A 72,089-nucleotide genomic window follows, 5' to 3' on the forward strand; every position below is an offset into this window, starting at 1 on the left:
TTTGGGTTAAGAGCCATCTACCAATTGACTCTGATACCAATTATTGGTGCAGTGGAAGCGATAGTTGTGTAGCATTGGCCACAAGCAATCAAATAAAGGGCATAGAATAAATAGAAGACCCATCGGAAGCGATAATTTGCTGGAATACCCGACCACATCTCTTCTGGAGTTTTGAAACCAATGGTCGTTGATGGACATCTGTTGATCAAGTAATAAGTTGTATTGACAGCTTTCGCCCAAAATTCTTTTGGCAATCCAGCATTTGACAACCTACATCTTGTTTTTTCAATTAAAGTTATGTTCAATCGTTCTGTAAGTTCATTTTGTTGTGGAGTGTGCCTCCCGATATAATGTTTGACAATACTGTGATCCTTGCAAAAATTTCTAAATTCTCTACTGCATAACTATATACCATTGTCAGTTCTTAGTCTCTTGATCTTTCTCCTTGTTTGCTTTTCAATCAAGATTTCCCACTATTTAAACTTGAAAAATGCTTCACTTTTGTGTTTCACAATGAAGATCCACATATTCCATGAATAGTCGTCAATGAATGTTAACAAGTATCTGCAACCACCATGAGAAGGTACTTGGGAAGGACACCAGAAGTTAGAATGTACACAATCAAACGTGGCTCTTGTTCGATAAATTGCAACATTGAATTTTATCTGACACTACTTTCCGGAAACATGGTGTTCACAGAAGTATACCTTCCCGACTTGTTGATTGCATAGTAATCCTTGTTTGGCCAACTCGACTAAACCTCTTTCACTAACATGACCCATTCTTAGATGTCATATTCTGATGACATCAGAATCAGATGTTAAGGAAACAGTAGTAACACATGTGATTGTGTTTCCTTGTACATATAGAGACTATTCTCTTTCTGTCCTTTCATTATAACCAGAGTGCCTTTAAATTTTCTTATAGCTCCTCCTTCACCTTTTTAGCTATAACCTTTTGAATCAAGTATTCCCAAGGAAATCAGGTTTTTCTTCAATTTTCGAACATGCCTTACAATTGTTAATATCCTTATGATTTCGTCGAACATCTTCATTATAATTGTGTCGATGTTGATGACGTTGCAGGGAGCATTATTTCCCAAAAGGACCTTGCCCCCATCTAAGGGTTTGTAAGTGGAAAACCAATTCTTATTGGAACACATGTGATATGAGCATCCAAAACCAAGTATTCATTCATATTTTGAGTCGTGTTCTGAGACTATTAGTGCATTTGCACTAACATAGTCATTTGCAACAGTTGCATCTCCATATTCATAACAAATTTCCTTGTCTTTGTGCTCTGGGCAATTCTTTCTTATGTGTCATTCCTTGTGACAAGCGAAGCATTTATACTTTCTATGTTTCGCTTTAGACTTAGACCTAGATTTTCCTTTTTCACCAAATTGATTTTGTCTCTCTGTTCTACCTCTAGCAAAAAGACTTTCACTTGAGCCTTCAGATCTTGAATCTGATACTCTTTTCTTTACTTCTTTCGAGTACAGCGCCGCTTATATTTCGTCCAAGGTCAGATCTTCTCGACCATACATCAGGTGTCGATGAAGTGTTTGTGGAACTTGGAAGGGGACATAGCAAAAGAATTACATGGTCTTTATCTTCAATTTTAACATTGATATTCTTTAGATCAAGAATTACTTTGTTAAATTCATCTAGATGATCTTTTATGGGCTTTCCTTCCTACATTTGAAGAGTATATATTCTTTTCTTCAAATACAGCGTATTGGTGAGTGACTTCATCATGTACAGACTTTCTAACTTCAACCATAATGAAGCAGGTGTAGTCTCATCTAACACTCGTAGAACTTCATCTCCCAACCACAACAAAATTGCACTATATGCTATTTCCAAGGTTTCATCTTTCTCGTCCTCGGTCAGACTCTATGGTAGCTTGTTTCTACCTTCCAAGGCTTTGCCTAAGCCTTGATGAACTAGTAGAGCTTTCATCTTCAGTCGCTAGAGGTTGAAATTATTTTCTACATTAAATTTCTCCAAATCAAATTTAGCACTCGCCATGATAACCGGATACTGGAATAATGTCGTAGTCCGTGAAGGTACAACGGGAAAGTTCCCAAGAAAGAGATGTGGATCTTAAATAGACACGCTTAAATATCAAGTATTTCCTAAGACAGAATATTCCTAGACATGCACTTTCACACCACTATAATTTTTCAATAATGAGAACAATTATTTTCTAATGTATAACATCAAACAATGCTGCAAACACAACATACTAAGAATTTTCTTTTAAATCGTGTGGCTTAGCATGCGACAGGTCTATGAGCTCTGATACTATTTTGTTAGTGCAGAAGACCCATATAGAAAATATAAAAGAGAAAATGACACCGAGAAATTAATGTGGTTCGGTGATTTGCCTACATCCATGGCTAAAGAGCAACGAGAATAATTCTACTATGATAAAAGAGGATTACAAATTCACTCAGCGTTTCACTCACTTCCCAAAATTCAAGTACACCAAATATCACTTTCACTCAAGTATCTCTCAAACACTAAAATATTTCTCACAATATTAGAACAAGGGAATATACAATAAGCTAAGTATTGGTGTGTCTTACAATGACTTAGAACATTTCTATTTATAGCCAAAGCTCTTGAAGATTATGTGACCAAAAGCAAAGAGCATTAATGTTAGTTTCACCATAACCACTTCTTTTACTTGGCTATAAATTTTCTCTTTCTACATTTAGTCATTCTTTGCTACAATTTCTCTCTTTCTTCAAGATAACATTTAATCACTTCTTTTTAATTGGCTACAAAAGGTGTCATCATTCTCTTTTTCTTTTACTTGGCTACAATTTGCCTACCTTAGTGTTTATTAACTATAATGACCTTTTTCAGTAATCGCTAATAACAAACTGTCACAAATACCCTACTTTTATAGTGTTTTTGGATATTTGAACTTTGAATCCTAGGTCAGGTTAGAATAGTTATAGAATTATCTGTTAGTTTGATATATATATATATATATATATATATATATAAACTAATTTTTTATATATATATATATATATATATATGGTTTAATAGTTGAAAATTGGATGACCGACCATTTATAAGCAAATAATTGAGGTTTTGTTTGGGAGTTATGAGGGAAAAGGAAAGAGAGATGAAAGGGTTAGAAAGTGGGAGGAATGGAAAATGAAGGAAATCCTCATCTTATTTGGGAGTATAAAATTTAGAAAAGGGATGATAAACTAATGATGATGTAAGAATATTTTTTTATTTTCCTTTGAAAATGTAATTAACATGAGAAATGGACAATAATGTATAATTATATAATATTACTAAAAATATTTAGCTATTTTGACATTTTATCTCAAAAAAACCCTAAAATTGGAAAACTTTAAAAATAGACACATGAAGGGTTTTGGAGGGTTTGAGAAACCTTCCAAAACCTTTCCCTCTTCTTGATCCAACTCCCAGACAAGGGCAAGGCTTTACAAAGTCATTTATTCTCTTCTTTTCCCCTTCAAAACTTCACACTCAAACAAAGCCTAAGGACATGAGTGAAAGCCGAAAATCCAACTTGTTTAGCCCTAAGGATATGTGACCCACCTAAATATGGGTCAAAAGTTGTTGGTCTAAATTTGTAGTTTTATCCGCACATAGCTAAGTGATGGAGTGTCAATTTTGAGAGAGAACTTTGTTTCTTCATACTTTCATCCTTCTTTAATGCACTCACAACAATTAACCGATCCAACTACTCTTACATTTTTTTGTAATTCGAGATCAAGACATTTTGAATGCAACGAGAAAAGTTAGAGATTACCCACCTAAATTTATGTTTAATTATAAAATATTAAACAGTGCAAACAATATATTCATATGTTACTAAATTGTCCTACATGTGTTTGTAACTTTGGAGAATTAATACATTGGACCTTGTGATATTGACACAACAATAGATTTATATAAGGTTCCTTTTAAAAATTATTATCTTGGAAATTTATGGAAATTATTAATTTTTTAAATTGCCCCAAGATGGGTTCGAAAAATATTATTTATTATTTTAGAGAGATTATTAGTGGAGGTTTACCGTAAGCCAGAATACACATGTTTTTTTTTTACTTATCAAACAACCTAAGTATGATCATAATGTACTTATATAATTTATGTCTTCAATAATATCATCTATACAAAACAACTAGAAACATATATTTGGTAGATAATTAAACTCCTCCAACCTAAGAATATTGGTCTAACGTTTGTAAAGATAAAACACACTTTGATTATTATTTTTTACTATGAATGAGGGTACTCCCTTGATTTGAGAAAAAACACCTTACTTACACAATTTATAGGTGAACAAATAATTGATTAAGTAATGAACATTAAATCTTAAATGCCTAGTTTTGTTTGGTGAACACCCAACTTAAAGCTTTTGTTGATCGCTAAGTTGCCACTATGGTAGTCATAAAGGAGAACCTACTTTCATCATCTAAATTTTCACTTTTATAGACTGTAATAATAGGACTGGATCCTATGTCCTATAATAATATTCCATAAAATAATATAAAATATTAATTTATTTTTTTATAATTTGTTTTTTTAATTAAATGATGTATTTTGATTAGCTTGAAACACTAATAAAATAGAAGATCTTCATCCGTAATAATTTATGTGAGATATTGTTATATCCTTAAATACTTAAACCTACTCTCTTTCCTTATCTCTACCACTTCTATGTTTCCTAGCCTCATTTTACGAGAGTACATATCTTGTCCCATAATAGTGTATATTGTATGTCATGACTTTGTTATTAGTTAAAAATATATATTTAAATTAAAATTTAATTTTTAAGTATTTTTCTAACCAATCACAAAGGCATGATATATAGAGTGACACTCATTATAGGACATCATGAAGCATATGCTTCTAGATGCATTATATACAATTTTCCATAATTTTAAAAGTTAGGATATATTTTAGTTTTCAAAATTTTGTCTGTATTAATTTGATTACTAAAAAGTTAAAAAAATCCAAAATAATCTTAAAATATATCAAATGTGAATTAAATTAGTCATTTTATATATATAATAGACTATTTTGACTTATATGCATAATGTTTGAGTACTAGTTTGAAGTTTTATTTTTGAGATCAAATTGATACGCGTGAAAGTTTACAAAGGAGAAAAATGAGTATTCATTGTAATTTTAATTCTTGATGAATTTATATATATACACACGGTTGCTGAAAAATTTTAAACAGGAAGAAAAAAGGAAATGTTGTATATTATTGTGTGTGTAAAATTCATGTTCTTTTTTCAAAATAAATGTTTATTTTTAAATAAAAGGCTTAGAAGTTTTTTTGGTTATCTTAGAAAAAAATTTAGATGAGTAGTAAACGGTTTTGATTTTTTCTCATTTGTTTAGTTAGGCTTCTAGAGAAAAAATATTTCTTAAATAAGTTAAAAAAAAGTTATAGAAGAAGCTGAAATATCACATTAATTATGGTTAGTGAGGGTGTAAAGTGGAACATATCCCATGTGAATTTTAAAGAGAGATAACGAGTATAAATATGGAGTTGCAACTTTAGGGAGAACTTTACCCTAATAAATAATATCTTTATTAGAGAGTTACTTTCACATTGATGCTACGAAGATATCTGGTCAAATACTAAAGAAGAAGCTAGAATATATAACTTTTGGTAAGAATGTTCTTGATGCCTAATTTTTATTGAGACAAAATCATTCACACAACTATATACTATATATTTTAATGTTTAAATAACATTCAAACAGTGGCGGATCTTCATCAAAATTTTAGGAGGGCAATAATATTTAATTAAAATAATTAAAATTAATTAAATTATGAAAATATAAAGAAATATACATGATGAGACTAGAGATAAAATTTTCAACTATTTCTTTTTCAATATAAATCGCTATGTTGTCTGCAAGAAATTCATCCTCTATATTACTACATAATTTTGTTTACTTGATTTCATTGTCGAAAATAATATTTATATAATAGTTGAACCATAATAACTAAAATAAGACAAATTACTTGGTAATGCAATATATGACTAATGACGTATGGTAGAAATTTTCAAACTTGAAGGGCTATCGAGACCAAGAATAAAATGTTAATATTGATTTAATATTGAGATCTCAAACTAATCTTCATTGCTCATTGAAACACATTGAGTAAAATTTGGACAAAAAATATATATATCAATATTAAATTACTTATAAGTATATTTAAGATATATAATATCAATACATAAGTAATTTCTTTTATCAACATTTAAACGTGTAAGAGAATCTGATTCAACATGTATAATTTTTAAAAGAACTACACAAGTTGCATTATATTTATTTATCAAACAAATTAAAAAAAATATGTGAGTTCCAATTAGTATATCCTTAAATACATTATTCATGTGTAGGTAAAGAGAGTACATCTACTCCAAAAAGTATGTAAAACTCTGTGTCACATTTTATAATTTAAAAGTTTAATAATCACATATTTTTCTGACCAAACACAACAAGTGACACATGAATAACCATACTTTGTGGGACAATAGATGTGTTCCCATACACAAAAAAAGTAAACAAAAAGTAATTAATAAAATTAAAAAGAAAAATCCAGGGGGGGCAGCTGCCCCCCTGTCCCTTCCAAGGTCCCCTCTGCATTCAAGTAATTGAACATATGTAATTTTATTCAATTTTATCTATGTGTCATCATATAACAAACAAGTTTTTAACCTTATCCATTGTTTTAAAATAAGTTTAATGTTTATTTCAATAAAATAATAATTCCTACCCATACACGATATTTTATATCAAATTTATATAATTCTCATTATAATTTGCAACACCTCATTTTCTAAGTACTTAAGAGTATCCTTAATTGAGCAACTCATTTATTATCTTCAAATGTATTTCATATTTTATTTTATAATTGTTTACATTTTCCAATAAAATTTTCACTCCAATTATATAACTCACATTTTTGTCATTAAATGGACCCTATTATTTATCTACTTTGAATAGATATGGCTATCCCAAACCATCTCCCGAACCGATAACAATTAAGAAAAAATAGATAAGCATTCACTCAAATGAACATTGCTACGCTCACGTGTGAGCCAGATGATGTGCACATCATAGTCATTATATTGCATTTCTCATGATTACAAAAAATTGCAATAATTGTAATTGTTATTATGATATTATTAAGAAAACTTCCGAAATTGTAATATTGAATATAATTTTAAAACACTTATAATTTGACTGGTTCAACAGCTCAATAATGCATCAGTCAATAAATGAAAAGGGACAGTACCTCACTTGGTGAGTGACCCTTTCTTAAGGTTTAAAGAGAAGACTTTCTAAATTTACTTCAACTTAGTCACTCTAATTTCACTTCACAAATTCTCATCTCAAACAACCACATACATACATATATATATATATATATATATAATATGGTATAATTTTACTTTTCTATTTTGCTCTTAATACTTTTAAATTTTTACAAAAATTATATAATCATATGTAATAACTACCAACATATTAACCAATTCTCTCACATTAAGTTAAACATTACAATAAAACAAAAAATTATAATATAAAAGACATCTATTATAAATAATACAACATAAAATATACTCAATGTAAAAAAGATATTCTAATTCTCCAAAATAAAATATATAAAACTTGAATATTTAATATCATAAAATATAAATATGGATCGATAGAGACACTAGTATATAAAAGAAATATTTTGCTTTCACTTTTGTGCTTTATTGTTTATTTTGATTTTGCCATCTGAATTTGAAATTTTGGTATTTAGGAAAAACTTCTTTATGAAACCAGCATGCAACTAGTTGAATAAAACCTACATTAATGTCATTCTTCTCATTCATTTCTTAATCATATATTCGTTTAAATATTTTATTATAAATATCTAAATACAATCTTTAAATTTCAAATGTAAAAATCACATACCTAAACATTATATAAACCACTACTCTATTTGATATACTCAACAATTGGTTTCAAGTAGTACATGTTTGATTCCCTTTAAGCAAGGTTTCGGTTTGAGTCTTGTAGATGGAAAAAATATCTGCAGTTAGCCCCGCGTAAATTGGATATTCCCAACTCGGACAGGATTGCCTCAAGTACAAATATATATGTAGGAAACCAGAAAATACTCAATAGACATCAAACCTCCACGACAGACACATAAATAATTAAACAAGGAGATAATTATTTTATTAATATTTAATTAATTAAATAATAATAAAATTAATTAAGTATTAAATAGCAGTCAAATGAATAATAAAAAATAAATATAATATTACATGTACTTTTAGTTAAACTCACCATCACAAGCTACAAATTTAGATTTACTTCCTCTCATCTCGATTATAAGCACACTAAAAAACCATCAATATTTTTTGGTCTTAAATATAAGTAAGTTTAATTATTTTTACACTTTAAACAATCACTTTTAATTAAAACAATTTTTTATAACACAGGTCAAACAATTATATATTATAATTTTTTTAAATCAAAGTAACTATTTTTTAACTAATTTACTTAAGGTAATTAAGTGTATTAAATTATGTATGTGCTAATAAAAATATGACATATCAATTAAGTCTTATTATTATTCCTATTTTTCTTCATTATTATCACCGGAACATATGAATAGCATAAACCAGACATCTTCCCATGTATTAAAGTACATTATTGAGCAACTAAAGAGAAAATATGTATACGCCTGATAATATAAGAGTTTTTTATATTATCATTAATGTTAAATAAAATTAATAATAAATAAATTATAGTTGATATACTGATTGTATATAAATTTTTTATACCCCAATACATAAATAATTAGATTCTTTTATAAATAGTAAACCACAAAACACAACACATTGATCTAATGCTACATTGAGTTTCACGATCACTCGAATCAAGGTGGTGGTGGTGCTGGTTTTGCGTGGTGATTATTATTTTGGTGTCTCTATCCATTGTCTATTGTTATTGTTAGTTATACAAAACACATAGAGAGATGGTTGGACCTACAAGGCCTCAGTTTGTTCTGTTTGGATCCTCCCTTGTGCAGATGAGTTTCAGCAATGGTGGTTGGGGATCCATTCTTTCTGACATCTTCGCTCGCAAGGTATTCTAACTATACTAACTATTTTATCTCTATTCATTCATCCTTGAACTTTTATATTAGGCCGTCCTTTGTTTTTCTTTGTATGGATAAGTTAATAATGTTGTTTCTTTGCTTGTCATGAAAAAACAAACTGTACCCATCTTCTTCTTTTCTCTAGCATTTGTTTTTATCAACAAAAGACCATATCTTATGTCTTATTATTTATGTCATTCTATGTATCATAAGAAAGTTACGTTTGATCAGAAAAATATTTAATAATTAAAATTTTAAGTTGAATATTTTTTTTCAACTAATGGATTGACACATATTATGAGATAAATTGAACCTACCCATTTTTGATATATCAACTTTGATTTCTGAGCTCCATCATGTTTGCTTATTCTACTAATAATCAAATCATGCGTATTTCTTATGCTTTGTTGTATTATATTATAACCATTAGTTGAATTCCTTTTGGGGTCCAGGCATCCCTAAAGGAGAAAAGAATAAGAAAGAAAACTAAGAGTGTGTTTGGATTGATGAAAATGGATGTAAAGGAGTGGAATGATAACAGGTTTCATTGTTTAGATTGTTTAATATATAGCATATGATGAAATGGAATGGAATATGTCCACCATTACATACAATACTTCTAGGTTCTTCCCTCGGAGTTTGGGGCTATGGGATGGAATGAGATTACACCAACTATTTCATCATCAACTACCCCATTGGACCGAGCATGACTGAGAAGCCTTAAATTATCGGGAAGTTCCATTGTTAATGAGTATGAGAAGAGTGGAGAATTACAAGCATAGTTGACAAGATGGCGATTTACCTCGTGGGATCGCTCAATCCTACGTTTTTTAGGGAGCTAGCGAGTCACAAGTCTTCGACAATCACGATGTTACCGGCGCTCGTTAAATCGCCAAGAAAACCGTGAAATCGTGAAATCGCCGACGATCTAGAAAAGGGAGGAAGATTAGAGAAAGAAGCAATAGTTTCATGATTCTTGTGGTTCATTATACGAGATCTGGAAGACTGGAACATAGAAAGATGGAAGAGGATTGAAGAGAAGAACGTTGATGCAGAAGAAGAGAAGACAAAACGGTTTAGTGAAAACAAAACCTAAACCCTAACAATACCATTCAAATTCTAATATGCGGGTCAAGTGAACAGGGCTTTTCAGTCCAATAGGTTTTTTTCTTTCTTTTAAAGATAATGGGCTTACTAAGAACACTTAACTACTATCTATAAGTTATTATTAATTAAAAAAATGTTTTATTTTTAAAATGGTATCCATATTTTTATGTCTATGTATGTTTAAATTATTTTTCTAATGTTTGGTAGGATCTTACGATCCGTGTTACGATTATATATTTTACATGTTCATTTTTCTCTTCCGATCTTATGTAAGATCTCGATCTTGTCAACTATAGTTACAAATGAGACACCACATATTAAATCAAAACGATAAAGTAATAATTTTATGAGTATTTTTCACTCATAAACTCTTTCACAAATCCTCTCAATCCAAAACATAGAAATCAGATTCATTGGTTTGATGGGGAATCATGAATCCATTCGCGATGCATTTGTGAACAAATACATCTAGATTTACATATTGATACTCAATCCCAAACAAACCATCATATCATAAGCAAGTTAATAGTCCTAACAAAAAGCAGAGAGAGTAAAGAAGGAGAAAAGAGGAGGTAACATATAGAAACACTTGAGACAACAACAAGAAACATGCATAGGGAAGAAGGGAAAAAGGAAAACCTACAATATAAATGACACTCTTTAGTAGTTGAGTTTGTTTGTTTATGTAGTTTAATAAAAGTAAATGAGTTTAATTAGTTAATTATTTTTTATTTTAAAAAATATAATAATTGTTTATTTAATTAGGAGATCAAAATTTAAATGGCTTCTATAATAATTTAAGTTGTTTATTTATGTATTTAATTAAAATAAATGAGTTTATTTAGTTAATTATTTTTTAATTTTTAAAACATGATAAGTGTTCATTTAGTTAATAGATTAGAAATAAAAAAAAAAAAGACTATAACAATTAGAATGTTCCAAGCTAACATAATATACACCCCACATATACTAGTACAAACGAGTATACGAGTACCACTATTAATATGGAGTGAGAACCTTATGTATTGAGCCACTCTTCTCTATTCCTATGAATAAAATGTTGTGGAGGTTGTCCATATGGTTGTGTTGATGCATAAATTACTAATTGTAGGCAGACATATTGTTGAGAGGATACAATGGATGGAACTCGAGACGTTTTCTCAAAATCCTGAATGAAGTTTTCCCAAAGGTATGTACCTAAAAAAGAATCACTCGTGATAATAACTGCATTGTCTATAGTCTAAACTACTATTTTAATTTGCACTCTACAACTATAATATTGTGGTTTTGGGAGTCTCTACAATGACATCATGACTACATTTTCTTACAATTGTGGTAAACGTATCATAACTTTAACAACAACTACAATTTAAAAAACTGGTCCAACATTATGAGTTACATTTCAACATTATTGTGCCTACATCATGTGATCTTCATTTTTTCTACTTTTCAGGATAATGTTGTGCAACCTTCTCTTGTTATTGTTTATGTTGGAGGTAATGATTCCGTGGGTGCTCATTCATCTGGCCTAGGCCCTCATGTGCCTCTTCCTGAATATATTGAAAACATGAGAAAGATTCTGATTCATCTTAAGGTATTTCATCTCTGTCTCATTTTTAATTACCAGACACTAAACTATTGTAATATGGAACCTAAATTATTGTTTAAAAATACTATGATTTTGAAATGTTTGTTTTATATATACTAGCATGTTGATATGCACTGTCGTATCTGTCAATTCACAATCCTATTTTGCGACTATATGTCAATATGTATTTTGTATTCTTAATTTTTACTTTGCTCTATCCTTAGTATGTTATATATGGTTAAGGTTGATGATTAAATAGATTAAAAATAAAAATTATCATTCTATATTTCAAAGTGTCTAGTGTAGTTTAGTCAATATTTAAATTAAATATAAATTTGTTTTTAATAATAATAATTCAAAGTAATGTTTAAAATTGTACCAAATTATAACCAAAATGAAATAAATAGAAAAGTAAACCTTAATGAGAGCACTTACCATAGAAAATTGAATGCTAGCATGCTCACAACAATATATCATCTACAAATGTTAAAAACTTTAGTCTTTAAAATCATTAAAAAAATCCAAAGCTTAGAGTTTGGTTGAAAATTTGCATAGACTTAAAAGTAATGACATAATGATTGAAGGCCATGACAAAATATATTATATTCTTAAAGTAATTAAAGAAATACTGTTCATAGTACAAAAAATGTTAAATATTGTTTGGTTGAAATCATTTATTTCTTTATATGAAACTAGTGTGTAAAGGCACTTCGTGCCTGTTAGCGAATATTATATGATACTACATAGTTAATTTTTATATATTTCATTTTTTGAAATAAAATATATTTGTTGAGTTTGGTGTACTTTATATTATATATTTTTTGTACTTATGATAATGTTTAATTTAAGGTGAGATGTGGTTAATTGATGTATTGGTGGTAGTTGTTTAAGATTATATAGTTTTTTTTTGTAAAAATTAAATAATGTTACAGACAATATATGAAATAAAAATTACACCATGAAAAAAGTTATTTTAAGTTTTGGTTTTATATATAATATAGATAACATATCTAAAATAGTTTAGTTTTAGAGTTAAGATATAAATTCATGTCAAGAAAACAGTTTAGTTTGGTTGAGATCATTATATTCATTTATTTCTCCAATGATAGCCATATATGCATTTTTTGAAGGAAAATATACTCATAATTTAATGTGACAATATTTACTGCCAGAACCTCTCTGAAAGTACACGTGTCATTGCACTAAGTTGTCCACCTGTCCATGAAGAAATAGCGTGTGGAAACACTAGGTAACATGAAGATATTTTTCTTTTACATTTTCATCTTTGTATTTGTGTTCAAATGATACATAAAGTTCTAATGATATGATTCATTTTCCTTTCTTTTTTTTAGTACAATATTTAGTAAGCTGGAAAGAACAAATGAATTATGCCAAAGCTATTCAGAAGCATGCATAAATCTATGTCAGGAACTGGATGTAAAAGCCATTGATCTTTTTAATGCAATTCAGAAGAGAGATAACTGGATGAATGCTTGTTTTAAGTAAGCTTCTTCTTCAACTCTTTCCTTTATTTTTTCACAAATAAAATGAAATTAAAGAATTTAGTCATTCTGGAATATAAGAGCAAACAATGGTTGTTTGAATAACAACATTCATATTTTGTTATTTACTGTGTCGTTTTTATTTTTACTTTTGTTCTTAAATAAGAATAATTGTTGGTTGTTTTTAACCAATGAAAAAGGAGGAGAGAGGTAGATTTTATGGGAAAAAAGTAGATGTTGTGGGACCCAAATAAGAATAAGAATGATGTTTGTCATTGTAAAAAAATAGATGTTGTTCTTATTTCATATGAAGATATAATAAATTATAAAATAATATGTAAGACCCAAATAAGAATGAATATGTTGTTTGTATGGATGCTCTAATTGTTTAATATCCAAAGCCTTCATGTGCTTGTTTTCTTGGCAAGAAATTCTAAGCTTGCAATCATTCATCAGAAATGTTTATTGACTGATACAGATATTCAATCATGTTAAGTGTTTTAGTCTGAGTATATGAGTAATGAACATTTCATAACGAGTTGGGAGATATTAGAGCTTATCTAAATGTTGAGTCACTTACAAATGTCTAGTCCTACAAATTTTATATTCTAGATGTCTAGTTCTAGACATGGGGTGTGTGCTAAGTGTTATAACCCTACAATATGTTTAATTTGTTTTCATCTTTCATGAGTTTAGGAGTGATGGTATCCATTTAGCAGAAGAGGGTAGCAAAATTGTGGTAAAGGAGATACTAAAAGTGCTTAAGGAGGCTGATTGGGACCCATGCCTACACTGGAAGTCAATGCCTACTGAATACGGAGAAGACTCACCCTATGATCTTGTTGCTGTTGATGGCAAAACTACATTGAATCCTTCTGACTGGACTTTTCATAGGGAGGTTCAGTGGGACTAGCTTCCTAGATTATCAACATTTCATTTGTTCTGGTCTCACCTGCCAGAGCCCACAGTGCAGCAGTTTTCTAAGGGAAATGTCACAAATCATGTCTCATATATGGTTCTATCTAATGATAACGAAACAAAAACATAATAATAATAATAATGAAGGTTTAAATTTTATAATTGACATTATGTTTTTATTGACGCGGGATAATGTATGAGACAGAATTTAGGACAACAGATTTGTGTATGCTATTTTCTGATTCATGTTTTGTTTAGACATGTTGATTGGTTATTTGGTGACAGCATTGTTTAGATATACATATTGATTAGTTATTTGGTCAAAGCATCATGTAATGGTAGCTAACAAAATAGATAAAAATGCATTGGTGCTGCAACTGAAAAGCTTTACAAGTCACTAATCTTGAGTGACATAAGTATAATGTAGTGAATGGTTATTGCCAATCATTGGCAATTTGGGCCATGCTCATGGGCCCGTCTGCACGTTTTGGGCAGGCAGAGTATGAAAGATATGTCCATCCAGTTTTAAAATGTCCGTCCAATATACTCTTTTCACTTACGGACATTTCAAACGAGCAGGCAGAGCGGCCCATAGACATCAATGAATACTACAATAAGAAATTTGATAGTCCAAGTATGGCAAGAGTAATTCATGTTCTCATCACTCGAATACAATATAACAATTTCTCAAAATATAATATCTTATTAATTAGCTGTATGTCAGGTTTATGCAAAACAAGGTGTTATGTTTTGTATTTTGAATCACAATATCACACCGCGCATCCATATAATCTTAAGTATGATAACATGAATATTGCATTGTTTCAGCAGTAAAATAAAAAACAAGAGATAATATATAATATCTTATAATGTTCCATGTACTAGATTATTTTTAGTTTTCTTTTTTTAATTTAGAGCAGTCTGCAAGTCCACCCTGTCCATATTTAGCCCACCTATGGCTTATTTAAAAATGGGCATGTCCATGTCCGCCCTAATTTTGGTGGGCATTGTGTGGGTATGGATAAGACTAGAGGACAACCCTAATTGCTAATACTAGTTATTACTTAGCATAAGAGAGAAGAAAAGTTAAAATCAATAACAAACCATTCCTCATCATAGTGAAACATAGGCATTGCCAAGGTAGCATAGCAAGGTTGTTAAATCAATGGGAATAGAAGATGATAGTTATACTGATTTTGTAACTAACTCCTATAAAGTTGAGAGCTTAAGTGAACAAATGGAGTTTTCATAAATTAAATTGTAAACTGGACCTTAACTTCTTAGAATATGAGTGTAATATCTATGTAATATAAATACATGAATGGTGAATGATGAGTGTGTAAAAACTTGTAAACATTTTTTGTTTAGAATCCAATGGAATCAAAAACACTGAAAAGGTGAGAGAAAAAAGAAGATCTAAGAACATTGAAAAAACAAGTAATTATGTCTTATGAGGATTTACTCTCTCTTTTAATAGATAACAGAATGGAAATGGTGAAGATATAAATACAAGTGATAATAAACCAAACCAGCAAGGTGCACTTCAATACAAACACTTGATTAAAATCCATGGTGGAAAATCTAAAGGTGATATGAAAGAATTTCTGAAAGTTGATAGTAAAGTTAGAAGGGTAAGTTTGAGTGAGAAGAAACTCAGAATTGCTTCTGATTCTGAATCTCATGGAACAGAAATTATTAGCTACCAATTGCTGAAAAGATGCTTAGCATTTTTATATCTGACAACACGTTTCATACGTCATACACTGACTTAAACCTGCCACATGACTTCAACAATAACAATCAAGCCTTTATTCTACTAGGTGGAGTCGGCTAAAGGAACATTGCAAATAAAGATATTGAAGGTTAGAACACTCTTACTCTCTTTACTAGAAGGAAGAATTTGTTCCATCATATTTGAACATTATCATGAAAAACCATAGGTAGAAGTATATAAAAAGGACATACATTATTTGTCCTGTTCCAATTTCTTGTCTCAGTCCAATAAAAAAGTGTCACTGAATTAAAAAGAAAATTCTAAAAACATAAATTAACATTTTTATATTACTTTGATAAACCTGATTGGCCCAAGAAATAAAGACATACCATTTGTTGTTCATATAAAGGATATGGCTTGAAGTCATATTTCAGTGCAACACACTTTGATCTATTCTCTCCACCAGACTTTTACACTAAGGTCAGTTGCATAACTCTCCATATATTAATTTTAATGAGATCTCAGCTTGAAAATGTTGAATAATTAGTAGCATCATCATTCATCTAACTATATGGTCTTTTGGATTACTATGCTTGAAAAGAATTCTAACAATAAGATAAGATAGAATTTTGAGGCTGTCTTCAACACCAAACAGTTTTGTATTAGATGTTTGGTTTTTGATTTTGTGTGCCTATGGACATTGATTTAGGATTATAAAAAAGTTTTAATGGGAAAACTATTTATGTTATTCTCAAGTTTGGCTGAACGAAAGTTTCTACATACTCCTTCCACTTGCTTTATAAGTGAGTGAGGAGGCATCATGAAAATGCTAGCACCCAAAAAAACTTAATTAAATAGTTAAAGTTTTAATACAACATAAACTAACAAATGATAAACATGATTATAAATAATTTGTAAGCACCATATTTTTTTTCTCACAAAACCATATCATTTTGACTTCTTTTTAAAAAATTGATTGAATTAATCGAGTCAAATCAATGCAATTGAGTCATTGATTTTATGCTTAAATCAACCAACTCAAATAGTTCAAACCAACTTTAATATGTGATTAATCAGATGTGCAACCTGAACCAACCAATTGTTTGATTTTTGGTCGTTACTATGATCCAAACCAAGTTTAATAAGGGCTAACAATGAATTGATCAAACATCTCTTATGAGTATGACTGATAATGAACCGAACCAACTCGATTTTAAAACTCAACAAGTTATTTGATTCGAAAACTTGGTTCATGAACCAAATAATTTAAACTTAAGCTAAAAATTGAGGTTATTAAATAAACGAGGCGAAATTGAGCCGAATATAATTAGACTCGTTATATTCATAAGTTCAACTATATATAATATATGTATATATACAATATTTAAATTTATACATGTTAAATATATCTTCATATATACATACTTGGAAAATATTTTATAAGTAAATAAATATAATTTTTTATATTAAATATATTAATATATATTATATATGTTAAAACTTAATATAAATAAATTTAAAAGTTTTATTTATCTTTATATATACATTTGTATGAATATAACTCAATGAGAGTGATATTTGTTGTGAGAGATAATCATGCATTTCAAAAAGATTAATTCATTACTCAAAAGTTAATAAAAATTATTAATAGTATAAAAAATGATTTATGTTTCAAGTCGGTAACAATATAAATTTGAATTGTTAACTGCTTGAAAATTAGTGAATTTTAATAAAGTTAAAAAATTATTGGTATTAAACTCAAAAATCAACTCATCTGATCTCTGAGGAATTTCTACTCCTTCCCACGTTACTTATGATCTTCACACATGGGAATGGTTTATAAAAGAAATTATCATATTTTAATTTTTGTTATAAATAAATCTCCGGGAACAAAAATGTGAAAGTGAAACAAAGAAGTGAAACACTGTCAATAAGAATGACGTCATCATTAAACAACTACCCACCTCAGCCACTCTCCGACTCCGACACCGATTCCGACGGCGGCGATCCATCCTCCACCTCCCTCCGCCGCCACTCCGATCTCTCCGATTCCATTTTCAAATCTTACTTCCAATTCACCGGTCACTCCTCCTCCGCCACCGCCTCCCCCTCCGACCTCTCCAAAATCCAATCTTTCCTCACATCTTCTTCCTCCGGCGCTCTCTCATGCCTCATTTGTCTCGAACGCATCAAACCCTCCGATCCAACTTGGTCATGCTCTTCCCTCTGCTTCTCCATCTTCCACCTCATTTGTATCCAATCATGGGCACAACAATCTTCCAATCTCTTCGCATCACGCGCCTCCACGCGCCTCCCAATATCCCCCGAGACTGCGTCGGAGACTGCAATCTGGAACTGCCCTAAATGTAGGGTGGAGTACCCCAAATCACAGATCCCAAAGGGGTACTTCTGTTTCTGTGGGAAACTCAAGGACCCTTATAGTGATGATCCATGGGTTTTGCCTCATTCATGTGGTGATGTGTGTGAGAAGCCATTGATGAACAATTGTGGGCACCGTTGCTTGTTGCTTTGCCACCCGGGACCCTGCCCGGCCTGCCCGAAACTCGTGAAAGTTCGATGCTTTTGTGGGTCTAATGATGATGTTAGAAGGTGTGGGTTCAAGGAGTATTCTTGTAATAACCAATGTTCCAAGTTGTTGGATTGTGGGGTTCATGAGTGTGTTGAGATTTGCCACATTGGTGATTGTCCACCGTGTCGAAAAATTGGTGTGTATAGATGCCAATGTGGTAAGAAGAATGAGGAGAGGGAGTGTTTTAATCGCGTTTATCGGTGCGAGGAGCCGTGTGAGAAGAAGCTTAGGTGTGGGAAGCATGTTTGTGAGAGAGGTTGTCATTATGGAGAGTGTGGTGAGTGCCCTTTACAAGGGAAGAGAACTTGCCCTTGTGGGAAGAGGGTCTATGAAGGGTTACCTTGTGATGTACCTGTGCAGGTGTGTGGAGACACTTGTGGTAAGATGCTGAGCTGCGGGTATCATCGGTGCCCCGAAAGGTGCCACCGCGGCCAATGCGCTGAGACTTGTAGAACTGTTGTCAAGAAATGGTGTAGATGTGGCAGCCACAGGAAAGATGTAAGCTTTTTTCAACAATGTTGTGATATTTTGATTTGAAGTTATGACAAAATCGTAGTTTTAGGCAAATTTAACTGAACTTGGCATAGGTTCCTTGCTGTCAAGATTTGGTATGTGAAAGGAAGTGTCTCACGATGCGGGATTGTGGGCGGCATGCTTGTAAACGACGTTGCTGTGACGGGGATTGCCCTCCCTGCTCAGAGGTGAGTGCCTGTTTTGTGGCTATTACTTCATTTCAGCATTAGATTTGTAACGTCGTTGATCAAATTTCTTTTGTTTTCAAAAAATTATTAGATATGTGGCAGAAGGCTTCGATGTAAGAACCATAAATGCCCGTCCCCATGCCACAGGTATGTGATATGTCTCGTTTCAATCTTCATAAGAGGTTAGGAAACAACCAACAAGTGTAAAATGGGGGAAATGAAATACTCTCTTTTACGGTTTGATGTTTAAACTTTTGAGGATCAATTTCATGATCTTAACATGGGGTGGAAATCTGGTTAGCCTAATCACTTCTTGGGCGGAAAACTTGATCGGCTGATTTTTTTGGGCTGTGATGTGGTCTGGCACATTTACCTTTTCTCAGCTTACTCAAATGTGACTACCAAGGTCATACAGAATGGATCGAGAGGGAATAAATTATTATTGTTATTTATTTAAAGAAAACGTTGACTTGTTCATTGATCAGTTATGAAAATTGAGACCTAATTGGCATCACGGGCATATTATATGGGCAAAAATTAATCTGTAACTTGTCAAGCTTGTAAAGTATAAGACAAAGTCACGATATCCAATTTTGTTCTTGCAGTGGTGCCTGTGCTCCTTGTCCAATAACAGTGACAATTTCATGTGCATGTGGGGAAACACATTTCGAGGTATAAGTTTGGCTATAATGATTCTTTCTGTATCTTAATAGAAGCAGGATCCTATGCTATGTGATTATTGAGAAGTCTCATTTTATAATTGTGTTTCTTGTGTAATTTGGTAATCTGATTCCTAAAACTTGACATTCTTCAATGGAAATTGTTGTGTGAACACATGTATGTAAACAACACCATTAACTGTATAATTTATAGAAGTGGATGCCCTTATGATTTTGGGCTCATTGGCCACTAGTAAGTTTGACCAGCAGGTACGTTTAGTGAAGAAAAGTTAGCTTCTAATGGTGTCACTCATTTCCAAGTCAGCATCAATGGTGAAATCTCACCGAGTTTTGAGGATATGACCAGGAGAACCGAAGTACCAAATTTATTTTTGATGAATGTCATTGGTGATAATGGTCATTATGAAGTTTGAGTTGATTTGGGGCACGCGAGATTTTGATGTCTATTCAACATCATATCAATTTTCTCTGCCTAATATGAGCGTGTTTTATTACGCTGATAATTCAAAAATGAGGCGAAGTCAAAACAAATATGGATTATATAAAATCAAGGAGGGCTAGTGTTGTTAATGTATGCAATTTACAATGTAGTCAATGTTGTGCACGTTGGTATATTACCTGTGATACTGCTAATTTCATAGCATTTTTTTTAAATATATAAGAGAAGTTCTGAGGTCAGATAATTATGGAGATACTCAAATTATTGCGGTTACTTTTTTGTATTTGTATTTTAATTTGTGGAAAATGATACCCATATTTGATCTTGCTGATTGTTTATGTCAATAAACACACAAGTACACTGGCAATACACATTCTCTCTTATTTCTTCCCTTGTCTGTGTCTGTTTCTGTTGTTTATTTTCTATTTGTCAATCTGCCACTATTATCTTATATATTCCTCTCTTGATCTTGATGCTATATACTTTTTTAGTTTTTTCTAGATCTTGCATAAATTATCTGTGCTGAGTGATGAATTGTGTACCAGGTTCCTTGTGGTACTGAAAAGGATCAAAAGCCGCCTAAATGCCCTAAACGATGTCATATTGCTCCTTTATGCCGGCATGCATTAAAATGCAAGGTAAAATTGGTTATTGGCCTATGTTGTTGGAGGCATTTGCATTTTCAAGTACATATGTATTGAAATTTGTGTACTTAGATGAAGCTATGATAGAAGAACAAAAATACAATTCATTTTATGCCTCTTAATTTCTGCCAATGGTATTAATGACATGTCTTTAATAGGCTCCTGTTCCCTTCTTACTCTGATTATTTTTTCAACAGAACCATTGATATTTGAAACCAGCTAATTCAAATATCCCTTGAGGGGTTGATATGTTTTCTTTGATTTCCTGATGCCGGACACACTTAATATACCGACTAAATATTTCTTAGTACAAGTAGTACAAATATATTGGAAAAAAGAGTGAGATATTATGCAAGATAAATAATCTACATGCAAGTCTTAAAACTAATTTTTTCTTGAAGGATCTTAATTAATCACCATCATAAGATATTATTGTCTGATTGTGAACGTTTTATCTGAATATTGAATAATGTGATAAAACTTTTGCTATTAAACCGAAGCTTATTAGATGAAGTGTAAGTTTATGATTCTATGCCCTGTACTTCAATCTTGAATTAAATTTATTTTAAGTTGCTATGTTGTTTTTTTCTTTTTAATTTTATTGATCATTTTGTTCAGACATGTTTGGTATATTGGAGTATATTTTGAGATGATTTTGATGTACTAAAATGAATTTAATTTGAAAATGGGTGATAAAATTTGATTGTTATATGAAATAATTTTTCATGGTGTATTTTAATAGGCCTTTTTTGTGTTTCTCTAGATCTGAATGATTACAAACCATACATAAATATCATCATCGCACTTGTCTATTTGTTAATTTGAAAGAAAATATGTGTGAAATTGCTGGCTATGTATCCATTTTTCTCACACAACAAATATTATTTTGTCTAGCCACACAAATGCCATTATGGAGCCTGCCCGCCTTGTCGGCTACCTTGTGATGAAGAATATCCATGTGGCCACGCATGCAAATTAAGGTTTGAGATACTTTTCTCTCTCTATATATATATATATATGTAAGACCGAGTTGTCACTAGGTATCATTTTGAAGAATTTGCTTTAAATAATTTAGACTCCGGCATTTAGGTTTAGATAGAAAGTCCAAAAATGTGGATTTCTTTGTCTCTACTTGTATCTAGAGTCTTGACAAAGTAGTGCTTTTGTTTCATTGAAGTCTTGTATCATATGATTTAACCACATCAGAGCATATATTTAGTTTTGTAGTTAATGCCTTACCTTAACACTGTTTTTATATGATAAGGTGTCATGGTGCTAAACCACCTCCTAATCCGGAGTTTACTCTCAAACCAAAGAAAAAGAAGATTATACAAAATGAATCTGTTCCTGGTACTCCATGCCCTTCTTGCCCGGAACTTGTGTGGAGATCATGCGTTGGGCAACACATCGGAACAGAGAGAATGGTTTGTTTTGCTTGATCTTTAAAGCTGCATATCAATATATGAACACTTGGCACCCGAGATTATTTTTAATGGTTGTCGAATAACAACTTGCATAAACTGCTTTCGTGCTTTTAATGATTTATTTTTCTTTTACATGTGTTTAGATGGTCTGCTCTAATAAATCACAATTCTCATGTGAAAATTTGTGTGGAAATCCTCTACCATGTGGTAATCATTATTGTACTAAAACCTGCCATGCCTTGGAGAGCAAGTCTTCCGTGAACCAGCTACATAGAAGCGAGCCTTGTGAAGATTGTTTTCTTTCTTGCCAAAAGGTGTTAATCTTCCATAATTCAATTGTATTTTACTCTTTCTATTACATTGGTGTCATCTTCATTCTTGGGTTGTATGCGTTATCTACGTATTATTGCTTGATTGAGCAAGAGCATGGGCACGTGTCTATTGGACACAAAACAATCTTAGCTATTAGATTTCATTGAAGTAATTTTAACAAGGACCTCATTGTCTTTTTAACAACTACTTTTAATAAATCAAACGGTTGATATTGTTTGTGTCCATTGGATGCGTGTCCATACAAGTTATTATTTTCTGGAGTAAGCGAAGCCAATGAAGGATTTTATTTGTCTTCCAGCGTAAAATTGCGAAACTCTCCTTTTCAATTTCCAGAATCATTACTGATTAATTTTCATTTGACATGTAAAATCCATTGATCAGGAAAGAGAACCTAGATGTCAACATCACTGTCCTCGGCCATGTCATCCTGGAGATTGCCCTCCATGCAAGGTGCTCATTAAACGGTCATGTCACTGCGGCTCAATGGTCCATGTTTTTGAGTGCATATACTACAATACCTTGTCTGCAAAGGATCAAGAGGCTGTTCGTTCATGTGGTGGGCCATGTCATAGGTAATTTAGAGGCTGACAATTTTAGCTTTTTTTCTTAATCTTGTTTCGGGCTTTCGGCACAATCGTAAGGTTGTTTGCCTTGTGACACGAAGTTCATGGGTTCAAATCCTGGAAACAGTCATTAGTAAGGCTGTGTACATCTACCCTCTCCGGACCCCACTCGGCGGTAGCCTCGTGCACCGAATTTTTAGTTAAAATATCTGTTAGACTTTTGCTCTTCTCTCGCTTCTCCTTGTTTCTCTGCTGGATTAATTAATACAATTAAATGAGAACCTTCTTGGTCGAATTGGTTTTGCAGAAAGTTACCAAATTGTACACATTTATGCCCAGAGACATGTCATCCTGGTCAATGCCCAAATCCTGAGAAATGCTGTAAAAAGGTACTGTGAGATTAAATAGCAATAACTTCATGGCTTTGTAGATTATAACATTGTATAATTAGCTAAGGTGTTGTCTAGCTTTTGCATTATACTATTCTATCTTTCTTGATCCAATTTGTCTTCTGAAATATGGCCTCATTTTTCACAAGGTCACCGTTCGTTGCAAGTGCCAAACATTGAAAAAAGAGTGGCTATGTAAAGATGTTCAAGCTGCATATCTTCGCAATGATTGTGACTCAAGTGATATACCAAAAAATCAATTCGGAGCTGGACTTATTCCTTGCAATTCTGAATGTAAGATTAAAGTGCAGGTTGCCGAGTCGGAACTACAATTGCGTAAATCTAGAGTCACAGAGGTAATTGAGTTTCCATTAAAACTTTCTTTGTTTCTGTCATCAATGCAAAGTTTGGTTGGACATATGCAAATTTAATCTACTGAAATGAGTTCATTATATTATAAATTATCTTTAGTTTTTAGACATTTCCACTTCTTAGATTTTACTCATTACCTTATTCCAAGAGTGGCTTTAACTTTTGCATTTCATTATTTTCATTAAATTGCGGGCATGCTTATGATTGAGCTGTGCAGTGTTAATGTCAAATACTGTTGTAATTATTGAAGGTTAAAGAGCCAGACAATGAAAAATTGGTTCCAAAACGAAGAAAAAGGCGGGAACGGGTACTAGAATCAACGGAAACATCAAAATTACAGGTATGTTAAGAAAAGAGTGATTTCGAAGTTCCAACTACTTTTCTCTCTTTGCTGACCATGTATGATTGTTAATCAATGAACAGAAAATTATTTCCAGAACGAAGCAACTTCTGCTGTATGTCTTTATTTTGGTCATACTTCTTGTTGCTTCATATTATGGTTACGAGGGACTTTTACGGCTCAATGATTGGATGAATGAAGTTGACGAGCAACGACAAAGATATTCTCGCACCAAATGATTATTTATCGGCCGGTTACTTAGTAGGGGGAGTTTTGTCGTCCATAATCGTCTCATCGGTCCATGATTGCCTCTCGTGGTTCAAAAAATGATTACTTTTCGGCTGTTTGCTTTATTTTTTTCCCATCCATCAAGATATAGTAACATAAAGTTAGAGTATGGTTTGAATTCTTGCTGTAATGAATGGTAATCTTACATTCTTTTTCTATAGCCAATGAAATAATCCCTCAATGAAACTAATATACATGCTAAGAGTTTTACTTGATGAGTGTTTGTACTTTATTGTGGTTTCAATCAATTTGCATTGGTCCAATACTCTTACTAGACATAGGTTATTGTATACTAATGATTGTGCTTGCATGATAACTCAAATATATTATTTGTTTGTGGAGTAGTTGTTGGATGAAACTTTACCATCATATATGCCCTGTATTTATTGATTTGCTATTGTTTTTCTCTTAAAATGAATATTAATTTGTTTGTTTTTTGTTGGATTGGTCATGAAGCAGCAATAAGAATTTCCCAGTATCAATGGATTGGGTTGACCAACAAGGTATTGGTCTAATGGTATAAGGATACATTGAAATCGTAAATCTTATACTAATCAAATGTTCGATTCTTAGAAGTGAGACTTGTTAAAAAGGATAGTCACATATCTCCGAAAGGAATTAGTTCTTCATCCTATATAATATCATTTGTTGAACCACCAGGAAGTAGTTGATAAGCTAGTTAAACCATAAGACCATAATAAGGTAGTTATTGAGGTTGGGGTCAGAACTGAATAAATTAACTGATTAAATTGAAATTGTTTGATAATAATAATTGATAACTTGGGATGAAAAGCACCTTTTTAAGTCATAAGTTATTTCAAATAGCTTCATAAGCTATGTGAGGGAGTTTATCAAATGCAACATTATAAGCTCGTAGAAAATAGTACTTTTTTACCCAAAAAATTATGATAAACCTTAAGAGTAAGGTTAAAATAAGTTTTCTAGTTCAAAATATTTTCCTCCCATAGACTTCAAAACATTTTGTACATGCATGAAATGCATGTAGTTAATGTAAGAACCTTTGTAACATAAATTAACATTTTTTTCTTTGCCATTTTGATGTAGAAAACATTGTTGATAGCAAAAGGAACAAACTTCCTTTGAAAGTATAGCAGAGTTGTTCTTTAGAAAAAGATACAATAAATATTATGTTGACTATTGCTTGTATAGATGACATAAGAGGCCATTCTTAATTAGAAAGAAGCTTGAATTGTCATTAGAGAGAAGCTTATTAGACATTGTGATCCTTCAGAGTGTATTAATATTGGACATATAGGCTTTGTTATCATGTAGTCCGTTTCAGGGTTATAAAAACTAGTTCGTGCCGACCGGTTCAACTTGTAAACCGGTTCCAATATTGATACAGTCATACAATCATACCGACCAAAACCAGTCGAAACCATTTATACCTGCCAGTTTTCAATTGAACTGTACCGATCATATGACCGATTCTATTTAAAATTAATTTTTTAATGAAAATAAAAAAGTTATTGATTTTCAACATTAATGTTAATATATTATATATTTATATCTAACTTCGTTGGTGTGCGGTTTAATTAGTGAACAATTGATTGAACCGCTATACCATTGTACAGTACCCTAACCAGTTTAATAACTAATACGGTATTAATAACATTGGTTCGGATACAAAGCCGATGAAGACTTCAGATAATGGACCCTAGAGTGAGATATCGGCCCATATATGCTTATCTGAAATGGACAAAATAACATTCATTAAATGCTAGATATTATCAAGAATAATCATAATAAGAAGGCAATGAAAAATAACTTTATCTTGTTATATTGTCCTAGTGAATTGGCAATATTCTAGAGGTCATAAATACCCACAACCAAGTGTAAACGTTCTAACTTTTTTCTCTTTTGAGACAACTACATAGTCCTTGTTTTTGCATATAGAACATTAGCCCCCATTGTGCAACACAACAAATTACAAACCCCACAAACCAACATGATGTCCAATTAACTAAACAACGACAAGACGAAGCAGACGTGTTCGTCATGCCATACGACCCCATCTTAACTATGAGTAGGTCTACCTCTAGAAGACCCTGCTTGGAGAATTGTCTCATGCTCATGCATAGCAAGATTATAGAAGTTTTGATGGAACATGTTGATAGCCTCTTTGAGGGTCTCGAGACTAGGATGGTCGGAGTTAGGGATCCTCCTAGATGGGTACCAATAAATATGAGCAGAAATGCAAGGAGTCCCCTTGTGGCCCCAAACACGAACCTCCTCCTGCCCTAGCAACGAGAGATTGGACTTCGGATGACGACGAGATGCAACTACCTAAGGATCACCTAGCACATATCATAAGAAGCCCCTCTCGTCGTTCTGAAAGGGAACTTAGTCATGTTCTAAATAGGGAACATTGAACTCAAGAGAACGACGAGATCGAAATACCCAAAAATCGCTGAATTTTATCTTTAGGACTCCCACTCGCCGACCTAAGAACGGGCCTCATCAAACCCTACATAGGGGAGACTGGACGCGGGAGGATGATGAGATGGAGCCACCCTAGGTCCACATGAACGGAATATGCTCACGCTAAGAGAACAAAAGGCGGGATTCAATGGCAAGGTTGCTTCCATTTACAAGGAGGATCATGGAGGGCCCAATTCCGATAGGATCATGAAGCAGTATATGAAACTGGATACTCCAGAAACAAATTGAAGATACACAAAAATAAAATCTATGATGTCAAATGAACAGCTTCTGCCTTTCCAAAAAATATAACTAAGAATTTTACCCAAAAAACTAAGCAGGAATTTAAACACCAACATTTATAGTCCCGCAATGTCAACTGGAAGCTGGAATCCCTTGCCGTTGGAACCATTCACGCGTGTGGAACTTCTCATGGAGCACATGCCGAACACTTTTTTGGTTAGAGAGATACTTGAGAAGTGGAAGAATGACATCTAGGAGCTGAAAAACATGCAAAATAAAGACGAAAAAATATGATGACTAAATCATAAAAAAACAGTTGGATAATTTGGATTTACAATAGAGCAAATCTGTGTACCTGTGTGTCATGTGGTTGACCAGCAGAAAATGAGATGCATGGAATTCCATTGTCTGGTTGCAATAAAAAGCTGAAGGGGTTGTTGTCTACGATAACAATGCGGGATAGATCCTCTGATATGCAAGTAAGATCTTTCACATGTTCCCGATATTCCCTGTAAGCATCAAGAATTTACGACACTGGTATTATTAGTAACACATTCATCCAGAAGAAGACTCTAATATAAACTTCAAGCTTCAAAAACATTGAGCACGAAATAACTTCAAAATCGACAAGGGACTTACATTGTTCATTACTTTTTTGGTTGAGTAAAGGGGTTCCTAGCCGAATCATATATTTTTATTTTTTGGTGTATCAAGGGCATCCTACCAAAAAGTCAATCCCTAATCCCTTTGAAGACAGAGATAACAGAAGTGGGTATAACCTCTCTCTAACGAAGTCTTCTCCATGCCCATGGTCAGGGATTGAACCTCGCATGCTCAATGGACCCAACTATGTCAGGCTTTGTTGGTCTAATCATAATTTTTTTGGTGAAATATGTTTTTAAACATATTAAAGAAACATCATGTTCGCGGAAAATTGTGCTAAAAATAAATGAACCATAACAAAAATTATCAACAAAAAACACATAGGCAGTCCCTTGCATCGGGTGCAACAGAGTCCAAGTGATATTATGACAGTACACGATGCAACAAATATGCGCTAAGTATAGGAGTTTGTTTCTATTTGTGTTGCCAATATTTACTAATCTCCAATTCAAGTTTTAGACAAATTCAGGAAATGAGGAATAGAATGCAGAGATTTAAGTATGAGAAAAAGCAGTAACATAGGACCACAAAGAAAAACTAACTACATAAATATGGCCTGGTGGATAAGAACTGAAGAACATACGTGCTAATTGTTGAGGGCCGATAAAGTCGTCGACTAATCCGATTTTCTGTGTCTATTCTGTCAACAAGGGGTCTAGCATAACCTGCGAGAATTTATAGATGGATATCATTAGAAATATAGCAAACAACACACACAGAACAAGGATTCATAATAGGAGCTTAGTTTTTCGGAACAAACCTTCAAGACCAGCAGTAAACAGCACAATGTCAGCAAATTGACTAACTTGTCTTAAGAATTCTTTCAATCCAGGGCGTTCAAAGACAGTAACAAGACTGGTTTTCGGTTTTACATCTACCTCCTTGAAAAATGAACATTCCCAAATTATCCCATGTGAAAATATAATATTCTAGCACTACCCGAGCAATCAGATATGAGTAATAAAGTAACATACTTTGTCAGAAGATACACATTCCAGCTCGAACCAATTCAAACCAGCTTCAGTTGCTTGAGTACATAATGAAGCTGGCAAACTTGAGGTCTCATATGCACATACCAGTGTTTCATCCAAGTCAAGCACGACCTACAAGTGCACAAATGTTATTAGAAACTACATTAACTGAATTTTTTTATTAAATTGGAGCAGAAGATCTAGAGTTGGTGATGAAGGAACAGAGAAAATAACATAAAAGATTTAAACCTTTTATATTTTGACAAAGCTGATAAAAAGGGACAAAATTGTGCACCATATAACAGTTTTTCATTCATGATTCCTGCCTCACATAATATTCTAACTGGCATGAAAGTCTTCTATTCATAAATTCACTCCAGAAAGTTTATTCACTTGAATATTGAAAGTCAAAACTCTGTGCACTTCATATTTTTTATCCAAACAACAATAACATACAGTATTACATAAGTTTACATTGCATTATTGCAGTCTCTGACTTCAACTAGACAACTACCGACAAGGTGTTGGTCTAGTGGTGTAAGACTCCGCTAGATCCCAGGATGACCAAAAGGTCAAAGGATCGATTCCTGGGAGCCACACTTACCCAAAAAGGGTGAGGGGATACTCTTGGTAGTACCCAAAAAAAACTAGACAACTACAAATTGAACTCAATCTTTAAGCTATGTTGTATACCAAACTTGACTAGGCAATGAGAAAAGCAATGCAATAAAATGAATAAGAAGGCATAATAAAATAGAATGATCTGTCACAAGCAAATTAAGGAAGCGGTGCAGGACACTGCAAGATAAGAACAAAGCAAGACATATCAGAATTATCTCCACCATGAGAATTCAAAAATGATAGATTTTAAGCATCCTGGTAAAAGTAGAGTTAATATAATGCGACAATATCCACTTAACTCTTGGAGTTTAAGCAACAACAAATGTTTCATTTAAGCCAAACATGGATGACTAACTTCTGTAATCGTGTTTTGCATCACACGCCGAACTAGACAAAGCATTTCAAAGCCACTACTAATTTTGTTCAGACACTTCTAAGGCCTAGATAAGAGGATAGTGGTCAAACAGGACAGATCAATACCATCCAATGAACGGAAAAATTACTATTGTAATATGCTCCCAGATTCACTCACGTTACCTGTTCAATGATATATATCTACTGCAATAAGTTTTGATGCACTCAGGAATGAGCAAACCAAAACTTTTAAAACCCAACTTTTACTCAATGGTGTTCCCTTCGATATGCAATTTTTTGACATCTCTTCTGGCACTACTTAGATCAGAGTCAATTGTCATGATATTAAGGTCCACAGACGCAACTATGACCATAATATCATGACAATTTTGGTAGCATCTGAGACCACATTTGCAGCTGCCTTAGGCGCGCGCATTATCCCATAGTTGTTAATAGTTAAAATAAATGCAGCGTAACGAACTTAAAACAACAACCACAATTTAAACTACGAATATAGAGGCGCCTCTTTGAATTAACTTATTTTAGGTTCAAAACAGCTCATAATGCAAATCTTAGGGAAGAATTGCGAAAAAAGCTTAATTAAGCCCTTCTTCAATAAGCTTTTCCAAACAAATTAAAAAGAACTTATGACATTTCAAAAGCTTCTCTGCTTATGGAAATGCCATAAGCTATTTTCATAAACTAATTCTAATTTCACAAGCTATTCTCATAAATTCATATCAATTCTTCTTCTAAATGCCCCCTTGGAAAATAAACCATGTTTCTCTATAAAATTAATCAAAACAAAAAAAAAAAACAAATTTTGCACCATGCCCAATACAAAACAATGAAAACAAACCCGATTAATACATTTTCGGACGTTCATACCGTGAGCTTTTGAAGAGGGCGGTGATCAACGGCGGCGGAGGTGATTTCAACGGCGGAAGTTGGTGGCTCCGGTGAATCAAAAGTGGGCAAAGGATCAAAGGAATTTGAAGAAGAAGAGAAAGAGGTTAAAGGGTAGTTAGTGAAGGGTGCAATTATTTGAGAGAAGATCTGAAACAAGAACCCTAACAAGTTCGACATTGCGTTCCATAGTTGTTGAGTTATCGGTGAGTTAGAAGAGTATAACTCGGTCTGAGTTAACTCGCCCATTTTCGAATCAATAACACAAATAAATGAAATAATAATCTGAATTCTGTTATTGTGTGAATCTCGTTCATGTTACTTTTAAGGTTATTCTGTTTTTTTGTTCCTTCTGTTTATTTTTTTGTTGCGCGTGTTGTTGCACGCGCTGCCAGCATGGGGAAGATTGTGTCTATGTGTCCAATTGCTTAATTCAGAATTTATTTTCATTAACAACCAAATTGAGTTGTCCATTACTAACTACCAAAAGTAATTATTATATTTTATTTTTATAGATTAATTTAATTTGGAATGACCAAACATAACTAAGTGATATTGAAATTAATAAGACGTTGATATAGTAATGTAAGATTTATTAAATTCTTATATTATCAAAAGATCAAGGTTCAATTCCGGATAGCGATAGTTGTTGGGAAGGACAGTCACACATGGATTAATTTTTTTATCTAAGAGGATGAGAAAATATTTTTGTAGTAAAAAAAATAATGAATATCATCCGACAAGCACGAAAAAAAGATAATCACACAATAAGAGATTGATGATTAACAACATTATAACAATTTCATCTACTATTAGTAAGATACATGACATCCATGGTGATAAATAGTTCATTAGGATGACAAGAACTAAAACTAATTATTTAGAAATTTGAAATGCAAGATAAACCAAAATAATTCAAAAACTAAAATCAAATTTGAAACAAGTTTTAGTAAAGAAATATATTTAAACAATTTTATTTCTCAGACATTAAATTGAATGTATTTTTTCTGATATTTACCTATCTTCTTTTACTTGAGCTATGAAATTTAAAATATTTTAACTATAATAAGATATTTTATGTAAATCAAAAACTATTTTAGACCTTTTAACTTTCCTCTCTTCACATAAGCTTTTATTGTGAAGTTTGAAAATATAACTTCTATAATTTCTTTTAGTATTTTATTTTATTTGAACCAAAAAATCTAGAAGGGTAAAAAATATGGCTGACAATAAATTGAACTAACTCAATATTCGTTCGAAATTTGACTTATTATTTAACTTGACAAACTTGATTTATGAACCAAATGAGTGGAACTAGAACTAGAAACTGATATTGTTAAATAAACGAGTTGAACTTAAGCTGAATACAATTAAATTCGTTAGGTTTTATGTTTATTGTTATATATAAACAAGGTTATATATATATATATATATATTTTAAAATAAATTAATTATTTGATTTGTTCAAATGAACCAATTTGAGTCGAATAGTTTGTAAACTTTACCCAAGCCGGACTCGAGGTAAAAATAACTTGTATCGAACTCGAGTCAAATTTTGACCTGAATAAATCTTTATCAAACTGAACTGAGCTGAATTTTGGTACGACTCAATTCGGCTCGTCTCCAATTTCATACTTTTAAGTTTGAAAGACATCTTTTAAAAAAAAGACCAAAAGAAAACAGCCCTTAACTAAACAAAGAATGATGTTGTTGATATTTTAATACACTTGAACATTTTCTTTAGCATAGACTAGTCCACTGTTTCTTGATGGGTTTCACGAACCAAGCCCAATAAAGGAAGTTGGATGAAAAGGGTATCAAAACATATAATTCATATAAAGCAAATAATTATACTAGTATAAGTATTAAAAATAACAATATATTATATAAATAATATGTATGTTCTTAACCATGTGAATGTACATTTAATATATGCGTTCTTAATCATGCAGCAAAAAAAAAATCGTATATCTCACTAGTAATTCATATAAAGCAAATAATGATACTAGTATAAGTATAAGGTGCAAAAAAACATTAGCAAAGAATTAATTTAATTTGTTGGGCACAATTTGATCTCTAAAAATAAAGTAAGAAAACAATTACTAATGTTTTTATTTGGGAACAATTTGATCTTGAAATAAAAGAGTTATCAAATAGTCGAAGATATTTTTGTGAAAATTTAATTTCACATAATTTTCTTTTTTAGGACAATTTAATTCCTAAAATATTTAAACTAATGAACAATGTCAGAAAATTTTGGAACCAATTATATCATACAATAAATTCTATAAATTTAATATTTAGACTAACGCTTTCATTGATAACATTATATAAACTAATTTTAGAATATAACTAGACAAAGCATTTCAAAGCCACTACTAATTTTGTTCAGACACTTCTAAGGCCTAGATAAGAGGATAGTGGTCAAACAGGACAGATCAATACCATCCAATGAACGGAAAAATTACTATTGTAATATGCTCCCAGATTCACTCACGTTACCTGTTCAATGATATATATCTACTGCAATAAGTTTTGATGCACTCAGGAATGAGCAAACCAAAACTTTTAAAACCCAACTTTTACTCAATGGTGTTCCCTTCGATATGCAATTTTTTGACATCTCTTCTGGCACTACTTAGATCAGAGTCAATTGTCATGATATTAAGGTCCACAGACGCAACTATGACCATAATATCATGACAATTTTGGTAGCATCTGAGACCACATTTGCAGCTGCCTTAGGCGCGCGCATTATCCCATAGTTGTTAATAGTTAAAATAAATGCAGCGTAACGAACTTAAAACAACAACCACAATTTAAACTACGAATATAGAGGCGCCTCTTTGAATTAACTTATTTTAGGTTCAAAACAGCTCATAATGCAAATCTTAGGGAAGAATTGCGAAAAAAGCTTAATTAAGCCCTTCTTCAATAAGCTTTTCCAAACAAATTAAAAAGAACTTATGACATTTCAAAAGCTTCTCTGCTTATGGAAATGCCATAAGCTATTTTCATAAACTAATTCTAATTTCACAAGCTATTCTCATAAATTCATATCAATTCTTCTTCTAAATGCCCCCTTGGAAAATAAACCATGTTTCTCTATAAAATTAATCAAAACAAAAAAAAAAAACAAATTTTGCACCATGCCCAATACAAAACAATGAAAACAAACCCGATTAATACATTTTCGGACGTTCATACCGTGAGCTTTTGAAGAGGGCGGTGATCAACGGCGGCGGAGGTGATTTCAACGGCGGAAGTTGGTGGCTCCGGTGAATCAAAAGTGGGCAAAGGATCAAAGGAATTTGAAGAAGAAGAGAAAGAGGTTAAAGGGTAGTTAGTGAAGGGTGCAATTATTTGAGAGAAGATCTGAAACAAGAACCCTAACAAGTTCGACATTGCGTTCCATAGTTGTTGAGTTATCGGTGAGTTAGAAGAGTATAACTCGGTCTGAGTTAACTCGCCCATTTTCGAATCAATAACACAAATAAATGAAATAATAATCTGAATTCTGTTATTGTGTGAATCTCGTTCATGTTACTTTTAAGGTTATTCTGTTTTTTTGTTCCTTCTGTTTATTTTTTTGTTGCGCGTGTTGTTGCACGCGCTGCCAGCATGGGGAAGATTGTGTCTATGTGTCCAATTGCTTAATTCAGAATTTATTTTCATTAACAACCAAATTGAGTTGTCCATTACTAACTACCAAAAGTAATTATTATATTTTATTTTTATAGATTAATTTAATTTGGAATGACCAAACATAACTAAGTGATATTGAAATTAATAAGACGTTGATATAGTAATGTAAGATTTATTAAATTCTTATATTATCAAAAGATCAAGGTTCAATTCCGGATAGCGATAGTTGTTGGGAAGGACAGTCACACATGGATTAATTTTTTTATCTAAGAGGATGAGAAAATATTTTTGTAGTAAAAAAAATAATGAATATCATCCGACAAGCACGAAAAAAAGATAATCACACAATAAGAGATTGATGATTAACAACATTATAACAATTTCATCTACTATTAGTAAGATACATGACATCCATGGTGATAAATAGTTCATTAGGATGACAAGAACTAAAACTAATTATTTAGAAATTTGAAATGCAAGATAAACCAAAATAATTCAAAAACTAAAATCAAATTTGAAACAAGTTTTAGTAAAGAAATATATTTAAACAATTTTATTTCTCAGACATTAAATTGAATGTATTTTTTCTGATATTTACCTATCTTCTTTTACTTGAGCTATGAAATTTAAAATATTTTAACTATAATAAGATATTTTATGTAAATCAAAAACTATTTTAGACCTTTTAACTTTCCTCTCTTCACATAAGCTTTTATTGTGAAGTTTGAAAATATAACTTCTATAATTTCTTTTAGTATTTTATTTTATTTGAACCAAAAAATCTAGAAGGGTAAAAAATATGGCTGACAATAAATTGAACTAACTCAATATTCGTTCGAAATTTGACTTATTATTTAACTTGACAAACTTGATTTATGAACCAAATGAGTGGAACTAGAACTAGAAACTGATATTGTTAAATAAACGAGTTGAACTTAAGCTGAATACAATTAAATTCGTTAGGTTTTATGTTTATTGTTATATATAAACAAGGTTATATATATATATATATATATTTTAAAATAAATTAATTATTTGATTTGTTCAAATGAACCAATTTGAGTCGAATAGTTTGTAAACTTTACCCAAGCCGGACTCGAGGTAAAAATAACTTGTATCGAACTCGAGTCAAATTTTGACCTGAATAAATCTTTATCAAACTGAACTGAGCTGAATTTTGGTACGACTCAATTCGGCTCGTCTCCAATTTCATACTTTTAAGTTTGAAAGACATCTTTTAAAAAAAAGACCAAAAGAAAACAGCCCTTAACTAAACAAAGAATGATGTTGTTGATATTTTAATACACTTGAACATTTTCTTTAGCATAGACTAGTCCACTGTTTCTTGATGGGTTTCACGAACCAAGCCCAATAAAGGAAGTTGGATGAAAAGGGTATCAAAACATATAATTCATATAAAGCAAATAATTATACTAGTATAAGTATTAAAAATAACAATATATTATATAAATAATATGTATGTTCTTAACCATGTGAATGTACATTTAATATATGCGTTCTTAATCATGCAGCAAAAAAAAAATCGTATATCTCACTAGTAATTCATATAAAGCAAATAATGATACTAGTATAAGTATAAGGTGCAAAAAAACATTAGCAAAGAATTAATTTAATTTGTTGGGCACAATTTGATCTCTAAAAATAAAGTAAGAAAACAATTACTAATGTTTTTATTTGGGAACAATTTGATCTTGAAATAAAAGAGTTATCAAATAGTCGAAGATATTTTTGTGAAAATTTAATTTCACATAATTTTCTTTTTTAGGACAATTTAATTCCTAAAATATTTAAACTAATGAACAATGTCAGAAAATTTTGGAACCAATTATATCATACAATAAATTCTATAAATTTAATATTTAGACTAACGCTTTCATTGATAACATTATATAAACTAATTTTAGAATATAACTTTAATTTTATGACATAAATAGAAGATATAAAATAAAACTTATATATATATATATATAGACTAATGATTTCATAGATAACATTATAGATTAATGTTCTCATAAAATAAAACTTATATATATATATATATAAGCTAAATATTAAAATATAGATTATATAAAGTTTATCATTAATGATTATGATATTCAATTTTATAGAAAGATAATATAAACAACAACAATCAAATATTATCTTACTCATTAGAATAAGCTAAAAAGATAATAAAAATAAGATATAAATTATAAATAAAGTAAAATAAGAACTAAAACTAATTTATACCATCTAATTATCATTTCTATTTATAGTAGTTTAGAAAGTATATCATACCTTCACTAATTTATACCATGTAACTAAAACTAATTTATAAAGTATACAATAAGATAAATTATTTTCTCAAGCCACAAGAATTATGATGTGTGATATATTTTATTATTATTTTAAACAATTATTTTGAAAAACAAAAAAATATGATATACTTTCTTATTTTAGCAAGAGCTTAAACAGATAATTTATTTTCTGACGGAAATATATTTTATTCTCTATAAATAAATATAGAATATTGAAGATTAATATTTTGATTAGAAAAAGAAGGTATATACATAGTGAAAGGAAAAGGGTATGAAAGTGGAAGTGTTGTTTTGTGTGTTGTTGTAACAATGGCTTCTTCTATTTCATCTTCAACTCCACGTTCCATTGATGAGATCTTCAATGACTTCAATTCTCGTCGCACTGCTATTCTTCGTGCACTCACCTATGGTAACCATCATCATTATCATTATCATTCATCTTTCTTCAAACCCTAATTTTTTTAATTTTTATTTTTTGTTCTCAGATGTTGATGAGTTCTATTCCCTCTGTGATCCTGGTAAAGTTTATTTCTTTATGATCTTTTCTATCTACCCATTTTGTATAATGCTCAATATAAATTTGGGTTTCGATTTTATATTGTAATTGAATTGTGGTCAAGTTGTAAATTTGGAATTGGAATTTAATGGTTGCTATTCTTTTCAATTCAAATTGCATTGATTATTTTATGATTGCCTTGTACAAAAAAAGAACTTTTGTTCCAGTGGAATGCACAATGGAATTGAAGTGTGATAAATTTGTGAATTGGAATTGGTAGTGCATGATTGTTATTCTTTTCGAACTTAATTGCGTTGATTGCAAGATGATTGATTTGTTGCCCTGTGGAATAAGAGAACATGTGTTCATGTGGAATACTGCATGGAATTTGGGATTAGATTCGAAACTGAAATTGTGAGTGTGATGGTGTACTGAAGTTGGAATTGGTATTGGAGTTGCATGATTGCTACTATTTTTTTATCCAACTTGCATTGATTACAAGATGGTTGGTTTGTTGCCCTGCATCAAAAGAAAACTTGTGTTCCTGTGAGTGCTGGATGGAAATTCCAATTGAATGTGTGAAGTAATGAAATTGGAATTGTGTAATTGTTACTCTTTTTTATGTTCTTTTCTACCTACCCATGTTCTTTAATCTACATTATGGTATAATACTGATCGGAGATTGAGATAGAAATTGAAATTACAATTGAATTGTTATAGGGGTGTGGAACTTGAATTTGAATTGTGTGATTGTTACTTATTTAGATTCAATATACATTGGTTAAAATATGATTGATTTGTTTCCCTTTAGAGAAAGAGAACTTGTAGGGGGATGTTGATTTGAGATTGAAATTGAAAGTGTGAAGTAGTAGAATTGGAATTTGAATTGCCTGAACATTAATCATTTCCTTTCAATTTGCATTGATTACAAGATGATTGGTCTTTTGCCTTGTGGAGAAAGAGTACTTGTGTTCCAATGAAATGCTGAATGGAAATTAGAATTGAAAGTGTGAAGTAGTGAAATTGGAATACAGATTGCATGATTGTTACTCATTTTAGTTCGAATTGAATTGATTTCTAGATGATTTGTTTGTTTTCTTGCCTTGTAGAGAAAGAGAACATGTGCTTATATGGGCTCCCCAATGAGTCATGGGAGGTTACTCTGCCAGCAGAAGAAGTTCCACCAGAACTTCCAGAACCAGTGTTGGGGATCAATTTTGCTAGAGACGGGATGAACCGTAAAGATTGGCTTTCTTTGGTTGCAGTGCACAGTGATTGCTGGTTGAATTCTGTGGCATTCTATTTTGGAGCCAGGCTAAATAGAAATGAGAGGTATTAATATTACCATGTTGTTGCTCTAAATGTTTTCCTAATCATAATCTACTTATGTGGAGGGTAGCACCAGCTTCTGAATGATTTTGTATTTGGTGGATTATTAGTTATTGCATCTCATAATTCTGAAAATGCTTGCCATCTGATTGTGGGATACATATGCTTCTGATATGTTGTGTGTGGTTCAAATTTGTTGTGTGTGGTTCAAATTTGAAATCGCTGCAGATTCAGTAGCATAATGTTTTCTAGATAATGGGGCCTTATACTTGTTGCTATGATGATTGATGGAGAGATACCAAAGGAACCAAAGTGACTTATACATGATTTTCGTTGTTTTGGAGAAGGTATGTGATAACGTGCCTAGATAGGTATTGTATAAAGCTCTAGAGAAAAAGGAGTTTGGATTGCCTATATTCTAGCAATCAAGGATATGTGATATGAAGACCGATTTGAGAACAGAAGATAGAGTCTTAGAGGATTTCATGTTGCCATAGAGGAGTATACCAAGGGTCGTTAAACCCTACTCGTTTACATGTTTTAAGTGTGCTTATTGAGCATATCTAATAACTGATACCATAATGCATGCTTTTTGTGGATGCTATTATCTTAGTTGGAGATTCGAGAGAGGAATTAAATGAGAAGTTAGAAATGTGAAGATATGTTTTATAGAAGTACATGACTTTTGTATAAGGCGAGGTAATATGGAGTCTAAGTGTAGCAATAGGTGGACAAACTCTACTATAGAGGTAAAATTTGCAAATACCACTATCAGCCCATAGAGCTTCTAACATCCGCATCTCCGGGTTAGGCACCAATGCCTCCGCCCTCCTATCCACCTAAACTTTTCCCACCCAGAAAAGGACCTTATTCTTCTTTTAGAAGTTTTTTCCCTACATGTATCATTTGTAATTAATTCATAGCATTAATGAAAAAACTTTACACAATTACTGTTATCAGGAAGCGCCTGTTCAGCCTGATGAACGAGCTGCCAACTATCTTTGAAATTGTATCGGGAAGGAAACCTCTGAAAGACAAGACCACCACCACAGATAGTGGCAGCAAATCTCGGGGCAGCTTAAAGGTTCGAAGACTTTTCTGATCACACATGGATGAAAGTTACATTCTTTTTATATAATCCATACAAGCTATATTGATCTCTTACCCTCTTTTACTTTGGCAGAGATCAAATGAAGGACAAGTGAAGAGTAATTCGAAGTTACCCGATGAAAGTAACGGCGAGGATGAGGAGCATGGTGAAACCCTTTGTGGGAGCTGTGGTGGAAATTACAGTGGTGATGATGAGTTCTGGATTGGTTGTGACATTTGTGAGAGATGGTATCATGGGAAGTGTGTGAAGATTACTCCAGCAAAGGCTGATAGTATTAAGCAGTATAAATGCCCTTCTTGTAACTCCAAGAAGGGTAGGCAGTAATGCAATAATGCAGTAATAATGATTGTTTTGGTGGCTGATATCATATCATTATAATGCAGTAACTCTTAAGGTTTATTGAGTTGTTTAAGTGGAAGGATCAAAAGTGTTATGTTATGTTCTGTTTTTTAGTGTTTCTGCTATAGTACAGGTTTATAGCTCCTCTTGGGTTGGTTGAGCTTAAGATATTTTTTTATTTAAGAAATTTATTTTAATATATTATGAAGTAATGTTCTTACTTTCCCTCATTTACAATTTTCTCTATTGATTCTTAACTTGTGTTTGATGTATAATATTACTAGGTTAAGTTTTCTACGTGTTTCGCTAGATGTCACTTATTATATCATTTATGATGTTCATTTATAAAACATTATCTTTGATTTTTTCTTGAATTTTCTTAAACTTAGATAAAAGGTAAATGTTGTGTTATTAGGCTGAAGATAGTCATTATAAAATTTTGTTGAATATATATGATGTGAGTATATTTGAAAATAAAATTTGATTTTTGATAGACTTTTTTTTAATCTGGCTCACCATGGGAAAGTTTGCTGAATTCTACTCAATATAATCCAGGACTCACTTGGGATTAGGGATGGCAGAAAAACCCGACTCGTGGGTACCTGTGGAAATACCCGCAATGGGTACTTGCAATAATAGCTTATGAGCGAGAGTGGATTTTGTGATACCCGCCCCGTGGGTACCTGTGGAAATACCCGCAACGGGTACCTACAATAATAGCTTATGGGCGGGAGTGGGTTTTGTGATACCTGCCTCATGGGTACCCGCAAATTTATATATTTAGTTAAATTTTTATATATATTTATTATTATTTTAAGATTATATATCATATACTTTATTATTATTTCATAATAAATTACACATATTTGACTATGATAATAAACTTATCATATAAATATCATATTATTCATATAACAATTATTTTTACATATTGATTATTATAAATTATATAAATATATAATTAAAATTAAAAACTCGTTGGGTACCCATAAATACCCGCTACCTGCATGGGTACTCGCAAATATTGTGAATTTGAGCACGAGAAAGCACTACCCACGTCCGCCCGTGCCCGTTGCCATCTCTACTTAGGATGAACATAGGCCTTCTCTATCTCAAAAAAATACTATAAAAAAATTAGAAGATAAAATTTAGAGTTAATTACACTTACATCCCTAAGTTTTAGGGAAATTCTATAAACCATCCCTCACTTTTCTACACCTTACACAAACTTCCTCTAGTTTTTATACTTTCATTACACTAATCACCCTTGCATGAAAATTAAGTGTAATATTTTAAACAAAAAATGTGATAAATGTAATTAAGTTAAACAAAACATGGTATATTGTGATGAAAAATTCAAATAATATACAAATCAATGTATCTTTATTATTTTTTGTTACAAAATGCATCAATAATTCTAAAGAGATATTGTTTAAATCGCTCTTATACTATATTGTAATGAACCAAAAATAATAAAGAGGTATCGACTCATATATTATTTGGACTTGTCTCCACAATATACCATGATTTGTTTAACTTAATTGCATTTATCACATTTTTTTTCTTCAAAAAATTACACTTATTTCTCATGTAGGGGTGGTCAGTGTAATGAAAGTACAAAATTATGGGAATTTGTGTAGGTGTAGAAAAATGAGGGGTGAGTTATGTAATTTCGCTAAAACTCAGGGGTGTCATTGTAATTTACTCTAAAATTTAATAGAAGCCTCCTTTAAGGAAAATGTGCCTAGTAGGATTGTGGAACTTGATACAAGGATCACCTGTCCTGATTCTCTGTCCCCATCTATTAAAAATTGACATATAAGTAAATAGAATTTTTTAAACACAAAATAATATATTTTTATATTACTTATTCGTAGTTGATTGGACCGAGACAGAATTTGGAGACATGATATGAGACAGAGGATCTTCACAGGTAGAACTTGAGAACATGTTGCGAAAGTTGTTGTTTTTATGGACTGAATGTTCACTCATCGAATCTAAAGCGATTTTCTGTAACTACAAATAAGTAAGCACATGAGTTGTATCCTAACTTTCTCCTTTTCTTCAAAGTCGGATATTTTCCTTTAATTACGTTTGTTTTAGGGATTTTTAACCCATTGGAGAGGAAGTCTTGAAGATTGGGAAATTACAATTTTGTCGAGCTCACCTTAATGTTTTTCCATGGAGGGTCTCTATTTTTTTGTTCTTCATTATGTTGGTTACCATATAAACAAGTAACTAACTCCCATCTTGTTGGGATTATAAGTACCATGTAGTTCATTTTGACGTATCCACTTTGATTTATATTTGTATATTTCAATTTCTATTCAATGATTTCTATAATTTATTAAAGTTCTTAAAGCTTGTTTTAGCTTCATCACCTATAGTATGATGTTATGTATTAAATGTACGGTGGAAATCATTTACTTGAGTTTGAACTAAAATATCTCATGTAGTGGGTCTAGTTTTTAGAAACAAAAGTTAAATTGATTAGTCAAATATAACATCCAAATAGAACACTAATGATATGTCGAATAGAAATGTAATCCCATAGAGTTAAATTGATGTTAGGGAAATGAGTTGTTGATATTCTCATCATGATACTAATGATATTAAATAGAAATGTTGTTTAGGAAAAACAGGTGTTGATTCAAGTGGTAGATGCTTGATTTTCCTTAAGCAAGGTCTTGAGTTCGAGTCTTGTGGATAAAAAAATATCCGCTGGGAGAGTTAGCCCCACATACCAAATGTTCCCGACTCGGACAAGATTGCCTCTAGTGCGAGGATACCTGTGGGAAACCAAGAAAAAAAGTATATATAGGCTTAGTGAGTTGAATCATTTAGATAATGACATGATGAATAGATAAATATAATGGCAATGCTAATGAGAAAATAGGAGTATAAAATACACCTTCAGTGTCACAAACAAGTACATAAATACTTTCCATTCTAGTCATCAATTTTAGGAAAATCTAATGGTTTAGATATACTCACTAGTTCAAACTATTGGATTTCCCTACAATTGATGGCTATGATATGGAGTAAGATTAAAAAACTTACTCTACCCTCCTTATAAAAATTACTTAATGGATTTATATGATAGTTTTTATCAAATAAGTCATGGATGGACAAATTTGTTGATGATGTTGTAGTGGATAATAAATGGATTATTGATTTGTTTTCAACCAATCCAACCAAAATCTATGCATTTACCATGCTGATACTTATGAAGAGGGTTGGTAAGAATCATTTGAAATACATTTGAAATACAGGAGAGACAAATGCTTTAAAAATAAGGGAAAATACAACATGTTATGACAAATTTATTATTCTAATTGTATGAAATAACAATTTTATCATTAAAAAAAGAAATAAGAACTTCCATCCCCTGTACTAGAAATGATCCCGATTACAATGAAGGAAATCTCATCTCATTCCTTATTAAAAAGCAAAGGATCCTCATCAATCCCTACTTCCCATGGTAAATTTATTAAAGTAAGGTTCCTCATCTAACAAAATGACTTGAAAAGAAAAGTATGAGAATATAATTTTTTTTTATATTTTTAAACAGGAGAGTTTTTTCTTTATAAATTCCTGTTAAACTTTAATATGCCAAATAAATCAACATACTATACTCATTGATAAATTATCATTAAAAGTAAAAGACCTGTCTAGTTAACAGTTCATAAAATCACAAGTGGAACAAAAACAAACATAATTCAAATTAAGAAAATCAAAAGATGTCCACATCAGCAAAGACTTGTTAAACATTTTATGCTTTGATTCTGATGTTATAACCAAAATAAAAAATAAACTAAACATTAAGGTGTGACTCATTTGCACTAAGAGACAACATGATTAGACCTGTGTGGAATAATAGTTGGAAATGCCACTAATATATAATAATATCAACATCTTCAATTAAACACGTGCTTATATTTGGTGGTTGAATATATTCGAGAACTAATAATTCCTTAAAATACATGTTAATCAACATAAGATACTATAAAAAATATAATTCATGTACTGAGATCTTTGAAAATTTTATTTTTTATTTAAATATGTTTTACTTTTTTTGGTCCTACCAAAAGTATTTTCTCACATTTTTTTGATAAGAAATTAATCTCTTTTGAGTTCATGATTGCCCATTCTAATAAATGTCAGTCCCAAGAATCGAACTCTCGATCTGAGGAATTCAATGAGACTTTATACAACTAGACCAACAAATTATTGATAATATTTGTTTACTTTATTATTTCTTAGCACATGTTATGAGTAAAAAATCATTATATAATGACGAAGGACCTCACGCGATAAGTATTAAATAGTTGATAATTTTCGACCATGATTGATTATTATAAAATTTATGAAAGTTACACTTTTGTTTTTAGTGATTTTAATATATGAACAGTTTTTTGTGATGATTAATTAGTTGTGAACAATAATAACTCACGTTCATGAACAGCCTAGTTAATGATTCCATTCACATTACACCAACGTAGGAGAATATAGAAAGCAATTATGAACGCAAGTGATAAAGGAAAAAAGTGGAGTTCAATAATTATCAGCTTTGGATTTTCTTCTGGAGGCTTAAGCTTCATTATTTATCAAAGGAGAGAAAGAAAATGATCGAGAACGAGTTGAACTAAAGCTTAGCTCAATTTAATTCGATAACGATTGACTCAGTTCAAAATTCAACTCGAGTTCGATATGAATTATTTTTTTAGCTTGAGTTCGATTTGGTTAAAGTTTGCAAACTATTTGGTTCAATTCAAATGGTTTATTTGGACAACTCAAATACTTACTTAAAATTTGAAAAATACTTAAAAAGTTTATATATATATAAATATAATTTTGTTTATATATATAATACCAATAAATATAAAAAATAATGTATGAGCCATAATAAACATAAAAATTAGTTTATATATATAAATATAAATCTATCGAGCTAGTTCATGAACCTAACGGGTCGAACTATATCCAACTCAAGTTTGACTCGTTTATTTAACGAGCACAATTTCCAGCTCAAGTTTAGCTTATTTGGTTCATGAACCAAGTTTATTGAGCTATATAACGAATCAAATTGATTCAGTTCATTATCAGCCATACTTTTTCCTTATGCTCAAATTGTTATTCGATTACCAACATGATATTAGTCTAGTGGTGTAAGGTCGCTAGATCACCAAGATGATCAAAAAATTAAGAGTTTGATTCTTGAGAGAGACACTTGTTGGGTGGAACACTTGTTGGAAGGGACTTCCATATACCTGAAAGGGATTAGTTCCTTACCCAAATGGTGAAATGATACTCTTGCTATTACAAAAATTGTCATTGGATTGAAGAGGTAGGACTCTGAAAGATAAGTATATATGGAGAATTATCTTCAACTTTTGAAAATAAACAACTCTCATTCAGAATACATTTAAAATTTTAGGTTGAGGCTATAAAGTTTTACTTTAAGGACGTGAATACTATTAAGCAATATCATGCTTGATCATCCTGATCAAGCCAATTCTGATTCTGACCGAGCCAACCAAAGCATCAAGGCTCAGGCACATGACCGAGACAGGGCCAAGCCTCAGCTACATGACCGAGACAGCATGCTGGGCCAAGACAGTGCCAAGTCTCCTGACCGAGACAGGACCAGGGCCATCAGCATGCTTGACCGAGACAGTGCCAAGTCTCCTGACCGACACATGCCCAAGGCCATCAAGGTGCTTGACCGAGACATGGGCCACATGGGCCATCTGACCGATGCTATCCAAGGCTACTTAGCCACAGCACAGGGCCATCTGACCAAAGCAATCCAAGGCTTAGCCACAACACATGCACGAGGCTCATTCAATCAAAACAGGGCACATAACTTGCATAACTTTAGCTTCTTGCTTTAATAAGATCACGTGTATTTAGTTAGTTAGTTATAGTTAGGATCTATATAAGTCATTATGCTTCTCTTGTAAAGTAAGAGAAGTTCATTCAATTCAATCACAATCAAAATCAATCAAAGGCTTTCAATCTTTATCTTCAATCCTCTATTCTCTTCCAAGAACTAACCATAAGTTCTTGCTCAATCATCATCTTCTCTTCTTAATAAATACAATAAATAAATAGTTATCATAAAATCACTCTTGCTATGTACTACCTTAACCCATAGTAGGTAAGAAAAAAAGATTTTATTTAAAAACTAAATATAGAAAATGTATTACTTCTCAATTTATTAAATAAATAGCTCATCACGATTTTCTATAAATCTTGTATCTTATTTTATTTTTTCTATATCCTCCAGATACATCCCTCTAATAATAAATAAAACAAGTACTATATGGACAATTAAATATATAACTTTATTATGAATATGAAAACTCTCTTACCTTTCTATATATACAATAATTACGAGATTGAGATAAATTAAATGATTTAAAATTCTTCCCCAAAAGGACTATTTTTTTGTAAAAATTCCTTACTGATTGTTCAGGATGATGATTAAAAAACTGATATAATAATACAAAAGTATTAATCTAGGAGTGCCTTAGATCTCTTTAATAAAACTATGATGTCCTTGTAACCTTAATTGTCGAGTTGTGTTGTAGGGACAAAAACCACTATTACTCAACTAGGAAGAATCTTTGTGGCCCCTCCAAATTTACCCAATTAAAAATAAGAAAAGCTTTCCAACCAATTTAATATATATGAAGGAAATCACTTAAGTAACAACATTATTTTGTAAAATGAAAAAATAATATAAGATTATTGTATATATCATATTTAAATGATGAAAATTTAAAGATAAATGAACATAATTATATATAATTTATAATTATTATTCAGCGGGTCAATGTCCAACTTTGTTCAAACAAAGCCCTCATTACATGATTTATTATTAACCATATATATTCACAAGAGTTATAGACCGTCAAATGCAATATGAAGCTAATCTATCTCTAAAATAGAAAATAAGCTAAATGTCTTTTCACACTATAATATACAAAAATGTTAACCCAATATAATTTAATGATTAATATATTTTCTTACTTTGATATTAAGTTCACTTTAGACGAGCCTTATCTGAAACCCGATTTCAGGGTCATTTAATATCAACGATGATTGATCATGTTCGAGATTTTAATGATTCAACTTGAGATTTGCCACGTGGTCCTCTCATTCTAATGAAGAGCCTGTATTGATCAAAGGTCATTGCTGGGTAGAGTGCAGGTTTGTCCAATGTTACCAATTCTTTTGCTGGCTCAATTGGTATATCACTTTTGGGATTGTAGAAGAAAGCAAGTGAAACTCTTTCTTTATCTGAATTTACTATTACTCTGTGCTCCACACTCTTGTATATTGCATTGCTCAAAACCTTGTCAATCACAAACATGCATATAAATTAATTAAACTGCACAATTTTTTACTTTCATCCTTATAATTAAGCTACTAATTAATCATATACAAATCTTAACCCATATGAAGAACAATGTGTTTATCAAAAAAACATGAAAAACTATGTTTCACGGTTGATTATTCATTTGTATGAGTACAAATACTACAAAAACAATGGAAAAATAATAAAGAATAACACTTTTATCCTTTGATATAAATGAAATAATATTTTTACCATTAAAAACAAAAGGCAAAATAAGTATTTGTCTCTCCGATACCGGAAATGATCATTGTTCCACTTGTATGGACTTACTCCAAAGTAAGTACAACAAGTGGATGTTTTTGTGTGATATTACATTAACTTATATATATAAAAGTTGTGTGTAAACTGATCCCTTCTCTCATAATATATACATATATAACGATCAAGCTTTTATTGTATTAGATGAGGTCAACTATATGGTTCGAATGACGTTATAATGTTCTATTATAAATCATGTTCATTGACAAAACATTGATCTCCAAGTCTTTCTTTATTATTTTACCTGTGATTTTTCTTGGTCTCCCCTATCCTCTAAGAATTGGACTAACTTCCATTTGATCTACTCTCCTTATGATGCCATAAGAATTGGACTAGCTTTCATTTGATCTATATGGTTCAAACGAAGCTATAATGTTCTATTATAAATCATGTTCATTGACAAAACATTGATCTTTAAGTTTTTATTTATTATTTTCCCTCTAATTTTTCTTGGTCTCCCTCATCCTCTAAGAATTGGACTAACTTCCATCTCATCTACTCTCCTTATGAGAGTTTCTACCAGTTTCATCAACATGTATCCAAACCACTTAAGACACGACTCTACCATATTTTTGCAATATGAGCTACTCCAATTTTCTCCCTAATTATTCATTTCTAATCATATTTTGTCCAGTCTATCCACTTATCCAACACAAATTTCTTATCTTGGATACATAGAATATATTACATTGTTGACATTTTATTGTCTAACATTCAATCTCATAACATTTCATGTCTTATAGTTGCGCTGTTGGACCAGACTGCGACCGAGAAGCCTCTTTAAGTCTATCATATCCAAGCCGAATTATCGCTCTGATACCACTTGTTGGAATAGACTGCGACCGGAGAGCATCCAACCACCGGGGAGTTTCATTGTTACCAGGTATGGGAAGAATGGAGAGCCACAAGTGAGACACCACGTCTTGAACCAAAACCTTAAGACATTGGTTCCATGGATCTTTTCTACTTATAAACTCTTTCATTCCTCCCCGTATATCTAATGTGTGACTTCAAACTTAAATAAACCCAACATGTGCTATAAAAATTTCCCTAAAGCTTGAGTAATATTTTTTTTTTATAACAAATGACACCTGAAGTATTCCGCCTTTTCATCCAACCCGCTTGAATCTTATGATTTACATCTCTGTCAATTTCCTCACTGCCTTGTATGATTGACCCAAGATATCTAAATCTAGTGACTTTTGATATGATATGATCCCCAACCTTTACCTCTACACTAGAGTTTATTCGCCTCTTGCTAAACTCACACTTCATATACTTTGTCTTACTTCGACTTACATGAAATTCATGTGCTTCTAAATCTTGTTTCCATATTTCTAACTTCCCATTTAATTCCTCTCTTGAGTCTCCCAATAAGACAATATCATCTACAAATAACACGTATTAGCATTGGTTCTTAGATATTTCAGTGAGCAAATCTAAGACCAATGTAAACAAGTAGGAGTTCAATGGTGACCCTTGATGTACTTATAGATAATAGGAAAATCTTTTGAGACCTCGTCTTGTGTTCTTACGTTAGTCTTAACTCCATCATACACATCCTTGATTGCTCGAATATAGGCAATGTGATCATCTTTCTTCTCTAGAGCATTTTTAATCAATGAAGACCATGTGCAAGTCCCTTTGGTCCTTTGATATTTTCCCATCAATCATCGTAGCAAATATATAGCCTCTATGGTGGACCTCATTGACATAAAGCCAAATTGATTTTCAATGGTATTTGTCTCTAGTCTCAACCTCCACTCAATTATCTTCTCCAATAACTTCATAGTATGACTCATGAGCTTAATCCCCATATATTTTGAGCTATTTGTTATGTCACTCTTGTCCCTATATATACATGTATATGCAATATAAATAAATAATTGGAAGTTTTGGGGGCAAGTGTCTCCATTATATGTACATTAGGGATATTTAGAAAGAAATATTGCTATGATTGGTAGAGTATCTTCTAATTGTATATGATAAGGGCGTAAATGTGTAATTTGTCACTACACTTATAGTGGAATTCTATCTTCTAATTTTATGTAGTACATAAACTTATAGTTCTTTATAATACTTTACAGAGTGAGTTATTAGGTCTCTTGAACATTCTCATAATTAAATATGCAAATGTGTGCAAGGAATATTGGTATGATTGGTATAGTGTCTTCTAATTCTATATGATGAAGGTGTAAATGTGTAATTTGTCACTACACTTATAGTGTAAATTTTAGTCGTCATATTTGAGGTTACCGCTAGTGCAAAATAATTAATTAAAAAATATCATGCCAAGAAACCTATATCCTTATCCGTTTGGGTGCTGAGTATGTATTCACTATATGTATATCTCAAAAGATAAATCTTAAGCTTACCACTAAAACAATATAATCAAAATATTAAAAATCTATCTTAATGTTACATACAAAATGATCTTAATTAGCTTGTGATAAACTAATCCATTACTCTATAAGTAAGAAAGTAATCATTTTTGGGGTGTATGATCGTCTTTCCCAATAAGGGTTGCTATCAAGAATCTAAACTCCAACTTTCATTGTAGTTTGATACTTGATGATCTAGTAGGTTCTTATACTACCAGACCAATGTTTCATCGACAACGTGTGAAAACTTTTCAAAAGAAATGAAATTAAAATATTGTGACATATATAATTATGAAAATAAAAATGAGACATGAAACGTTTTTTTTTCTCACAAAACAAAAGGAATATTTAAAAATAAATTTTAAGAGAAACAATGATAGTGATTCAAACATCACCTCTTAACTAAATATCTTAAGTTAGTTAGATCTAACTACTTGGAGTTCACAATTAACTTTCCTACCTTTGGTCTCACCTAAAATGTTATGATACATTTGATGCAAATTTAAAATGAGAAGAATATCTATATGAGTTTAATGACCTTAACTCTTCATGACATATTGAAGACCACACATCCATCCAAAATGCTTGTTGAATAATAATAAAAGAATCATTAAAGAAATTCACATCTCATCAACTTCACTTGTGTCCCCTCCATGTGACTGATTAGTGCAACGTGAATCATAGCCAAGCATTCTATATATAGGGATTCTTGTAAGATATATATTATAGTTTTTAACACTATCATATTTACACCATATCACAACATTTTTGCCACACTTTCTAGTATTGTTTAAGTTATGTCAGACTAAATTTTGTCTTAAATAAGACAAGCTTATATAGTATATAAGATAAGATTTTTAGCTTGTTTAATCTCTTAAAAAAAACTAAAGCTTATATCTATATGTTTAAAAGCTTGGTTTGATATATTAGTCTGTTTAAAGGTCTGCTATATTATATGATCTTGAATTAGGCCACCATATTTATATTTGAATAAATTAATAAATCTACTTTTAATTAGATTCATCTAACTTTAACAATTATATAATATTTTTATGTACATTTTAAACTAAAATTACATATATAATAATATTACTTAGATTAAAATAGTATAATATGAACATTATTATATAATATAACTAAATAAGTTGGCATTTTAGGCTTAATAGATTTTCTAAATGGCCTAAAGCCTAACCTATTAACCTAAATACGTTTTTTAAAAAGTCTAAGTCTAACGTGTTCAGAAAAAAAAACACGGTCTAACCTAATTTAATATAGGTAATATAATAGGCATCTAAGAGCAGTATTGGGACCACAATTAAATTGTTGCATAATAAGTATAATGGACACATAGTTGTGTGGTGTACAAATACATGTTTTTGATAGATTATGTACCTGTATTTGGTCGCCAATATTGACAATGAAGGCATAGCGATGAGGTTTCACTGTAATCCAATGATCACATTTTCTAACTTGAAGACCAGGTACTTGATCATCTGGAAGCAACATGGTCATGCCTCCTGGGTCAGAATGTGATGACAAACCCAATGTTAGATCTGGTTTTGGACACTTTGGGTAAAAATTCACTCTTAGACATGCCCCAATATCTTCACCTCCAAAAGCATTTTGAAGAAAATCTTCTCCCAATCCAAGGTTTATGGAAAGAGCTTTCATCAACCTACCACTTAGTTTCACTACTTCTTTCCCATAATCATCAAACACTTCCCTTCACAAAGCAATATATAGTTTATATTAGCTACACCAGATGAAAAAAAAACATGGTTAAGGGCTTACATGGGTAATGTCACATGGCCACAAAAATATTAAAATTTTGTTACAATTTAAGGTGTTTGTTAGATAAAATAAGATACAGAGTTAGCGTTATAGAAAGTGGATATTCAACAACAGTCACTCAAACAAGTGTTATTAAATGTTTACTTTTTACAATGATTCTGAAGCGTTGTTGAACTAACCCAACATTTTACGATGCTCATATAGACAACACCCGATAGCACTATTGAATGACATTTTTAAATTGTTGTTTTGAAATTTTAGCGTAGTGAATTTTCTGTTCTACAGTTAATCCTCTATTCTAGACCAAGAGTTAATAATTATAGCACATCATGTGGTTGGGAGGGGCAGCCATGAATCTCGAAAGAGATTATTTCCTTACCCATGAATTTAGGAATCTGGGTACCAAAAAAACAAAGAGTTAACAAGCATGCCATGTCATAAATCATTCCAGCTCACATGCAAAGAATTTACCAACAAAGGAGTGAAGGACACCAAATATTAAAACTGTGACTATTTTAGCTAACATTATCTATCTTGATGAAAATTTATATTTTCACACCCTTTTTCACGTACTTTATAATTGTATTAATAGATTCTCTCTTTAGAAACAATGATAGATAGATAGATAAACAATCGTTGGTTATTAAATAGATGTAAAACCAGGTTTACAGAAGAAAAAAAGTGAGAATATCATTACTATTTCTACCTAGTACCTAAGAAAAACTCAGATATACCTGCAAGATGGAGGTAAATCAGGCCATTTGTTATAGTCCTTGAGACACAAAGGAAGGTAGTGAAGAAAATAATAATCACTCCAATCAAGAATAGCACCTTTCTCAATTCCAAGCCTGCTACCATATCCTTCATAAGTCTTAGGAGAATTTGCATATTTCTGTTTCACCTCCATAGGTAAGTGAAAGAATTGGCGCCATGTTTCTCTAGCTTTGTCCATCAAATCAGGACTAACCCCATGATTCACAATTTGGAAGAAACCCCACTCATTGCAAGCCTCAGAAATTTGCTTAAGGATAGAAAGTTGAGCATCTTTGTCACCACCATATAGATCACTAAGGTCAATTATTGGAATGTTTGCATCATCAATAGAAGAGTTTATGGAAGGTCTATCATTTGGGGTCTTGATATATCTTTCTGGGATTGAATCTATGCATGTTTGAGATAAGGATTGAACCCTGATTATTGGTTCAGGCCAATCTGGTGGGCTATTGAACATTGCTTCTAAGTGCTATAGGACTTGTTTTTAAGGTTGATATGCTTCTATGACTCAATAAATAGTTGAGGCAAGTATATTAGTTTAACTGAATAGGATTCTAGTGTTGTGGATAGAAAAGTAGTTGATGCTTGATTCAGATTAATCAGAAAATAACATGATTCATGATAGCAAGGTGGATTGTAGAGAAAAAAAATAAGAAATACTATGAAAGAAGGATATTGATTATTTTATGGAAATACTTGGCAAGTTGTGATGGCATGTTTTATGTGTGCTGTGTGACACAAAGATAGATATTAGTGAAATAAGATCATTTGTTTTAAATTATATTCCAAATTTTGTCTTACACTAATAAAAATATATTATATTAATTATAAAAATTAAACATTTATTATTTTTTTATTTTTGTTTTATTATCTTTCATTATTATTAATACGGTACATGAAACATGATAACTCATTTTTCCGTGTTGGGACCGTGGTGGCATGGGAACTGAAATGGACTTGAACAAAACGTGGAATTTATAAGGTTGTTATTGTTTGTGAATGATGTGCGACATAATTCTAATAAAGATAAAGACACGAGGAAATTGAGGTTTTTTTTTTTATATTTATGCAAAGGTGTGGGGTGGAGTGTGTGATATCTTTCACGAAGTTAACTGAAACGGAATACATATAGTCAATGACTAATTTCATAATATTATTTTATTTAAGATTTTAATAATAATAATTTAGGAATATAACAATATTCTTAATTTAATTTTCTTTCACAAATGCTCCTCCAATTAGAACAATAAGGTTAAACTAAGGTTATTGTATCACCAATGTGTTGGTATAGTGATGTACGACTTTATTAGATTCCTAGGATGACCAAAAAGTTAATAGTTTGATTTCTCGGAGCAACACTGATTGTGAGTAATAGTTACACACTTCGAAATGAATTAGTTCTTTACGCATATGGTGAAATCTCATCATTGATAGTACAAAAAACAACTAAAGTTATTATGGAGACCCATTTCTTGATTAGTTGTCGGTTAGTGAAAATGAAAATTTAACATCCCTTAAATGATTTGAAGTAGCAACTATATCTTTTACAATCAAAACAAAAAAAACTCTATTTTAAGTTCAATTTGAAAAATGTTGTCATTGAACCTAAGTTCTAAACTCGAAAGTCAATTACGGATCAAGGAAGGTATTAATATCTGCCTATATTAAAATGATACACTCGCTAATTACATTGATGAAATTATTAAAAAAACAAAACTAAGATTTAATTATTAAAACAAAAGATATAATAAATTTCATTATTGTGTCTAACAAGAATTTATATTGCTCATATATATCGCTAAATATAATAGGAAAATCAAGACAATTTAGTTCATTCGATAATTGGCACCAAGAAAGGCAATAACCTAAAGGAGCGCTTCACTTGCCATGAGTGTGGGAAAGCTGGACATATGAGGTTCCAATGTCCGACCTACCTCAAAAAGGTTGATTCTGAGAAGAGCGCTCCTCAAGACTTCAAGTTAAAGAAATTGTATATTGTTTGGGATGTTCCCTAGGAGGAATCAACATCAAGCACATCCGACGATGAGGAGTCTACGAAACTATGCTTAAGGGTAAAAACACAAGAAACTTGTAGCTCGAGTGGTCAGGATGATATGAATGAGGTATATTCTGACACTTCATCTTATTCTGATGATTCTCTTCCCTATGATGAATTATATAATGCTTATGTTGAATTATATGAGGAATTGAAAAAGCTTGCTATGATTAACGTAGATAGAAAACAGGTAAGCCTATTGTATGAACAACAAATTATTCTGATGCAAAAAGAGTTAGATGAATTAAAATTAGAAAATGAAACTCTTGATTTAGTCTAATATTTAAACTCATGTGATTGTACTAAAAATAACTTATGTCAACCTGCTGTATGTGATACTTGCGAGACTTTGCAAACTTAAAATTCCACATTAAAAGAAATAATCGGAAAGCTCACATACAGTAGAGATAATCTAGACACATTACTTTCTGAATCAAGAAATGCTGGTAACCATAAATGAATATGATATAAACCCCCAATTAATAAGAAAAGGTCATATAGGAGACATGTAGTCCATACTCATAAAAAGTCACATATTCGTATGCCTACATGTTTCTACTGTGGCATTCATGGCCATACCTCCATTGCATGTTATATTAGGAAGTATGGTATGCCTAATTGTACTTATGTTTGGGTGAAAAGGGGATAAAGTCCCTTGGTTACTAACAAAAAAGGGTCCAAATATCACTTTGGTACGTAAACAAGATAAGTAATCTATTTTGTAGATATGGCTTCGAAACGCATGGACAATACTACTATTTGGATAGTGGCTTTTCGAGGTATATGACCGGTGATATATCTAAATTCCTTGACATTTCACTTAAAGACAAAAGGTATGTCACATATGGCAACAACAACCGAGTGAAAATACTTAGCGTTGGGACAATTGACAATACCTCTAAAGTAGTGATCAAGAACATGCTCTATGTGGAAGGCTCGGACCACATCCTATTGAGTATCAGGCAATCATGTGACAAAGGTAACCGACTATCCTTTGATTCTGATTATTGTATTATTCATAAAATTATATCTAATAATGTTAAGTTTGTCGGTCATCGTATAAATAATATCTATATGGTTAATTTAGAAGATGTCACTACATTGTTTTTCAAATGTTTTATATATAAGGAAAGTGACATCTGGCTTTGGTATAGACGCGTTGCGCATGTCCATAATAAAGATCTAGATGAATTATAATTTCACAATTTGGTTGATGGACTAGCTAAACCTAATTTCAAAACTAAAGAAACTTGCGACACTTGTTAAAGGTGTAAGCAAGTCAATAACTCATTTGTTTCAAAAAATGTGATATCCACAACAAGGCTATTGGAGCTTCTCCATATGGACTTGTTTGGACCGTCAAAAATTATGAGTTTTGGAGGTAGTTACTATGCTTTGGTAATCGTGGATGATTTCTCTAGATTTACATGGACCTTGTTCCTTTCTGTACAAAGTGATGCTTTCAAATCCTTCAAAATCTTAGCCAAGCAAATCCAAAAACCACATGGTGGTGAATTTAAAAACCACATGTTTGACAAATTTGAAATAATAATGGTATCCTACACCAATACTATGCTCCTCGAACTCCTCAACAAAATGGAGTTGTTGAGAGGAAAATCGCGTATTAGAGGAGTTGGCCAGGATCATGCTTAATGAAAGTAAAATGCCTAAATATTTTTGGGTCGGTGCAGTGCATATGGCCTTCTATGTTATAAATCGAGTATTCCTAAGACCTAAACTTTTAAGAACTCCTTATGAACTTTTAAGTACTCCTATATCTCATCTTCACGATTTTGGATACAAATGTTTTATTTTAAACAATGGAAAACGTGCTTTAGGAAAGTTTGATTCAAAAGCGAATAAGGGTATATCTCTAGGATATTTGATGCATAGTAAGGCATTTAGAGTTTTTAACAAATACACCATGCATTTAGAAGAGTCGATCCACGTTCATTTTGACGAATCTTCTCCAAAAGAGAAGAGAATGGTCTTGTCTGATGATGTTGCAGGTGCTTTGGAAGAAGCATATACTAAGGACTTGGAAAAAGACAAAGAGACTCAGGATGATCAAGAAGTTAGCGAGGATCACCAGGACTTGTGAAGGGTGTGGAAAACCAAGAAAGACCATCCACTTGATAAAGTGATAGATGATTTTTCTACGGAGGTGATAACCCATAATTCTTTGCACAATTTTTATAATTTTGTATTTTTCATATTGCAAGTAGAGCCTAAGACTGTAGATGAGCCCATAAAGGATGAGCATTGGGGTATAGCTATGCAAGAAGAGCTAAACGAGTTTGAATGAAATAATGTGTGGGGCTTGGTCCCCAAACCAAAAGGTCATTCGATAATTGGCACCAAATGGGTCTATATAAAGAAACTCGATGAATCTGGCTTAATAATAAACAAAGCATGCCTAGTGGCCAAGAGATAAAACCAGGAGGAAGGTATCGATTACGACGAGACCTACGCCCTTGTTGCGAGGTTAAAGGCCATTAGGATGCTATTGGCATTGGTATCGATCTTGAACTTTAAATTGTTCCAAATGGATATAAAGAGCGTCTTTTTGAAAAGATTCATTTAAGAAGAGGTTTATGTTGAGGAACCGCCCGGTTTTGAAAGCTGTAAATTCCCGAACCATGTTTATAAACTCAAAAAGACACTTTATGGTGTGAAACAAGCTCATCGAGCTTGGTATGATACATTGAGTACTTTTCTTTTAGAAAAAAGGTTCGTAAGGGGCAAGGTTGACACAACACTCTTTATCCAAAAATCAGATAATCATGTTTTGTTAGTGCAAATATATGTTGACAATATAATCTTTGGAGCTACTAACGACCTCATGTGCAAGGTGTTTTTTTATTTGATGCAGGGAGAATTTGAAATATCAATGATGGGGAAGCTTACTTTCTTCCTCAAATTACAAATTAAGCAAATGAAAAGCAAAATATTTGTCCGTCAGTCGAAATATTGCAAAGAGCTACTTCATAAGTTTGAGATGGAAAAGTTCAAAGAAGTGTCTACACCGATAACATCCTCTTATTACTTAGATAAAGACGAAAAAGGAAAAGCGGTAAAGGTAACTAAGTATCGCGGCATAATAGGTTCATTACTATATTTAACTGCGAGTTATCTTGATATAATGTTTTGTGTTTGCATGTGTGCGAGATATCAATCTATGCTTAAAGAATTGCACTTTAGTTTTATTAAATGAATAATAAGATATCTCAAGGGAACCCTATATATGAGATTATGGTATTTTAGGGATGCCTCACTATCCTTGGTAGGATATTCTGATTCTGATTTTGCCGGTTGCAAATTAGATCAGAAAAGCACTAGTGGAAATTGTCACCTTTTAGGCAACTCCTTAGTGTCATGGCACAACAAAAAGCAAGCTTGTGTTGCTTTATCCACCACTGAAGCTGAATACATTGCCGCTAGTGTGTGTTGTGCTCAAATCCTTCGGATGAAGTAGCAACTTATGGATTTCGATCTCAAGATAGTAAAGATACCGATTAAATGTGATAATAAAAGTGCCATAAACCTATCCAAGAATCCCGTTTTGCATTCAAGAACCAAACACATAGAAATAAGGCATCATTTCTTGCATAATCATGTTCAAAAATGTGATTGTGTACTTGAATTTGTTAAAACCACTAAACAACTAGCAGATATTTTCACCAAACCCCTTCCACGAGATATATTCTTTGTTCTTAGAAGAGAACTTGAAATTCTTGATGAACAATATCATAACTAGTTTGGTTAATGGTATTGTGTGCTTTTGCATGATCAATATGCTTATCTTTGTAATATATGTTGAATACATGTTTCCTTTCTACTTATAAATTATATTCATGATTATATGTTTATGTGTTAGACATGTTTAATTCTATTTAGAATAGATTCTTAGGTTAAGTGTCTTAGCATGCTATGCCTTTCTTAAATATGTGATTTTACTAATATTAATCAATTAATTTGTGTCATAATCGATTAAACTGAGTTCCAGTCTCTTCAACATTTTGATTTCTAACACTTAATCAATTAAGTCTTTCATTAATCGATTAATTGGGCTCAACCTTTTCAGAAATTCAAGACTTTAATGAGTCTTAAACGATTAATAGGCGCTTTAATCGATTAACAACAGTAAACTATATCAAATACAATACATGTTTGAGAAAGATTTTTCAAACCCAAATCTCAAAATTTCTCCCCATTTTCAATCAATTGGTGAAACTCATGTTATGTAGTTGTTGCAAAATTGCTATTTCGTATCTTGTTGAACTCTGTTTTACTATGTCGATGGATTATGGATTTTGTTTGTATGAGAATCTTGATCTTATCTTAAGTGTATAACATATATGTTTGATTAATATATGCCATAACTGAATAAATTTGTCATATTAATCAGTCCATGCCTGATTGCTTATATACATGATGAATATGTCATATAAATCTTGTCCATATTCCGTTTCTAGTTAGTTTAATCAATTAAATGCAGATGTTAATCGATTAAATGCGAAAATTAGTGCACTTGTTAAAACTTCTTAAAACTGATTAATCGATTACAACCCATACTTAATTGTTTAAAAACAATTTATTTTCACAAACTTTTATATCTCTTCTTACTTTTGACCAACTATTATCATATTAATGTCTATGCTTTTTGATAATGTCAAAAGGGGGAGAAAGGTGTTGTTTTGTTGTTTGAAGTGTTTTATAGGTTATTTTGCTTCTGTGAGTATGCTACCTACATTCGCTTTAATTTTTCACCTCGTTGCTTGGTTGAGGGGGAGAAAAAGTAAGGGGGAGCAACACAACTTTGATATTATCATTCATCAAGCTCATCAAACAAGGATTAGGTGTAGAGTTTGTCATCATCCAAAATGGGGAGATTGAAAGTGCAAAGAGTCGAGACTTGCATATTTAAAGTTGACCTTGGTTTTGATGAAGACAATGGACACACAAGAAATCTTGAAGATCTTGCAACAAACAACAAGCCGAAGACTCAAGGATGATATCCATAGACTTAGGGCTTTATGATGAACAATATATTATACACTATTCATAACCTTAATTTAGAATGATTGATGGTTCTTGGTGCCTAAATGACTTTGTTTCACATGGTTTAGTATTTTAGACTTTATTGGACTAATATTCCTAAAATGAGTTAAATTAGGATTATTTGACCGGATTAAATCTATTATCATTTTCAGATCATAGTTGGCACCGATACCATTTTGGGCATTATGGAAGTGGAGGATATATGTTGAAGTGAAGATTGTATTTTTATTTTAGGAGTTTTTATAGCATAATCGATTATGCCTTGTATATAATCGATTAAATACATGTGAGAAATCATTTAATTGATTATGTATAGTGTTAATCCATTATCAGAATTACAGTAGCTGACTAATCTGAAACTAATGGTGCGTTAATTGATTATGTCATTGGTTATTCGATTAAGACATAACAAAAAACCAGTTTTTAACAGCTCGTTAATCGATTAAGATACAATATAATCGGTTAATGACATCATTCATGTATTTTCTATAAAGGTTGTAATTCTAGCCCGTGTGGCATAACTTGAACATTCATTTTCATACATTGCATTAGAGTGAGAAATTGCATTAATAGAGCTTAGAGAGTGATACCATTCTGAATATGGCTTAGATATTTATATCATTGCATATATCTCTAGGTTTTTCAATGCATTGCATTCTTGCACATGTTTCTTGATTTATTTAAGAGTTAAGTAAGGAAAATCTTTTTATGGAAAAGTGTGCAAACCTTTTTACAAAAATCCTTTGCATTCATTCTCATTTAGATTAGATTTTTGTGGGTTTTTGTGCTTAGAGTTTAGTATTGAGTTTAACCGTTGTATCCGAGTATTAAGTACTCAAGACTAGTCATCAAAAACAGTGACAAAGAAGGAAGTTGATCTCTTGGTGAGTAGTATCACCTCAAGAGAGATCTTGACGATCTTCACAAAGACTAGAAGGTCTTGGTTCGAGCGATATGTAGGCTGGGGCCAAATCGCGAAAGGATAGAACATCCAAGCAGGCGAGTTAGATACATCAAACCAAGATTGTGAAGCTCATAGGTGCCTAGAAAGAAGCGGCTTAGCCTTGTTGTAATTGGAAGTGTGCATGTATACCAACACTGATTTCAATAGTGAAGAAAAATCTCTCAAGATCAGAATGGAAGGCCTAGATGTAGTTTGTAGTGGATCGCAAGCGAACCAGGATAAAAAATTCCTTGTGCACAATTTTCTATCCCTTATCTCATTTACTTTCGATCTTTACAATCTTGTTAATTGATTAAATATGAGTTGTCTGTTATAATCTGTGTTATCATTCTGTAACTTCTTTAATCAATTGATTTGTAAAGATTGGTAATTGGTAACTTGTTGTGCAAGAAACCTTAAAATCAAGAATTGCAAGATTCAGGATAATCGATTATCCACAATCATAATCGATTAAATCCAAGCACTGTTTAATCGATTAAAGCCAGGCTTAATCGATTAAGTGCAATAGTTTTCAGATCTGCGCAAAATATCGGAAAATAAGAATAAGTGATCCACTAAACCTATTCACTCCCCTCTATGTGTGTTCTGACCTGCTGGTATCCAACACCACTTGGGTCAAAGGTGATGGTAGAACGATGAGTCGGCTTGACATGTTTATGTTCTCTGCTGATTGAGCCCTAAAATGGTCTTCTTTGATCCAGAAAGGGTTGAAAAGGAATCACTATAATCATTGTATTTTTGTCCTCTCTAAAAAAATTGGGGCTCGAAACCTTTTAGAGTGATCAAGGCTTGGTTGAATGATAAGGATTTTGAATCCTTTGTTGAGAAGAAATAGACTAAATTCTTGTCATCTAGTTGGAGTATGCTTGTTCTAAAGAAGAAACTCAAACAATTAAAATATATTTTGAGAATTTGGATCAAAGATAATTCTGGAGACATTAACAAAACAATTTGAAATTTCCACTTCCGGGATTCATGATCTTGATTTGAAGAATGACTCAACCGCCCTTGACGAAGAAGAACTCCTAAACATATATGATATTTGGGATGACTTATGGCAAGCTAGGTTGACGTAACATAATCTCCTCTTTCAAAAAATCTAGATTCATATGGCTTAAGGAAGGTGATACTAACTCTAAATACTTTGATGTGCTTATCAATAGTTGAAGGAGACAAAACATTATCTAAGGTTTGAGCATCAATGGCCAATGGATTGAGGATATCCAGGCAGTGAAACATGGGGTTCATAGACAGTTTGAGTACTTACTCACTAAGCATAATCGATAGCGCCCAACTCTCCCTAGTTTTCCTTTCAAACAATTATGTACTGTTGATAATGTTGCTCTCACAACCACTTTCGATGATTAGGAGATCAAATGTGTTATTTGGGACATCAATCATGGAAAGATCTGAGGGCATGACGACTTTAATTTCAAATTCATCAAAGTTTTCTAGAAATTAGTGAAGGGTAAGATCATTGCTATAGTTAAAGATTTTCATGCCAACGATAAAATCACTGAAGGTATCAATTTCTCATTCATGTTTTTAATCCCGAAGAAGACTAGCCCACAACACATTGAGGATAATAGGCCGATTTTTCTAATTGGATGTTTATACAAAATCCTTGCAAACTTGCTCGCTAATTGACTGTTGAAAGTGTTAGGAAAGGTCATCATTGATATTCAATCAGCTTTCTTGAAAGGCATACACATTCTGGATGGTGTGATTAGCATAAATGAAATCATCAATGATGGAAGAGAACTAGATATCATTTCACCATTTTTCCTAATTGATTTCGAGAAAGCCTTTGATTATGTCCCTTGGAGCTTCATTGACCACCTGATGTCTTGATTAGGGTTTTGCCAAAAATGGAGAGGTTGGATTATAGAATGTTTGACCACTACAACAACCTCAATCCTTGTCAACAATAGTCCTACGAAGGAGATTCACCTTCAAGTGGTCTATGGCAAGGAGATCATTTATTTTCTTTTCTGATTGTAGCCGAAGAGCTTTCTGGTCTCATGAGGCAAGCCATCTTGCATTGCCCTTTCACACCCTACATGGTGGGACTTGATGATGTTAATGTCTCTCTACTACAATTTGTTGATGACACTATTTTCATTGCTGAATGCTCTAATCACAACATTTGGGCTATAAAAAGTATTTTGAGGTTGTTTGAGATTTCTTATGACATTAAAATTAATTTTACTAAAATTATATTGTTAGGGTTGATGGTCGAGGAAGATCGCACTAAAATATTAGATTACTCCCTTCAAAGAAAGCTTACTCCTCATTCTTTTTTTCTTATCTAGGAATCTCAATGGGTGTAAATCATAGAAGACATGAAACTTGGAAGCCTTTTATTGAGTGACTTCAAACTCTACCCTCATCTTGGAAAGTGAATCAGACTTCATTCGGTGTCCAGTTCATCCTGATCGAAGTTGTCTTATCCACTTTTCATGTGTACTACTTATCCTTTTACGAAGCTCTTCTTATTGTCGTTCGTTGTATCCAAAAACTTCAAAGAAATTTTCTCTGGGGTGAGACTGGTAGAAAAGGAAGATTAATCGGGAAAATGTGTGCAAAATTAAGTCCGAGGAAGGGTTAGGTGTTAAAGATATCCATTTATTCAACATGGATCTTCTTAGAAAATTACAATGGCGTATGATTACTGAGAGTGATGATCTTTGATGCAAAGTGTTGAGATCTAAGTATGATCAGGAAACTACTAATCCTTTGGGGCCTAGGTTGAGGATTTCTCCTTGTAAAAAATCTTATTGGGTCAAGGATTAACGTAATCTTCATATTAGGGGTTTCGATAACAACTATTGGTTCGGGAGAGGTATTGTCCATTGTGTAGGGGATGAAACTACTACTAGCTTTTGGCATGATAATTGGTTGGGATCTTTTAATTTTTCCTCTAGGTTTAGGAGGCTCTATAATCTTAGTTTGTCTAGGAATGCTACCAAAAATGAGTTAGGGAGATGGTTGGAAGGGAGGTGGGAGTGGATCTTAACTTGGAGAAGATAATATTTTACTTGGGAACTTCAACTAACTAATTATCTTTTGCATGAAATTCAAAAATTGATGCTTCAGGTAAATTCACTAATTTTTGGGAATGGAAGCATGACATATCCGAATAGTACTCAATGAAATCAACTTACAAACTCCTTGCTCAGCAATAAGATCACAACAACCATCATCTTCATCTCCTATAGAAACCCAAAACACCTTTTAAGGTTACTACATTTGCATGAAGACTCTTCAAGTACAGATTACCAACTACGAAAGCACTACTTAGGAGGGGGTATCTTTTGCTTCAAGAGGAGGACCATTATGCAGCTTTTGCAACGAGCATCTTGAAACTTTTCACACATTTTTTGTCGGAGATGTTTGAAAGTGTTATTGTATGAAGTCCTACATTGCCTAGTATTAAAATAGAGTAGAGTATCAAGGTTATATATTGGACTTAGGTCCCTTGTTATTATATGCACCAGATATAAGCACCAAATAAAATACTTCATGGGCACTTAGGCCCATGAGTGTGCTAGAGTTTGTAATCCTTATTATCTGATAATAATATATTTGGTAGCCACTCAGTGCTCCTAGGGACGTAGACACAATTGGTCGAACCTCGTTACCAAATTCTCTTGTTTCATCTCTTCTATTTATTATATGCTTTTATTTGATTGCTTGTGGCCAATGTTGTGCAACAATCACATCCCCGGATGCTAATTGGTAGATGACTCTTAAACCAAACACCAGATAATGACTAAAGAGGGTGAAGGTGTGATGTCTAGACAATGTGTATCAAAGGTACTGCACAAGGATAAAGTAGATAAGTTAAAGGGGACGAAAACATGGCAGAACTGTGGTGGAGGCGATAAATGTTGATCGAGAATCAAGGTGGAGATATGGATTCATGTTTTGAGTTTGGCCCAGAGACACATGCTTATAATATCTCTCTAGATGTTGAGAGAATAATCTCATTTGAGATGAGAAGTCGAATATCCTAATGGCATGTCTAAGACGTCATAGTCAAGGATAATAATTGTTAGCATATCCATAAAAGCACATGGGCAATGGCTGACTTTGATGTAGACTGTAGCAAGGGCATTGGCTTTGATGCAAGTTGTAACACATGCATTGGTAGAGATGCAGAGTGTGACATGGGAATTGACTTGGATGCAAGGATGTGACACATGCATTAGTTAGAATTGATGCAAGGTGTACGATGTGGGTATACTCTCTATGATGGAGTATGATAGTTCTTTTGAATTATGATTGTCGGACTAAACAATGATGGTAGTGGTTGAGGCTCTCCAAGGAAGCTTCATGGTTCAGTTTGATTGAGTATTGTAGAGGATAGTTGTTGGTGAAATTTTGTGTATAGGTTCCAATATATCGAAAGACTTCCTAGCAATAGGTGGCTAGGCGACATGTTCCTTTTGGTGGTGGTACGGGAAGTTGCACTACAAGTTTGGAGAGCTAGGCTCTTGGTAACATCATCAAGGATACTCAGAAGGTTTATGTTGTAGGGGAGAAAACTCTTATGTGAGGAGTTGTTAAATAGAATTAGGCATTGAGCAAGGTGGAGTCATATATTCGCTAAGCTGGAGATTATTGTGTACATTTCCTAAGAAGTGGGATATTCGTCTATTTCAATCAAGATGGAGATTATTGGGGATGTTTGAAATATGTTATTATATGAAGTCCCACATTCCATAGTATTAAAATAGAGTAGAGTATCAATGTTATATATTGGACTCAGGTCCCTTGTTATTATATGCACTAGATATAAGCACCAAATAGAAACACTACATGGGCACTTTGGCCCATGGGTGTGCTAGGATTTGTAATCATTATTCTTTAATAATATTTTGTATAGGTTCCAATATATCATTATTCTTCTTCTTGCCATGTCACTTATTCTGCTTGGCAACTAATCTACAATTGATTCGGCATCAGCATCGCGCTACCTATTGAACCCATACATCAATTCATTACTCACATGGGCATGGTACACAAGACATGTTGAAAATTCTGGAGTGTCATTTGGTTAGCTATATAGAAATGATGTTATCTTCAACACAGTTCAACCTTCTCTTCAACAAATTGTAGAATCTACGAGAGTTAAATATTGGCTATATATCAATGGCCAAAGAGACAATGATTCAATAAATGAAAGGGTTGCAAATCCTCTAGAATGCTTCACTTAATTGATTGTAATTTTTCTTTAATTCATATCTTACTCTTGCACTAAAAAAAGTAAGCGATGAGCGTCTACCCATATATTATTATATACTAAGATTAGCAATATAACTGCAACCACAATTTGAGAATGCAAACCACATGCATATATAACTCTCTACTCAAACTCAATACATAATCTTAAAAGTCCATAAAGAATTTCTAGATTCAATAGACTGATTGTCAAACAATCAATTCTTTGAACGTTCATGTTTTTTTAAAAGAATTTGTGCCGTGAAGTTAAAAGAATTTAGTGTAACCTACATTTTTAATATAAAACTCAGGGTGGATCAACTTGGCACAATGTCAACTATATATGCTTTTGTAATTATGATTCATGCACTTGTGTTCATGTTTAGGCTTGGAAAGTTATCATAGGATGCGAGTTTTAGTAATGGAAAGGAATATGAAAAATCATTTTAGATTTTTAGGATTAGAATATAAATGTTCATTATAAAATGTATCTATTAATCCAATAATAATTAAGCTATAGCTATATCAATTAAAATTTAGTAGTTTTATTCTATACAAAAATAGTAGTTTTATAAAACTTCCTTATGCTAAAATCTTCATAATTTAGTCAGACAAGTAATGAAGAAAAGAATAGATAGATGTTGTCTAGTTTTTGAAGGTCGTTTTTCCAAATAGTCAACTGCAAGATCCATGACTAAATGTTCAAAAAACCCAAAATCATCTTCAACATTAATAAAACATGTTTCAACATTTTAAATTAGATACAAATTGACATTAGACAAAAAAAGGAACGAAAATCATCTTCAACATTAAAAAAACATGTTTTAGCATTTTAAATTAGACACAAATTGACATTAGACAAAAAAAGGAACGAAAATCATCTTCATCATTAATAAAACATGATTCAGCATTTTAAATGAAACAGAAATAGACATTAGACAAAAAAAAAGCATTTGCATTATTAAAGTATATCTAGCCACTTGTGTGCACCATATATGGATGGAACCGAATCCAAGAACACTGAGGAACCAATTATATTCCCTGGCATAGTTTTCAGCATGATGCAAATGGAAATTAGAGTGTGGATTCTTTATTTCCTTCTTGTAAGTACCCTAGAAAAGTATTTTAAAATTTCTTAATAATTAGCACTTGTCTTTCCATGTTTAATATTTAATATGATAGCAATTTCTTTTGTGTAATTTTGTTTTGCAGAAACGGGGGTTCTCCCTTTGCATTTTGGTAGGGAAATCTTTGCGACGAGGATCCAGAAACTTCTAAACATTTATTCTCAACATGCAGATTTACTTACCAGCTTTGGCAGATACTGTATAATTGACCGGATGTTAAGTGCCAAAATTACCTTAATTCATAAGGCTAATTTAATACTTTTTTACTCTAAATACTTACTTTATGTAATCATAATTAGGACTTTGATGATAAATTATACTAAAACTACTTTTTAAGTTTCCATGATTATTTCAAGCTGAAAAAGGGTTAAATGGAACAAAATTGGCTAAGCATGCAAAAGCCACAATCAGCTGAGCTCCACGTATGAGGCTGAGAGTGAAAGCCACGCCCAACGCGAATGAAGCCATGCGAATGGTCTGTTACGAAAAGCGATGCATTCAGCACACCGTTGTTGCACCAAGCGTAGGAGCCAAATCTCAAAAAATACAAAAGAGATCCATAACGCAAAAAGGAGGGACGTCATAATATTGAGTCCTTAATTCAATATCTTGGAAGTTAGGAACTCGATTTTGATGTATTGTCTTAGGATGGTTTCTTTTCTTCTTAGTTTGTAGATTTATGTAGTTGAAAATATAATGTGACGGTTAGGGAGTAGAAATAGTGAAGTTTTGTATGTTCATGGAGAAGTCGATACTTTTCTATGAACTACAAGTTTTGATTTTCTCTTGACTCGAATTAAGTATGCAAATGCTTAGCTAGATTACTTCTTAGCTAGGATTAGTTTAATTATTCATTGATGTATTTGGAATTTAATTTATGAATGAAATGAATTGCTTTTATGAATTATTCTTCATGTTCATTAATGCTTACTATGTGTTTAATGAAATGCTTAGTTTGTTCTAGGAAAAGAGCTTTGTGAATGGAAGAACTTCTGAAGGTTGAGAATGTGTAAATTTACAATGCATCAAAAGGGTAGTGGTGGAGAACCATGTGCACTTGACTTCCTTGAAGGTTGAGAATGTGTACATTTCTAAACCATAAAGATGGTTCTTGGGTGCTTCTTACGGTTCAAAATGAAGTTACATAGGAAATCTACAGTGTTGAAATTCAAGATAGGACTTTGACATGTTGATGCTCCTGGACCATATATTCAATTGTACGAAATAGATTCCACATATCAAAGATGAATCTCATGTAGCAAAAAAATTAAGATAACTACTTTTAGGAGTAGTGATTGATTAGCTTTCAACATGAAGCATTCAATAACTCCTCCACTTTCTAGCGTGAAACACTCAACTCCTTGAGCGTTCATGTTTTTAAAGAGAGGTGTGATTGCCTCTACAATGCAATAAAACAAATTACAATAGAAAAAAATGTTTTGATTATGCAAAGAGAATAGGACTATATATATACCCTAACTGAAAAATTGGTTAATAGTTTAACTAAATGAGTTATCAAAAGAAGTATAAAGAGATATTATCTTCATGAGGACTTGATTGATATAAAATTGTTTAACAAACTTAATTAAATTAGGAAATAAAGAGTTTTTGTTTCTAACATTAATAAAATTAAGAGTAAATACTCATTTCAGTTCTTCATGTTTTTTGAGCTTACTAGTTTGGTCCCTCAAAAATTGAAACAAACTCAAAATGGTCCTAAAAATTTAAAATGTAGGGCAAATAAATCTTTTTATGGTCAAATTAGTCCCTACTATGTGTTATAAAACATGTTAAAATGGCTAATTTGACCTATATTTGAAATTTATGGGGACCATTTTGAGTTATTCAAAATTTGAGGGACCAAATTGATAATGTCAATAAACATTAGGGACTGAAATGATTATTTACTCTAAAATTAATATTAAAACAAGATTAAAGAGTCGATGATAGTTAATTAAAAAGATGAGAGACTAAAATGAGTATTTACTCAAAGTATTCAATATATAATGACATTATAAAGATGACTATACAGATGAATTCTCAACACCAGTTGTTATATTTACCAATTTCATGCATAAATAGATCAATAATTGAATTAACCAATTTCTAATCCCTTGAACAATTATTCCATCAATCATAATAAATATGGTGTTTAAATGACTAGTCCAATTAATTTCATCCCTAGAATTAATATATTATTATATGATATACTCTAGGTCCAGTTTAACATGAAATTTCCATTACACATATTCAAACCTTAAATCATGAATTGGGTAATCAAACCAAACAAGCATTAGAAACAAGAGAATTCGTAAAAAACAATAGAATAGTATTAAAAACAAATAAAATAGTAATATTTGGTACATCGAGTTTAAATAGTTACATCTAATCCCAAACAAAAGAGTTTAGATCCTCATTCTCATGGAAACCAAAGCCTTAAGTGTGGTTGACATTCTTCTAAGCAAGGTTATAGAGATTTTTTTTCTATTTCAATCATAGGGTTTCGTTCTGATTTTTTTATCGGAAAAAGATAATTTTATTAGAAAAAAGTAATAGTTATAAGAGAGTTAAAAGGAAAAAAGATGAAGAAAAACAATTACAAGGAGATATTGTGACATGCTAAGGGATTAGCTATCCAGTCGGAATAGAGAATTGAGTTTGTCCTCCGCTGGCCCATTATCCAAAGCCAAGATTTCATCATTGCTGATTCCAGAATCTGATAAAGAGAGAGCTTAAGAGAAATGAAGATTAAATCATTCCTAGATCAGATAACCAAATTGTAGCAAACCATATGACTCTCCAAACCTTCCAAAATTTCTTGTGTTTCACCATGCCCATGTGAGTTGTAAAGTGGTGGTTTGGAGCAAGAGGCAAAACAATATTAATGTCCACCAATTTGTAGATTAGTTTTCAAACTGACTAAGTGATATTACACGAAGAGAATAGATGTTGCATGGATTCAGGATGCTTATTGCAGAATGTGCATAAAGTTCATCCTCCATGGGTTAAAGAAATCCCCCTCCTAAGAAGAGCATCCTAGTTGGGAGTCTATCATGAAAGAGTCTACAAGCAAAAGTAGTGACCTTCAAAAAAGCTTTTGATTTCCAAATGAGGTGAGGATGATGGTTGTCTGCTGTCCTACAATATGTGCTATTCAATGTGTCAGTGGTTATGATTGGTTGAAAAAATATATTTAAATTAAAATTTTAATAATTAATTATTTTTCTGACCAATGTCAAATAGTGGCACTTGAAGTAGTACATTGTTTCGGGACAGTAGATGTCTACCCAGAGTTTGTTGATGATGGTTGTTGAGAGTTTATTGATGATCTGGTTCCATATTTATCCTTTTTTGACTTGTATATTCTAACGATTTTGTTCAGAATTACCTTATGCTGTCATATTTATCCTTTTTTCAACTTATATACGTAAAAATATAAAAATTGATATCATATGATTTTATCACTATTCAACTCAATGCATAATATAAACGATATTTATATTAACTTTAAAAGTAAAAAATATTCAAATATCATTATTATTTACGATAATGTTCGCCATTAATAATATCAAACAATAGAAGAAAATTTGTTTTAGTATAAGAGCCATTGATTTGCAAAATTGATTCATCCATTTAATAATTATTTTTAGTGTTTGATAAATCTTTCATGAGTACATGCAATAAATTATTTAGGCATGATAATTTAACATGATTAATGTTAAAATTAATCTTGGTGGACCCTTTTAACCAATTTTGTATAATATGAAAAACAGACATTAATTTTTATTTTATTTTATTTTCTATCTATTATATTCCTTCCTTCAATAATTTTGTGTGACTTGGTTAGGGAGAATTTAGCACTACCAAGATTTTTAATACTAAAATACAATTCATGTACTTGTGTTTATTTTTAGGCTTAGAAAAGTCACAGCTGAAAATATACAATGGGTAGCTTTGTGATGCTATTAAATTTTACTTCACAATGATATAACTCTACCTTAGTTATTTTGATATATATCATTTGACACATTTTGTGATGACAATTAATATGGTTCATATTTTAAGAATCCAATGTGAAATTGTTTGACATTTCTTTCATTACCAATGTTACCCAGTTATTAATATCTAGAAATTGTATTCCACGAGAAATAAAGATTTTGAATTTGAGAATATTAGTTTATGTTCTTTAGTGGTGGTCTTTCAGTATTTCATCAACAAACCCTAAACCCACACATGACAAATGTCAAATTCATAGAATTCAAAGTAGGAATAAACTTTATAAAGATTTCCACCTTTAAGAATTACATTAGTTGGAGCAAAATTCCTTGGAATAAAATTTGTTCAGCATATGAGCATAAATTATTTGTCTAAGCAAGAGAAATATATAATTCATTTATTTCATCAAGAGAACAATAGCATCACCACATTCTGGATGGATAAGATGAAGTATATATACCTCTATTTTGCCTATAGAAATTAAATAATCCATGCTCATATCCTCAACGAATTTTGTTGCAAAGGAAACTGTTTGAACCAATATTGTTGCTAAATAATGAGTAGGTATAGCTATATGAATTAAAATTTAGTAGTTCTATTCTATTAAAAAAATAGCAGTTTTATAACACTGTTGCACATATCCTTATGCTAAATTCTTCCTAATCTAGTCAGACAAATAACAAATGATAATACAAATTGACCAAAGTAATCAACAACACAAGCACATTACTTGATAATAAAGAAATACAATTTACTTATGTCATGATACCCTAACATTAACAACATTACCTGCATTAAATCATCTTACCTGAATAATTTATGT

At 31.8% G+C, this 72,089-nt stretch overlaps 5 protein-coding genes across 10 annotated transcripts; 3 read left to right on the plus strand and 2 right to left on the minus strand.

Moving 5' to 3' along the window:
• LOC109352366 (GDSL esterase/lipase CPRD49-like) lies at positions 8,901-29,992 on the plus strand. 3 transcript variants are annotated; one of them, XM_019594327.1, is made up of 8 exons: positions 8,901-8,974; positions 9,056-9,170; positions 11,401-11,478; positions 11,743-11,883; positions 13,050-13,126; positions 13,230-13,379; positions 14,079-14,318; positions 29,980-29,992. In XM_019594327.1, exons 2-7 carry the CDS (start codon positions 9,060-9,062, stop codon positions 14,290-14,292), a joined length of 771 nt encoding a protein of 256 aa, XP_019449872.1. In that variant the 5' UTR covers positions 8,901-8,974; positions 9,056-9,059; the 3' UTR covers positions 14,293-14,318; positions 29,980-29,992. The 3 variants fall into 3 exon arrangements, with proteins under 3 accessions (XP_019449872.1, XP_019449873.1, XP_019449870.1); XM_019594328.1 differs by lacking the exon at positions 29,980-29,992 and adding an exon at positions 23,420-23,432; XM_019594325.1 differs by lacking the exon at positions 29,980-29,992 and having other exon boundaries at positions 14,079-14,356.
• On the plus strand, positions 17,888-25,015 carry LOC109352364 (NF-X1-type zinc finger protein NFXL2). Its single transcript, XM_019594322.1, has 13 exons — positions 17,888-19,099; positions 19,189-19,302; positions 19,394-19,449; positions 19,908-19,974; positions 20,967-21,059; positions 21,960-22,045; positions 22,330-22,489; positions 22,633-22,803; positions 23,204-23,394; positions 23,693-23,774; positions 23,924-24,130; positions 24,397-24,486; positions 24,570-25,015. Exons 1-13 carry the CDS (start codon positions 17,948-17,950, stop codon positions 24,723-24,725), a joined length of 2,625 nt encoding a protein of 874 aa, XP_019449867.1. The 5' UTR covers positions 17,888-17,947; the 3' UTR covers positions 24,726-25,015.
• LOC109352365 (CTD nuclear envelope phosphatase 1 homolog) lies at positions 27,358-34,521 on the minus strand. 2 transcript variants are annotated; one of them, XM_019594324.1, is made up of 6 exons: positions 34,182-34,521; positions 29,097-29,225; positions 28,883-29,003; positions 28,706-28,787; positions 27,815-27,968; positions 27,358-27,717 (listed from the first exon to the last, which is right to left on the minus strand). In XM_019594324.1, the coding sequence occupies exons 1-6, from the start codon at positions 34,446-34,448 to the stop codon at positions 27,592-27,594; spliced, it is 879 nt and encodes a 292-aa protein (XP_019449869.1). In that variant the 5' UTR covers positions 34,449-34,521; the 3' UTR covers positions 27,358-27,591. The 2 variants fall into 2 exon arrangements, with proteins under 2 accessions (XP_019449869.1, XP_019449868.1); XM_019594323.1 differs by lacking the exon at positions 34,182-34,521 and adding an exon at positions 30,957-31,294.
• On the plus strand, positions 37,184-40,442 carry LOC109352367 (PHD finger protein ALFIN-LIKE 1-like). Its single transcript, XM_019594329.1, has 5 exons — positions 37,184-37,346; positions 37,423-37,455; positions 38,543-38,765; positions 39,723-39,846; positions 39,946-40,442. Exons 1-5 carry the CDS (start codon positions 37,247-37,249, stop codon positions 40,195-40,197), a joined length of 732 nt encoding a protein of 243 aa, XP_019449874.1. The 5' UTR covers positions 37,184-37,246; the 3' UTR covers positions 40,198-40,442.
• LOC109352368 (flavonol synthase/flavanone 3-hydroxylase-like) lies at positions 43,180-53,387 on the minus strand. 3 transcript variants are annotated; one of them, XM_019594331.1, is made up of 4 exons: positions 52,800-53,384; positions 51,885-51,997; positions 51,667-51,791; positions 47,064-47,572 (listed from the first exon to the last, which is right to left on the minus strand). In XM_019594331.1, the coding sequence occupies exons 1-4, from the start codon at positions 53,294-53,296 to the stop codon at positions 47,324-47,326; spliced, it is 984 nt and encodes a 327-aa protein (XP_019449876.1). In that variant the 5' UTR covers positions 53,297-53,384; the 3' UTR covers positions 47,064-47,323. The 3 variants fall into 3 exon arrangements, with proteins under 3 accessions (XP_019449877.1, XP_019449876.1, XP_019449875.1); XM_019594332.1 differs by lacking the exon at positions 47,064-47,572 and adding an exon at positions 43,180-43,271 and having other exon boundaries at positions 51,645-51,997; positions 52,800-53,387; XM_019594330.1 differs by having other exon boundaries at positions 51,667-51,997; positions 52,800-53,382.

This window comes from Lupinus angustifolius, chromosome LG07, assembly GCF_001865875.1.
Source record: "Lupinus angustifolius cultivar Tanjil chromosome LG07, LupAngTanjil_v1.0, whole genome shotgun sequence".
Lineage (NCBI taxonomy): Eukaryota > Viridiplantae > Streptophyta > Magnoliopsida > Fabales > Fabaceae > Lupinus > Lupinus angustifolius.

Coding starts and splice junctions, on each gene's coding strand:
- LOC109352368 (XM_019594330.1), bottom strand. CDS start 53,296: ATGTTCAATAGCCCACCAGATTGGCCTGAACCAATAATCAGGGTTCAA. Junction 51,998..52,799: donor GATTTACCTCCATCTTGCAG/GTATATCTGAGT, acceptor TGCTTTGTGAAG/GGAAGTGTTTGATGATTATG. Junction 47,573..51,666: donor ATATTGGCGACCAAATACAG/GTACATAATCTA, acceptor GTGATTGACAAG/GTTTTGAGCAATGCAATATA.
- LOC109352364 (XM_019594322.1), top strand. CDS start 17,948: ATGACGTCATCATTAAACAACTACCCACCTCAGCCACTCTCCGACTCC. Junction 22,046..22,329: donor GGCCACGCATGCAAATTAAG/GTTTGAGATACT, acceptor TTATATGATAAG/GTGTCATGGTGCTAAACCAC. Junction 23,775..23,923: donor CTGAGAAATGCTGTAAAAAG/GTACTGTGAGAT, acceptor ATTTTTCACAAG/GTCACCGTTCGTTGCAAGTG.
- LOC109352367 (XM_019594329.1), top strand. CDS start 37,247: ATGGCTTCTTCTATTTCATCTTCAACTCCACGTTCCATTGATGAGATC. Junction 37,456..38,542: donor CTATTCCCTCTGTGATCCTG/GTAAAGTTTATT, acceptor CTTGCCTTGTAG/AGAAAGAGAACATGTGCTTA. Junction 38,766..39,722: donor AGGCTAAATAGAAATGAGAG/GTATTAATATTA, acceptor TACTGTTATCAG/GAAGCGCCTGTTCAGCCTGA.
- LOC109352366 (XM_019594327.1), top strand. CDS start 9,060: ATGGTTGGACCTACAAGGCCTCAGTTTGTTCTGTTTGGATCCTCCCTT. Junction 13,127..13,229: donor ATAGCGTGTGGAAACACTAG/GTAACATGAAGA, acceptor TCTTTTTTTTAG/TACAATATTTAGTAAGCTGG. Junction 13,380..14,078: donor TGGATGAATGCTTGTTTTAA/GTAAGCTTCTTC, acceptor TGAGTTTAGGAG/TGATGGTATCCATTTAGCAG.
- LOC109352365 (XM_019594324.1), bottom strand. CDS start 34,448: ATGGGCGAGTTAACTCAGACCGAGTTATACTCTTCTAACTCACCGATA. Junction 29,226..34,181: donor GCCCTCTTCAAAAGCTCACG/GTATGAACGTCC, acceptor GTGCACTTGTAG/GTCGTGCTTGACTTGGATGA. Junction 28,788..28,882: donor GTTTACTGCTGGTCTTGAAG/GTTTGTTCCGAA, acceptor AAATTCTCGCAG/GTTATGCTAGACCCCTTGTT.